Below are 72089 nucleotides of genomic sequence, written 5' to 3'. Positions count from 1 at the left end.
TATGCATAGAGGTAATGGTGGAAGGGGTAGAGTCATGCAGTTATCCAGGCTTTCTTCCTGCAGACTTATCATATGCAAAAGTTTAGGTGATTTGCATCATCTTCTGGCCCAGAGGCCTGTTAACATTTTAAGACCCTTTCTTCAGAAAACTTATTTTTCTCTAAAGGTGATTGGTCAGGAGCTACCCTCCAAAAGTATTAGATAAAGTTGCATTCCTATAGGGCAAAGGTGTGGTGGGCTGTAACAAGAAAAAGAATTAACTCAAGGGTCCCAGGTTACAAACATTAAAGCTACTACTTACACCAATTATATTAATCAATACACTGCCAGGGACCCAGCAATTAAGGGATATGGAGACTTAGCAGCAAACATTGGCCCAATAAGTGAAAAACCCTTCACCAATACAATTGCTAATCAATCTTTTAACTGCTCAAAGGAATCTGTATTTAGACAGTTTAGAACATCTCCTGCCTCTCACAGTTGGGAGGCTCTGAACAAGCACATGTGGCCGGAAAAACCTATTCAGGAAGGCTAGAGGATTTCCAAAGGAGTTTGTAGGTTGAAACACTGTCACACCCAGGAATTATTAACTGGAGCTGTAAGCTAACTCTTTTTTCAGAGAGAGGTAGTGGGGGACAGCCCCCCGTAAAGTCAGAGGTGTAGGTGAGAGCACAAAGCAGAAGGTAGGCAGACTCTGGTTTGGGGGGTAGATGCTCGAGAATTTCCAGGGGAACTCCTGAGGCTGGATCCTGCCTTTGCGTATGCCGAGCCTCCTTCCTCATGACCTTTGCCATGGGCAGAGTTCCTCATGCTGGCTCCCAGCAGTGATAGAATTCCAGTTGAGCTATTCCAGATCCTGAAAGATGATGCTGTGGAAAGTGCTGCACTCAATATGCAATATGCACTCGATATGCAATATGCCGGCTCCCGGCAGACTTTGTTAAAATTAACAATGCTATCATATTGATAAATTCAATGGCCAATATCCACTCTTTATCTCACTTAAGTTATCAGTAACATTTAACATACATGAACTTACTCACCTTCTTGAAACAATTTCTTTATTTTGCTTTCAGACAACATATCCTCCTGGCTGTCCTGATGCACAATTTTATATTGACTTCCAATATACTTTCCTAATTCTTAGTTTTGTTAAATTGTTAATGATGGAAACTAAAGAGTTAAATTCATAAACTTAAAAGTTTTTTTTTTTCATTTTCTATAATGGTTCAGTTCAGTTCAGTTCAGTCGCTCAGTCGTGTCCGACTCTTTGCGACCCCATGAATCGCAGCACGCCAGGCCTCCCTGTCCATCACCAACTCCCGGAGTTCACTCAGACTCACGACCATCAAGTCAGTGATGCCATCCAGCAATCTCATCCTCTGTCATCCCCTTCTCCTCCTGTCCCCAATCCCTCCCAGCATCAGAGTCTTTTCTAATGAGTCAACTCTTCGCATGAGGTGGCCAAAGTACTGGAGTTTCAGCTTTGGCATCATTCCTTCCAAAGAACACCCAGGACTGATCTCCTTTAGGATGGACTGGTTGGATCTCCTTGCAGTCCAAGCGACTCTCAAGAGTCTTCTCCAACACCACAGTTCAAAAACATCAATTCTTTGGTGCTCAGCTTTCTTCACAGTAGATTATGCCAAATTGATTGTGGCAGGAGGTACAAAAATATTTTACTAAATATTATCCTGAGTGTGTCTGTGAGAATATATCTGGATGAAATTAACCTATGAATCAGCAGACTAGGTAAAGCCAATTGTCTTTCTCAGTTAAGTGGACTCCATCCAACCTGTTGAAAGTTTAAATGAAACAAAAAGGCTACGGGAAAATTTACTCTCTGACTGTCTTATAGCTGGAAACTTATCTTGTCCTGTCATTTGACTCTGATTTGGCTTAAACGTATCATAGGCTCTTCTATACTAGTATCTCTTGAAATATTTTTTAAAGTATTTTTTAAAAATCAAGCAGTAAATCAAGACATATTTTAACTTGGTTTCCTTTAGAAAAGAGTATTCTTAGACACATAGCCATATGTAATAAATTAGGGAAGATATGTTAGAGAATTGAGATAGAAGTATGGGTTTACTTAAGCAGAAAGGAAAACTCAGTCCAAGATAGATCATTTGAGATAGTTACCATTGTGAATATCTGATGATCATTTCTGCTGGGGACCACACTACAGTGCATTTTTTTTTTTTTTTTCTTTCTGTTGGGTTTTAAGATTTCTTTGTATTGGTTCAGTTCAGTTCAGTTCAGTCACTCAGTCATGACTGACTCTTTGTTACCCCATGAACTGCAGCACACCAGGCCTCCCTGTCCATCACCAACTCCCAGAGTCCACCCAAACCCATGTCCACTGAGTAAGTGATGCCATCCAATCATCTCATCCTCTGCCGTCCCCTTCTCCTCCTGCCCTCAATCTTTCCCAGCATCAGGGTCTTTTCAAATGAGTCAGCTCTTCCCATCAGGTGGCCAAAGTACTGGAGTTTCAGCTTCAACATCAGTCCTTCCAATGAACACTCAGGACTGATCTCCTTCAGAATGGACTGGTTGGATCTCCTTGCAGTCCAAGGGGCTCTCAAGAGTCTTCTCCAACACCACAGTTCAAAAGCATCAAGTCTTTGGTGCTCAGCTTTCCTTATAGTCCAACTCTCACATCCATACATGACCACTGGAAAAACCATAGCTCTGACTAGATGGACCTTTGTTGACAAAGTAATGTCTCTGCTTTTTAATATGCTATCTAGTTTGGTCATAACTTTCCTTCCAAGGAGTAAGTGTCTTTTAATTTCATGGCTGCAATCACCATCTGCAGTGATTCTGGAGCCCAGAAAAATAAAGTCAGCCACTGTTTCCCTATCTATTTGCCCTGAAGTGATGGGACAAGATGCCATGATCTTAGTTTTCTGAATGTTGAGCTTTTTTTTTTTTTTTTTTTAGAATTTCAATTTTAATAATTCTATGTTTTATCCATAAACTAGTTCAAGTAGAATATATAAGAGGTTTTAGCTTCTAAAAATGAATGTTGAGCTTTAAGCCAACGTTTTCACTCTCCTCTTTCACTTTCCCCAAGAGGCTCTTTAGTTCCTCTTCACTTTCTGCCATAAGGGTTGTGTCATCTGCATATCTGAGATTATTGATATTTCTCCCGGCAATCTTGATTCCAGCTTGTGCTTCCTCCAGCCCAGTGTTTCTCATGATGTACTCTGCATATAAGTTAAATAAGCAGGGTGACAATGTACAGTCTCATCGTACTCCTTTTCCTATTTGGAACCAGTGTGTTGTTCCATGTCCAGTTCTGTTATACTTTGTATACTTTGAATAAAAGTTCTCTCTAGTTATTTCTTTTACAAATATTTTCTCCCAGTCTGCGGTTTATCTTCTAACTATATAGATATTGTGTTTTACAGATCAGAACATTTAATTTGAATAAAGTCCAGGTTTGTGGCTGTGTCATTGGTGTTGCACCTAAAAGGCATCACTGTACCCAATCTCATCTAGGTTTTCTTCCAAATTATCTTCTAGGAGTTATATAGATTTGCATTTTACATTTAAGTCTATGATCTATTTTGAGTTAATTTCTGTATTCAAAATATATACGTGGATTCATTCAAAACCTATACCTGGATTCATTTAAAAAAATTTTTTTTGCAAGCGAATTTCCAGTTATTCCAGCACCACTTGTTGAAGAAAATATCTTTGCTCCATAGTACTGCCTTGGCTCCTTTGTCAAAGGTAAGTTGACTCTGTGAGATTCTATTTCAAGGATCTGTACTGTGTTCAATTGACTTTACTTTTGCCAGTACTAACACTGTCTTGATTACTGTAGCATCATAGTAATTCTTGGCATCGAATATCATCAGTCCCTCCAACTTTTCCTTCTTCAATACTATATGGTATTCTGTGTCTTTTGCCTCTCTGTATAAACTTTACAGTTTGCCTAGATCCATAAAACACTTGGTTGGAATTTCATTGAAATTACTTTGAGTCTACAGGTCAAGTTGGGAAGAATTGACATTTTGACATCCTTGAATCTTTCTCTGCATGAACACAGAAAATCTCTCCACTTATTTAGCGTTTCCTTGATTTTGTTAACCAGAGTAAACGATGCCCTTTTTTTTGTTTGTTTGTTTGTTTGAGACAGCAATACAAAGGTAGCTGAATAGGTTTCTGGTGATTAAAATGCATGTTTCTACGTTTCTTTGAAGCACTAATGAAAGGATGGGCTTTTTTTTTTTTTTTAATGTCAGATGAATGGCCTTACCAAATTCTGATAGTAAACAGTAGTGAGCCACAAAATACATGCTTCAGGTCAATTCAGTTGTCTTTGACCTTTGTTGATGGTACTCTTAGGTCTGACAATTTACTTACTGTCTACTGCTTATTTCAGTACTAGTTGTCATTTTCATCACTTTTTTAAATGAATCTTCATCATATATAGTGATATATATGGATTTATTTCAAGGACATTATGTGAGAAAGTTAACATTGTATACTAAATAAATAATTTTCTTATGTTTATGGTATTGAAAGATGGCATTTTCTGTAGGTTGAAAACCATGCATTTAATTTACTAGAAAAAAAAATTGCCCTTTAAAATGTTATATAAACATAATGTACTTCTTAAACATAGATTAAAGGAAAATCTGAAATAAATGTATTGTTTTTATTTTTTTTTTGAAACTTTAGGATGCACACTGTTACTGCATGTAGCAATAGAATGACATTTTTATTTTTTGTATTTACCTTATAATAGTGCCTATCTTATGCCACAACTAAGCACTGAAATTTAGACAAAAGAACGCTCGAGGCATTATAGTATATGGCTAGGAAGGGCAATATGTAAAGATAATTTACCCAGTAGGCAGAGAATTATTAAAAGAATAGCTGCTTATTACCCCTTTCTTTAAAAAACAAAACAAACAAACAAACAAAAAAACACAAATCATCAACGAAGTGTTTTAAATCAGTTAGAAAGGTAAGACAGGGAGATGAAGACCAAAAAAGCTGTGATGTCCTAAGCCCAGGTAAAATAATACAAAGCAAAGAAAATTGTTGTTTGTTGAAATACAAGTACACTTTGCAGATATCAGATACAGTTCCAGACCTCCACAATAAAGTGAGTCACACTTTTTTTGTTTGTTTCCCATTGAATATAAATGTTATGATGACACTATACTATATAGTCTATTACCACTAGCACCACCTGGGAAGCTCAAAATGCAATGCACATACCTTAAATTAGAAATGCCTTATTGCTAAAATATGCTGTCATCTGTGGCTTCAGCTCAATTTTTGCAGTGGAGGGTCTTGCCTTGATATTCATGCTGCTGATTCATTAAGGTGGTGAATTAAGACAACAAATTTTGCCACTTAGATTGACTCTTCCTTTCACAAGCGATTTCTCTATAGCAAGCAACACTGTTTGATACTATTTTACCCACAGTAAAACTTCCTTCAAATTGGAGTCAGTCTTCTAGAACCCAGCTGATGCTTTGTCAAAGAAGTTTGTATAATATTCTAAATGTTTTGCTGTCATCTCAACAATCTTGACAGCATTTTCATCAGGGGTAGATGCCATCTCAAGAAACCAATTTATTTGCTCACCACAAGAAGCAATGCCTTATCCTTGAAAGTTTTATCATCCATGAAAACTTTACCATGATATTCAGTCACATCTTCAGACATCACTTCTAATTTTAGTTCTCTTTGTATTTTCACCATATCTATAGTCACTGTCTCCACTGACATCTTGAACCACTCAAAATCATTCATGAAGGCTGGAAAGAGCTTCTTCCAAATTCCTGTTAAGATTTTGACCTCTTCTCAGGAATCATGAATATTCTAAGTGGCATCTACAATGTCAAATCCTTCCCAGAAGATTTTCAGTTTACTTTGCCTAGATCCATTAGAGGAAACATATCTATGGCAGCTATAGCCTTAAAATGTATTTCTTAAATAATATGACTTGAAAGTTGAAATTACTGCTTGATCATGGTCCACAAAGTGAATCTGTGTTAACAGACAAATGAGATTCTTGAAAACATCATGATTCTCATTGTTCATCTCCATCAGAGCTCTTGGGTGAGAGCAATGAGCAATATTATTTTGAAAGGAATTTTTCCTGAGTGATGGACTCCAACAGTTTGACTTCAAATATTCATTAAATTATATTGTAAAGAGATGTGCTCTCATTCAGGTTTTGCTGCTCCATTTATAAAACATAGGCAGAGTAAATTTAGCATAATTCTTAAGGTCCCTGGAGTTTTTAAAATGGTAAATGAGCATTGGCTTCAACTTCAAGCCACCAGTTGCATTTGCCCCTAACAGGAGTATTAGCCACTCAGTCATGTCCAACTTTTTGCGATCCCATGGACTTTAGCCCACCAGGCTCCTCTGTCCATGCAATTTTCTTGGCAAAAACACTGGAGTGGACAGCCAATCCCTTCTCCAGGGGATCTTCCTGGCCCAGGGATTGAACCTAAGTCTCCTACATTGCAGGTGGGTTCTTTACCATCTGAGTCATCCGGAAACCCCCAGCAGAGACTCAGCTTGTATTTTTAAGCCAGGCATTGCTTTCTCCTCTCTAATTATGACATTTCTCAATGACATCTTCCAATAGAAAGCTATTTGATCTATACTGAAACTCTCTTGTTTGGTATATCCACCCACCTGTATTCATTATCTTAGCTAGATCTTCTGGATACCTTGCTGCAGCTTCTACATTAGCACTTGCTGCTTCAACATGTACTTTTTTGTTATGGAGACTGCTTCTTTGCTTCAGCCTAATGAACCAACCTCTGTTAGCTTCAAAGTTTTCTTCTGTAGACTCCTCAGCTCTCTTAGCATTCATAAAATTGAATACAGGGCCTTGCTATGGTTTAGGATTGACTGAGGTTAATATTGTGACAGGTTTGATGTTCTATCCAAACCACTATAACTTTCTACTTATCAGTAATGAAAAATGTTTACTTTTTTTTTTATCATTTGTGTGTTCACTGGAGTAGCAATTTTAATTTCCCTCAAGCATTTTTTTGACTTACATTCATCAGTGAAATGATTATCAGAGTAAGTTTAAGAAACATCATGTCATATAGAAACAGTATTAAATAAATAGAAAAACATTTTATTGTGATGAGAACTCTTAGGATTAACTCGCTTATCAACGTCCATATATAACAGAGCAATGGAATTATGTTTTTATATGTCTTATATGTTAATTATATCAATCATTTTGTACATTATGTTCCTATATTTAAAATATAACTTGGAGTCTGTACCTTTTGACTGCCTTCATCCAACTCCTCATCCCCACATCCTCTGCCTCCAGTAACCAGATATTTGATCCAATGTCTGTCCTTTTTGTTTGCTTTTTAAGTATTATTCCCCTAGAATAATGCTAATTCCTATTACACAACATTGTGATTCACTACTTCTATACATTTCTATTTTATTTTAAAAATTCAATAGTTTAGAAATCAGAAGTCTTTCTTTTGTCTTCTGGTAGATGATATAATAGCTCAAGTTCGGGTTTCCCTTTCTTGGGCTCCCTCTGGTTATATTTCAGAGTTGTCACTTTCCACCCTCCCCCTTTTTGTCAGAGCTTCACCCTACCACTCATTATCACTTCTTTTGCCTCCAGGGTCATTGGCAACAAACTCTGTGGCACCAGGATGATGTGCTCTTCCACTACATCTGGGAAAATTGTAATTACAAGTTCTGCCTCTGAAAGGTGATGGGAAGTTGAGGGTATTGAGAGTTTCATGGGCACCTTTGCTATATTTGTTGTGGGTGGTGAATTACACATTCAGAGTCATGTGTCTTTTTGTGGCTAGAGGGATGAAGTCTCAGGCACCATTGCTTCCCTGTTACCAATGGTCACAAGTGCCACAGCTGTCAGGAGTTCAGAGTCATGTATACACCCTCCACTGATGCTATCAGGTTCTCTGGGGTTGCAGATTCAGCTGTCATGGCCTGAGGATCAGGATTTCAGGCAACACCTTTACTCTTTCCCTGTTTTATACTTCCTCTATTTGTTCCAGGTGACCCACTGTTATGCATACAGATATGTGAAATTATCTGGTATCTTAGTGTGCTGGGCAGAGGTATCCTTGTAAAGTTGTGGTTGTTTTACATGTTATAGATTAAATGGGAGAAACAAATGAAATGTATCTCTACCATGATCCAGAGGTCACTTTGCATTCGTAGCTTAGCTAACTAGTGCAAGAGGCCTAATTTTGGGCCATCTTAGCTTTTGACATGCCTTCTTCACTAAACTTAATCATTTCTAGGTTTTGACTTAAAACTGAGAGATGTGAAACTCTTCCTTTCACTCAAACAGTTAGATGCCATTGTAGGGTTATTACCTGGCTTCATTTCACTGTTGTTTCTGGGAGTAGGAAGGTTTGGAGAGAGAGGATTGCCAGTCAGTGGACCAGTCAGAATATACATACTATTTTTTAATTAAGTTTGCCATCTTATATGGGCACAGTTTGTGATGCCCCAAAACAAATAATAACATCAAAGATCACTGATTACAGATCATCATAAAAATATAATGATGAAAAAGTCTTAAGTGTTATGAGAATTATAAAAATATTAAAGACACAAAGTGAGAAAATGCTATTAAAAAAATGGTTTTAAATGATGGCTTGATGCAGGATTGCCAAAACCTTCAATTTGAAAAAAAAAAAGAACGTGCAATTTTGTAAAGCACAAAAAGTAAAGCACAATAAAATAAGGGTGGCCTTTAGATTGGGCTTCCCTGATGGCTCAGTAGTAAAGAATCTGCCTGCAATACACAAGATGGGGGTTTTGTCCCTGAGTCATGAAGATCCCCTGGAGGAGAGCATGGTAACTGGAGTTACCACTCTAGTAACTCCAGTATCCTTGCCTGAAGAATCCCATGGACAGAGGAGCCTCGCAGGCTACAGTTCATAGGTTCACAAAGAGTTAGACATGACTGAAACGACTTAGCAGGCTGTCCTTTAGGTTAATTATAAATCTTTCAAGACTCAGAGATGTTGATGTCCAAAAGAAGATGATGGTTCAAATAAGGATGCTTGTTAATACAGAGTGATTTTGTCATAAATGTGTGTCACATAAATAAGCAAATAAATCCATCATGGAATTATTTTTGGGAGATGCTGTTAACCCTGTATGTGAGACAGAGAAAGAGACACAGATGTATAGAACAGTCTTTTGGACTCTGTGGGAGAGGGCAAGGGTGGGATAATTTGGGAGAATGGCATTGAAACATGTATATTATCATATGTGAAACAAATCACCAGTCCAGGGTCAATGTATGATACAGGATGCTTGAGGCTGGTGTACTGGGATGACCCAGAGGGATGGTATGAGGAGGGAGGTGGAAGGGGGGTTCAGGATGGGGAACACATGTACATCCGTGGCAGATTTATGTCAATGTATGGCAAAACCAATACAATATTGTAAAGTAATTAGCCTCGAATTAAAATCAATAAATTCATATTTAAAAAAATAAAATAAAAAAGATCTGAAGAAGAAAATAAATAAATAAAATAATACAGAAAATGTAATCAACTTAAGGAAAACAAGTGAACAAATAAGTAAAACTATATAAAATAGATTTCTTCTTTTAATTTTATTTGTTTTTCTCACAATTTCATCTGTAAAATTCTAAATTCTCACTTTATGATGAAGCAATTCATATCTCTATGTGTAAAGCCAAGGTCTAATTCTGTTGATAAAGGAGAGGGACACTCATTATTAATTTTCATAACTTATTCAAGATTACACTTTGTATTTAGTTGCAGTGAGCTTCAGCAAAATGCAACAAATTCTGATAAATTTACGTCCCTGGATATGTTTCAGTGTCTACTGGTGTATAGTCCATGGGAACTTAAATAAAATTTGTATCATAGTGTTGTGTGAAAATTGTATAAATCTTATTTATGTTGAATTGGTTATAGTGATTTTCAGGTCTACTATATCTTTCTAGTTTTCTGTCTATTCATCATTATATTAATTTTTTGAGAATTTTATATTTAAACTCCAACTAAAATCTTAATGTATCTATATTGAAAAACTATTATAATATTTAGTGGAACTATATGTAACTTTGTTCTGTATTTCCCACATCTTCTGTAAATGTGTTGTCATACATAATTTTAAAAAGAAAAAAGAAAATAAAAGGAAAGGGGCACTCTAATTTTTACAAACAAGTTTGAGAACCAAACCATGTTTCTATAAAGTAAACCAATTATCTGCTGCTGCTAAGTCGCTTCAGTCGTGTCCAACTCTGTGCGAACCCATGGACGGCAGCCCACCAGACTCCCCCATCCCTGGGATTCTCCAGGCAAGAACACTGGAGTGGGTTGCCAGTTCTTCTCCAATGCATGAAAATGAAAAGTGAAAGTGAAGTCGCTTAGATGTGTCTGACTCTTTGCGACCCCATGGAGCGCAGCCTACCAGGCTCCTCCATCCATGGGATTTTCCAGGCAAGAGTACTGGAGTGGGGTGCCATTGCCTTCTCTGAACCAATTATCTAGGGAAGAATTAATCCAAATCCTCTAAATCATAGAAGAAGCAGTCAGTATTGATTTTAAAATATGCATGTTTAATTTTTTTTCTGCATCCCTGATTGTTTATAACCTAGGGATAACAGTAGTGTAACTTTCTATACTAATATATTAAACAGATACTACTACAGTATAGTGGAGAAGGCAATGGCACCCCACTCCAGTACTCTAGCCTGGAAAATCCCATGGACGGAGGAGCCTGGTAGGCTGCAGTCCATGAGGTTGCTAAGAGTCGGACACGACTGAGCGACTTCATTTTCACTTTTCACTTTCATGCATTGGAGAAGGAAATGGCAATCCACTCCAGTATTCTTGCTTAGAGAATCCCAGGACAGTGGAGGCTGTTGGGCTGCCGTCTATGGGGTCGCACAGAGTCGGACACGACTAAAGGGACTTAGCAGAAGCAGCAGCAGCAGCACAATATAGGGCTGAATCACAATCGTATTGAACTATTTTGTTGTTAGTATGCCAGACACACACATACACACAAGCGAGCGCACGCACACACACACACACACACACACACACACACACACACACATACACAGATGTAAGTTCTTAGTGAATAAGACAAACGTTTTCTACCCAATCTATCAAGAGCAACTTACATTCAGAGTAAGTGAATTTGGGATATTCTGAATTTCAGCTCTCATCTTACTGTCCATTAAGTTCATAATTTTCCAAAAAGAAAAACTGTCAGCTGCTGCTACTGCTGCTAAGTCACTTCAGTCGGGTCCGACTCTGCGACCCCATAGACGGCAGCCCACCAGACTTCCCCGTCCCTGGGATTCTCCAGGCAAGAACACTGGAGTGGATAAAATTGTCAGCATATTATTTTAAATATTCCTACTCTTTGTTTCTAAAGACAACAGTGACAGAGATTGAATCATTATATATCCAGATAAAAGCTCATGCTTATAATAAAGATATTTTTATCTCCTTTAAAAATAATAAGTATTTTATTGGACTGGGCCACATAAACCATATGACAAAGGGAAGGGAAAGTATCACAACAATATGCATTATGTGGTGCCACTGTGATTTGACCATCTTAAGAAGTGGACTGTGGTAAATGTATCTAAAAATCTAAGTACGAGAGAAAGTATAACTCCAGTATCAGGACTGAATTACAGAATGCCATTGGTACAGTAAACCACAGAATCAGGCACGCGGTCCCTGAAAGAACCACACACTAAACTGAGAGGCCAGCCATTGCAGCGAGTGGGGTAATCAACAAGATGGTATCAGTCAGTTTCTCTCGCCCCACACTCTCACTGTCACGCCCCACCCCTTAGGGCCCATCCCGTGTTCTGTAAACAATGACTTCGCCTGGTTATGTAACAACTGAGATCACTTATAGCACTGTGCATGCACATTACGAGGTACTCACTCGGTCACAGGCTACTTTTGTTCTGTAAGTATATATATAAGCTTCACCTGGAAAAGCCCTGAGGGGTTGTGTGCGTTTATGTTGTGTTACGTTATGTCTGGCGCTAGAGCTGCTGCACCAGTCAGGAGAGAATAAAATGGTCTACAGTTCCTATGGCTCCTAGCATTTTCTTTCAGCCTCTTGCCTCACGCCTTGCTTATCATGTGTTCAGCGAACAGTGAGCACAGTGAGATACATCAGGACAATTGGCGTCACAAACAGGATCAGCAATACACAGCATTAAATGAAAAGGAATGGCATAATTATTTTAAAAATGTCTGGTTAAAAAAATTAATGTGCACATCTAAGTATGTGTACTTGTTTTCAGAATATTTTGAAGTGCCTTCTACCATATATTTCTATTATATATTTAAAATTAGACACTAATAATCATATTGAGATAAATTTACTGATATTTCCCTAAAATTTCTACTATTCTTATTTAAATTTAAAGACCTAGGTGGTTGTAAATGATAATAATTTAGCATATTTCATATTCACCATCACTATTATAGTATAGTATACATTTATTCTGAGGTGGAAGTTGTAGCTTTAAAACTATCTTTAGAAAATTATAAATATTATGTTCTTTTTCTTAACTTATTCTAACATATCTAGGGTACTGTCAGTCTATATATTTAGAGGACATAATTTAATTTTGATATTTGTTTAAGATGGTTAAGTACAAAAATCTGAACAAATATCAATTAATGTATTCCAACCACAAATTGGTGACTTTGGAAATGATCATGCTACAATAGGTATGTTAAGTTTATTTGTTTTGCTTGTTTTTTATGTTTATTAAAACATACTTAACTGTTAAATTACAGTATAATTGACTATGTAGCACCCTATGGAGCTTTATATTCTTCTTTTGGAAAGATATATATAGAAAGAGTGAGTTGGGACAGCTAGTATTACATAGGGCTTGGAACAAGTAACCAGTAAACTGAGTAACATTTACTGTCCATTTTCCAAAATTCCTCCTTCGGATCATAGTGTCAAATTTAAATTATTTTTCACTTTCATTTATTGGGCTTCTGTAGAATATGATAAAAGAAGATGCTTATGCAAAATATATTAGGTCTAAAAACAACAAGAAAAGTAAACTAATCTACTAAGTTTGCTAATGACTCCTTGGACACTAAAGAAATATTTTTCCTTATCATTTTGTTTCATATCTAAATCTACAAAGCATTTAACATAAGTAATACATATTAATATGTCAATATACTGTCTGTGGTATTTGAGATCTAGTTAGCATTTTTATTGGACTCCTGTGTTAACATTTTCAGAAATGGACTCATTAATTACCAATTTAAATCCATACTTTGATACCATGGGTCACTATTAAATGGGTCATTTCAGCAGTAATAGCTCTTACTAAGAGCAATACTTCAATTTCAGCAGATTTCAGTGTTAATAATTAAAGTGTGCATGTACCACAACCTATTTTTCATGGTAACTAGACAGCATAAGACATTAACATGATTCTGTTCTTGATGAAAGATACCATTCCATTCCACTGCTATTTTCAAAAGCATTTCACTTCTCTTAATCTATTCTAATTAAAGGAAACTGGTTATTTACCTGTCATGTAAAAATAATAATTTCAAATCTAAACAGTAATCTGGGGAGGTATGATTGCTAAATTTGCTGGTAGAAAATATTACATATAATTTATTGTCATTTCATTAGTTTTGCAAAACCTACTACCACTAGCATCATTAAGGACTACAAGTATTCCTTTATGCATATTCATCTTCAAGAAATCTCAAATGTAAAATCTTGTGCAAATTTCTTTTTCTCCAGCTCTTATTTTCCTGCAGCCTACCTTGTATTCCAAAGAGATACCTAGTAATTTGTGCAGCAGGTTATGAGATAGCAGTTCTGAGATTATAGTTTTGTCTCAATTAGTCTAGCTGTGGGATCTAGAAAGAAATTACCTACTCTTATTGAGATGTAGTTTTCTCTTGAGTATTATTTAAACTTTTTCTCCTTCTGGTTTTGCAATTCTAAAGCATCATTTAATCTCTAATAAAAGATAGAATAAAGCTAGAATTAAAAATAATCTCAATTCTAGAAAGTGTACTTTGACTTTATATGATAAATATCATTATATATAAGTATATTAATGGAGTATGTTTTCTTAATATTATATATATTAAAGTTTAGATATATTTCTAAGCTATTTAAAAGGAAATCAGTACAGAATGTTTCAAATCACCTTTGTCTTTGTCTTGAAACAATTATTACTATATATATAATATATATATTATATAATATATATATTATAGAAAAAGCATAGAAAATCTATGAAGACTTTTAGGAGGCTTAACAATAAGGACTGTCCAACTCCTCTGGAAGTTCACCTCCCAGGCTCTTTGTAGAGAAGAATTATTTTCTTTTGCATTCATACATGCATGCCCATTAACACACAGTGTTCTATGTTAATATATCACTGTTATAAAGTCAAAAAGAAAATAAGTAATGTTATTTTCTAATCCAATTGTCAATACTTTATTAGCATTATGCAGAAAACAATGCATTTTCATTGTCTTTTAGTATTCTAGTATTCAAATATTTGAATACTATTTTTATCATCAAGGAATCAGTCAGCCATAACTGAAATATCAGGAGGTCAGCCACCATGGTATTTTTAATCAGGCAACCCTCCAGTACTCTTGCCTGGAAAATCCCATGGGTGGAGGAGCCTGGTAGGCTGCAGTCCATGGGGTCACTAAGAGTCGGACATGACTGAACGATTTCACTTTCACTTTTCACTTTCATGCATTGGAGAAGGAAATGGCAACCCACTCCAGTGTTCTTGTCTGGAGAATCCCAGGGACAGGGGAGCCTGGTAAGCTGCTATCTATGGGGTCGCACAGAGTCAGATATGACTGAAGTGACTTAGCAGCAGTAGCAGCTGAAGGTAGAAAGCCTTATCTCTACTGGAAGGTAAATATAAGGCTGTTAAATTGTACTTGTTACTAGGAGGGTGAAGTTAAGGGTGTTGCTGCATGTCTAGTTTCATTATGTGGCTTTGTCCCTTAGAGAACTGCAATTTTCTTTATCTATTGTTTCTTTCTTCACTGATCCATGTGCCTCACTAGACATTAATATCTACCCTAGCTTGAAGATGGACATGATTACTCTAAGACAGGGTTTCTCAGATTCAGCACAATTTATATTTTGGGCTAGATAATTCTCTGCTATGGAAGTGTGCCCTGCATGTAGTAGGTTGTTTATCACTCTTCCTGACCTCTACCCACTAAATATCAGTAGCCCTGCTCTAATTATTCCAACCAAAAACTGTCTCAGATATTGTCAAGTATCTCCTCAAGGGCAAAAATCACCACCACCACGACCCTCAAATCACACCACTGGCACTGGTCTGAGAACATTCTAAATAATCTTGCCCATTAATTGCTCAGGAATATGATATCAGATATAAGAGGACTTCTGGAAAGATTTTGGGGAAAGTTTCAGCATTTCTAAAAGTGAACATTCTAAGACAGAGGCCGTTTCACTTCCTCCTCTAAGTATTGTAATGTCTGGCGATGGTGCCTGCAACTGCTACAGTCTGCTTCTGTAAATCTGAAGATGGGGTCAGGGTTAAGGATGATGAGTGGATAGATGGGAAGATCCTCATAGATACTAAAGCCATCAGCTGTTATTTAAGCCTACATTTGGACTCTTACTAATGCAATGAAAGCTATTTCTTTAGTCTATAAGCCAATATAAAGGTTTGTTTTGTTATTTAGAGAAAGATCACTTTATATGCTAACAGAAGGAAATATTATAAGATTTATATTGGATTTGACTTCCCCCTTCTAACTCACCATTCCACCATACTCCTGATGGTTTAGAAGTTATACAAACAAAAAATATCTCTTTGGGTTTTTCAGATTTAGCAAAATGAAAAAAAGTACTCTTTCGTTAACAAAAATTAAGCTGATTAATATTACCTTGAAAATTCATAATTCAGAGACAAAATTAATTTAAAAACATGTCTTCTGTACGACTCTTGAGAATCTTTTGGACTGCAAGGAGATGAAACCAATCAATCCTGAAGGAAATCAACCCTGAATATTAATTGGAAGGACTGATGTTGAAGCTGAAAGCCTGATACTTTGGCTGCCTGATGCGAAGAGCTGACTGGTTGTAAAAGACCCTGATGCTGGAATAGATTGAAGTTAAAAGGAGAAGGGGGCATCAGAGGATAAAATGGTTAGATAGCATCACCTCCAACTCAATGGACATGAATCTGAACAAACTCTGGATGATAGTAAAGGACAGGGAAGTTTGATGTGCTGCAGTCTATGGGGTCACAAAGAGTGGAACATAACTTAGCAACTGAACAACAACAACTTTCCTATCATGTCTGAGGAGCAGTATATTAGATTCAGTGAAGGATAATTAGACTGTAATATAGTATTTACTCAAGATATAGAGGTGACTTTTTCCCCCTTGGCTTTAATTTCTTTTTTCCCAATAACAACTTATTTCAATCTAACTTCAAAATTTGTAACTTACTTTTCTGGATTAGTTCTAAAACATATTGTTGAAATTCAGATATATCACAAACCATTGTACTGCAACAACATGAATTATAGTTCTTCATGGTCTCTAAGCTCAAAAAATGAATTTTGAGGAAGAAGAAATTTCCTTGTCTATTTAGTAAATTGTGACCCTTAACTTAAAAGAAGTGCTGCCCTCCATATGATAGTATATTCTTTATTACACATTAATAAAGATTAGGAAAATTTGCTTTTCTGTTTTAGGCCTATACATGATTAAATTTTAACTTTTAAATAAGATGATTTTATTTTGTTGCCTCAACAAATCTTACCTTTTTAGATAGCTGATTCATTGCCTTAATGTTGTAGAAATCTGACATGAAATCTCACGAATGGGGATCAACATGCACAATCCTTTTTAATTTGTGACTGGCCTTCATCAAATACATGTGCAAACCCAGATGTAGCTACAAAAACGGTCACAAAAAGAGACCAAACAAAAAATCTAGTATTAATTCCATTATTAACATTTTGCTGAAAAGCCCTTGTAAAGGATAATCATTTTCAGGAATCAGCATAGATCCACAGACTGAAATTGCTGCATATTAAATTGTTCATCTTCTTTGATCCCGCCTCTCATCCTTCCATATTATAAACTTTAGTGTCTCTAAACCAACAACATTTTTTTGTTGTTGATACTTATTTATTGATTGGTTATTACATTTTCACTCTCTCTCTCCTCTTTGAAAACCTCTTGTCTTTCCTATGCAGTATATATTCTGCTCGTTGATTATAATACTTTCCTTTTAAATACCATTACATCCCTTGCCCCTTCTCACTTTGTAAGAATTGCTTGGCAAAGTCGCAATTTTAATTGCATCTACACTTAGGCTACTCTTATTTGCACTAAAGCTGTCAAATGTGAATACAAAGAAACAAAAAACACTTTACTACTCTATCTGTTCTCTAATTGTATAATTATGAACCTCAATTGAACACCGAGTGCTGCCCAGTCACCATAATATAGTTCTTTATTCTCTTCTCTCATCTACTTGAAAACAATTTCACACTCTCCTAGGTCTCCAAAACTCTACCATTTCCTTCTCTATCCTATTCTCAGGCCATATCTTTGTTTCCTACCTCAAGAAACATAAGTAAGAGATTCCAAGTGAAGCCTACTATTATTTACTCCCATCATGTAACACCAGCAGCCTTCTACCTCCTTCAAAATGGTTCATTTAATATTCTTGCACATCTGATTTCATGGAAAATCCATTTTGACAGATTACAGTTGATCTGCCAAAAACTCTGAAGTCATGAATGTCCTTTTCTCTCTCAGAAAGTCTCTCTCTCTCCACTGCATTTTTGAGATATCCTGTAGGCTATACTTTCAAAACTCATAATGAATCTGATCCTGAATTATTATCCTTACTTCCAGTAATTCATTCTAACACTATATTATTTAAATAACCTCTAGTATGTCTTTGCTTCTATTCTTTATTCAGGAATTGTATTCCCAACATAGTTGCTATAGATGTTCTTATATAAACCTTCCTTGGACTCAGTGAGTTAGCCCAATTTCTTTCTAATAAATTATTCTTGTATCTTTTATTTTTTCTTTTGATGATTTGAAATGTTTATTTTTACTTTCAAACAACTGCTCTACCCAGGTTTTTAAGTGTTTTGTTGTGTTATTTTTCTATGTTCATTTCTATAGTTCTCATTGTACTGTACACATTTCTAGGCAGAAGTATTTTGTTATATATTCAGATCATTGCAGACTTCAACTATTTTTGCTAATAAAAAGTTTATTTTTTAACTTTTATCCATTATTAGAAAGTATTTGTACCTAAATCAGGATTTCATCTGAGCATCAAATGCCATAAAATATGGCAAATATTTTTTAATTGTTATATCTTTGCTGAATAGCTAATGTGTGTGAGTATTTTACTTAATTCTGGGGATATACTGGCTTATAATACAATATTTCTAATCTCAGGAAAAGTTTTATGAAAAATAGTTGCAGTAGAGTATATAAGAAGCATTAAAATGCATGTATTTCAGTGGAGGTAATCAATTAAGAGTGTTGCAAAAGCTTATGAAAATGTCCTTTTGAATTCTGCACTAAAGAATTAATAGACCTTCTTCAGGCAGATAGGAGAAGAAGAGGAAGAAAGGCATCATGAGCAGGCAGAAAACAAATGACTCTGTATTGGGAGATGGCACCGTTTGTAGGGGAGAGTTAGGAGCTGAGATGTGAGAGGCAGGCTTCTTCAGTTCATATCTGTTCTCTACCAGCTATTCAAGATTAAACAGGAGAGTGAAAACTCTTCTTTCAGTGTTTCATATCTCATTTCTTTATTGTTCTCAGAGATAATAGCCTACATTTCTTCTCTGTGAATATTTTTGGTTATCTATTACATGTTATATTCATTTGTTTCAGATTACAGCTTTAACATAGTGGTTTTCTGTATTCACAATTAAACACATTGTTCTTCCCATAATCTTTACTGTTAATGCTCATAATTAGTCACTTTCTTCTTAATGGATTCACTGAAAACTAGCACTTTAATCACTGCAAAAGAAGTGCCTACAAATAGCCCAAAGCAAAGGGAAAAGTTGTAAGATACAACCATTTTAACTGATGAAGGGGCCACAAGGGAAATACAATCCTTACAAGTTATGAATAGCTTATAATTCTCATATCTCCTTGTTTTTATTATTATTCAATAAACATTAATGACTAAACCATAATTATATGGTATGTTATTATGTCATGTCATACTAAATTACAAATAAAATCCATATTTAGCATCTGAGACACGACTGAAGCGACTTAGCAGCAGCAGCAGCTGCAGCATCTGAGAACATGAAATTGCCTTCCCCCATGAGATAAATCCTTGTAAAGAAAGTTGTATCACATAATTTGTTGTTTCTGTTCTGCATGTTCTGAAATGTGAGGTTCAGATAAATGTGAGGTTTAGTGCTTTATAAAATGTGCACTAAGAAAATTAAAAAGAGGTAGGAACAGACACTGTTCATTGGAAAATGACCAAAAATCTTGGGTTCAGTTTCTGGCTCCCTTTCTTATTATACACATTGTCTTTAAGAATCCCCTTGCATTTATGCAAGTTTCAAATATGTAATAATAATAATAATAATAATATATTTAGCATAGTGTTTTATACCATCTATTTTCACTTTGTGGAACACATTATTTTTCTTCTCTAGTCATCTGTCCCCTTTGCATTTACTTTTACTTCTTCCTCTGTTCACCAAATACATATATATATTTCTTTTTTCCTTACAAAAATACTAAAATACTTGAATATTTTTCTTTAAGATGCATATTGAAATATTTTAATGTATCTTTTGTTTGTCAGCATCTCTATTATTTATGGAACAAATCTTATTGTAATAATCTCTAGATTCTGATTAAGAAAAATATATCTTGGATTTCTAATGAAGGGCTTTAATTATGCTAACCAAGTAGCATTTATTCTTGGCATATTATGTAAGGAACATTTTTGTTCATCATGTTGTGTTTTCTCACAATTTTTTTTTTTTTTTGCCAATTTGAATACCAAAAATTATTAAGATTTTCTTGGTATGATTTTTAATTTTGTTACCATTTCCAGACTAATGTTGCTTCTTCTTTCTCAGTTGTATTTATTGAATGTATTCTGATTATGAAGTATGTAAAAAATGTGGTGCACCACTTGAGTGTTGAAAAATGGCACTGATAAATGATATACATTTTAACATGGATGCTCTTAAGCATTATTTTTAAAATAGCTCTTTCACTAGCAGCCTTAGTTGAGTAACGTATTGTCAAAGAAATACAGAGGAAAATGAATCAGAAAAGTGTTTAAAATATATCTTGTTAACATAAGTTTTGGAGTAATACAGAATCTAATTTTAAGACTTATAAACAAGACAATATTTTATTAAGATGTGATGTCTAAGGATTGCACATACCGATGTGTGACTCTTTTTGCTTTTAATTCTCAGTTTATTGAACTAGAATATGTCTGCTAATGTTCAAAGATTTGCTTGTTTAAAGGTCTGTTTTCATGTGAAGTGGTCTAAAGGAAAACAAACAAACAAACAAAAATCATGACTGTTTCTCAATATATTACTCTTTTCTAACCAAAATATTTTATAAAAGATTTAGTGAAATGGTATTTCTGTATTTTCCTTTTTATTTTTTCCTATGATTGTTCTTCCACTTTTATCCTTTTAGGAGTCTTGCATGAAACAAACAGAGATCAAGCTAGAAATCCAATTTGAATGATAGGCACCATTATAATTTCAAAAGTGCTTTTCTATTTATATGACACTAAGTGCTCCCTGATTGGGTCAAGATGATCACATCTGACTCCAGAATATTCACAAGACACATCTCAGCACTCATACACTGAAAACTGAGTGTGTCTCATATTTTTTTTTTCTTTAGACAGACATAGAAACATCAGGCTCTAAATTAATTCCTAGATAAGACTACTAAAATAATCAGATTAATAGCATAAGAATATTATGCACAAATATATATTTTTAAAAATGTTTCTTATAGAGTTTTAATAAATCAGTTATTCTATTAAAAATAAAATATCACTTAAAAACAACATAATCACACAGAAAAGGTAAACAAATAAAAACTAAATTGTAGTAGACAGGACAAGTAGTTATTACCAACCCACAAGTAAACACCTGCTACTAAGTTCAAGCTACTACTGGTCACCCATAAGAGAAGTCAATAAACGAAGAGATGAGGTGTTGTGACAAGAAATAGCAACCTTATTCAAAAAGAAATAAAAACTTTATTTCAAAAGACTGAGAAAATTGCAGACTAGTGTCCCATGAGAAGTGAAGTTGCTCAGTAGTGTCTGACTCTTTGCAACCCCATGGACTGTAGCCCACCAGGCTCCTCCGTTCATGGGATTTTCCAGGCAAGAACACTGGAGTGGGTTGCCATTTCCTTCTCCAGGAGATCTTCCCGACCCAGGGATTGAACCCAGTTAGTGTCCCAAAGCACCATTTTATTTGAGATTAGAATTCTGGCTTCTTTTACATGAAAAGGGGAGGGGCTGTGGCTGGCTGTTGCAGACTTCTTGGTATTAGTCAGACCCCAGAAGTGATGTGATAATCCTTTGTTTTGCAGTTGCCCGTGTAGGTCTGGTCAAGACATTCCTGCAAACCTTTCAACAAGACAAACATTATTTTCCATTCTACAACTTTTTATCTCTATATGAATGAAAACTGTTTTACGTGTAAAGGTCAAGTAGGAGAGGCTGAGCCTTGAGAAGTGGCTATTATGCACATTTCAGGCTACAGGCAATGTTCCATTACAAAGGTGCAAAGTTAGCATGACTAAGCATGGGTCAGATCAGATCAGATCAGTCGCTCAGTCGTGTCCGACTCTTTGTGACCCCATGAATCGCAGCACGCCAGGCCTCCCTGTCCATCACCAACTCCCAGAGTTCACTCAGACTCACGTCCATCGAGTCAGTGATGCCATCCAGCCATCTCATCCTCTGTCCTCCCCTTCTCCTTCTGCCCCCAATCCCTCCCAGCATCACAGTCTTTTCCAATGAGTCAAATCTTTGCATGAGGTGGCCAAAGTACTGGAGTTTCAGCTTTAGCATCATTTCTTCCAAAGAAATCCCAGGGCTGATCTCCTTCAGAATGGACTGGTTGGATCTCCTTGCAGACCAAGGGACTCTCAAGAGTCTTCTCCAACACCACAGTTCAAAAGCATCAATTCTATGGCGCTCAGCCTTCTTCACAGTCCAACTCTCACATCCATACATGACCACTGGAAAAACCATAGCCTTGACTAGATGGACATTTGTTGGCAAAGTAATGTCTCTGCTTTTGAATATGCTATCTAGGTTGGTCATAACTTTCCTTCCAAGGAGTAAGCATCTTTTAATTTCATGGCTACACTCACCATCTGTAGTGATTTTGGAGCCCAGAAAAATAAAGTCTGACACTGTTTCCACTGTTTCCCCATCTATTTCCCATGAAGTGGTGGGACCGGATGCCATGATCTTGTTTTCTGAATGTCGAGCTTTAAGCCAACTTTTTCACTCTCCACTTTCACTTTCATCAAGAGGCTTTTGAGTTCCTCTTCACTTTCTGCCATAAGGATGGTGTCATCTGCATATCTGAGGTTATTGATATTTCTCCCGGCAATCTTGATTCCAGCTTGTGTTTCTTCCAGTCCAGCGTTTCTCATGATGTACTCTGCATATAAGTTAAATAAACAGGGTGACAATATACAGCCTTGACAAACTCCTTTTCCTATTTGGAACCAGTAAGGAAAACAAAGTTTAGAGCTAAAATAATAGATCCAACATGGAGTCAGGTTTGTTCTCCTTTGTTACACACCTATTCCAAAAAGTGAGCTATTATTTTAATTTTTCAAATTCCTTCACAGCTAAAATTTGGAGGTACTAAATATGCCATAAATTTCAGGAAAATTAGAAGAAGACAATGTAAATAGAAATCACTGATGAGATCCCCTTACACTGATGCTAATGCAAGAATATCAGAGTAGTTTTAAATTACCATTTCAAACTTTACTATGAATATGGGTTGTATTGAGCAAAATATTTTTAAACAAGACTCTCAACCTCAACATAACTAATATTTTTTAATGTCATAGAAACACACATTAGACCTATCTTCAATATATTCCTAAATGTACAAGTACAGTATAATATTGTAGACTACAAGTACAATATTGTACAGTAGACTTCTAGAGCTTTTCACTTCACAGAACTGAAATTTTATACCCATTGAACATCTCTCCATTCTATGGAAAACACCATTCTACACCCTGTTTCTACAATTTTAACTATTTTAGATACCTTATATAAGTGGGGTTATGCAGTGCTTATCCTTTTGTAACTGGATTTTTTTCACTCAGCAGAATGCCATTCAATTATATTCATGTTGTTGTGTTATGACAGGATTTCTTATTTTTTAATGCTGAATAATATTTCATTAAATGTATATACCCGATTTTCTTTATGCATTCATCTGCTGATAAATGTTAGTTGTTTCCGTATCTTTGTTTTTGTTTAGTCATTAAAATATATCTGACTCTTTTACTATCCCATGGTCTGTAGTGCACCAGTCTCCTCTGTCCATGGGATTTTCCAGTCAAGAATACTTGCGTGCATTGCTGTTTCCTTCTCCAAGGGATTTTCCTGATCTAGGGATGGAACTGTGTCTCTTGCATTGGCAGGCAGTTTCTTTACCACTGAGCCACCAGGGAAGCCCTTCCATTTCTTGGCTATTGTATATAAAGCTGTTCTGAACATTGATGTTCCAATATGTCTTTGAGATTCTGATTTCAATTTTTTAGATATATGCCCCAAAACAGCATTACTGGATCATATGATAATTCTATTTTTTTAAGTTTTTTGATGAAACTTTATACTGTTTTCCCTAATGGCTGCACCATTTTACATTTCCACCAATAGTATACACACATTCCAATTTCTCTGCATCCTCACCAATGCTTTTTAATCTTTGCTTATTTTTATAACATCCATTCTAAGAGCTGTGAAATATTATCTCATGGTTTTGATTTTCATTTCCCTGATGATTAGTGATATTTAGCATCTTCTCATATAGCTGTCAGTCATTTGCATACATTGTTTGGAGAAATTTCTATTCATGTCTTTTGCCCATTTTTATATTCATGTCTTTTGCCCATTTTTAATGAGGTTGGTTTTTGCTATTGAGTTGCTAGCTCCTTATGTATTTTGGATACTAACCCCTTATCGAAGATATGGTTTGTAAATTTTTTCTCACATTCCATTGATTGCCTTTTCACTTTGTTGATTGTTTCCCTTGTTGTGCAGAAGCTTTTTAGTTTGATGTAGTTCCATCTGTTTGGTTTTGCTTTTGTAGCCTAAATCTTTTGCTTTAGTTCTTAGGTGTCCTAGACATGCCATGTCCTTCAGCACTCCATGAGGGAAGACAGAAACCATTCCCTTGAGTAACTCACTAGAAGGATGTTGGATGAATGCTCCCCTCTCTCTTTTCCCAAGTGAATTTGTGGGCCAAATTTTCATGTGAATTTCTCTCGACACTCAGCTATTCCAGCTTAGTGTGAAAGCTGACATGGTAAAGTGAAATCACTCTCCTTACTCATTTTCATGCAGTTATTTTTGGATTTGTGCTTGTCTGAGGACTTCAACTACTTGACTAAATCCTGACATCTCAGCAAGTAATGGTCCACACGTTGCTGTTAAATCAATATTGCTGCAAGAAACTATGGCTGGGATTCCTCCTCTGCCATTTTACTGACATAACTTCTTATATATCTCTGTTTTTTTCCTTGTTATGCATATTCATTCATGTGAATTTTTATATACTCAGATATATGATGTACTGTTAAAAGATAAACTTAACCATATTAAATATTTTGAGTTTATTTGAACATTCATCTATTTGAATGGAGCAGCACTCAAATCAGAAATGGTTCAGAGGGTTCCATCCATGGGAGATAAGGGAAAGACACCTGAGAATTCCCTGGCAGCCTAGTATTAGACAGTGCCTCACTTCCAGGTCCAGGTTCAATCCCTGGTTAGGGAAGTAAGAGGGGAACTAATATCCCACAAACAACACAGTACATCTAAAAAAAGAAAACAGTGCCAAAGCATAAAAAAGAAAGTATTTGATTAGTTATAGCTTAAAGCCCAATTGGCTGTTACAATTGGTTGCCCTTTTGATTTCTTTTTCACATAAAGGATGATTTATTATTAAAATTTATCACTGGCTAGGGAGCAAACAGACAGAATAAAAAGGTCAGTTAAAAAGTGAGTGTGGAGAGGTGTGTGCTGCAGCTTGAGCTTTAGAGGTGGGAGGGAAAGAATAGTACCAGGGGAATGTCACTTGGCTTGAGCTGTAGAGGTGAAAGGGGAAGGGTAGCATCAGGGGATGCCACTTCTTGGCCAAGCCCTGCCTCTTGGGTCAGGCTCCTCTCCACTCCAGCTCACCTAGTGGGGATGGCATCCCTGTCACTGGCCTGCCATAGACCTTATGCCTTTCTCTGTTGGCTGCTTTTGGCAACTAAAAGGCAAATGTTCTTTTGCCAAGGACGTGCCCCAGGGCTTCCTCAGGCATTTATAGGATTAGATTCTTGGTTTGAATATGTAAGCTACCACAGCCTTAGAGCCACTTCAGTCTAAAGTTCTCCTTGTTTATTTAATTTAGCAATAGGAATATATGTAAACTGCATGCTGTTTAGAATTAAATGTATCCAGAAGAAAAGATTATGTTTGAAATGATGCATATATTTTCTAACTAACTAACTCAAGGATTAGTTAGATCTTCATCTGAATGAAACCAATGTGAATTACCAAATGTCATAGTCATTTGAATATTCTTATATGTTATCAGAATTTTATAATAATAATAACTTTTCACGTGACTAAGAATAGTAAGAAAAAGTTCATTCCCTCTTTAAATAAAACATACTGTCTATGTCTAAAAGAGAACCTAAGCATCTTATGTTGATTTCTGTACTATAGCTTAATTATATTGTGTTTTAAACATCTATAAAATTGTAATTTAAGCATGAGTTATTATATCATAAAATGATTTCTACTGATTAAAATGAAGGTTTTTACTATATGCATAACTAATCTTTAATTTTAACATGAACTTATAATCTGAAATGGAAAACAATTAAGAGCTAATACATTCTGGAACCTTTATCTTTCATGTGGACTTACAAAATGTATTGACTTTTCTCCAGGGCTGATTAGAAATAATTTTAAATTAAATTGCTTTGCACAAATTAACTGAAAATAAAATTTTTCTTACAGAAATTATTTGCTTCATAGTTGTCTAACTTTAAAGGACTCATTTCTCTTTATATTTACTTGCTGTTGTTGTTTAGTCACTAAGTTATGTCAGACTGTTTTGCTACACCATGGTCTATAGCCCCCCAGGCTCCTCTGTCAAAGGGATTTTAAGGCAAGAATACTGGAGTGAGTTGCCATGTCCTTCTCCAAGGGATCTTCCCAATCCAGGGATGGAACTTGCCTCCCCTGCATTGGCAGGTAGATTATTTACCATTGAGCCACCTGGAAATTCCTTATATTTACATGAAAATATTTTTATTTCTCATCAGATACTGAGTAGTTTGAAGATATCTAAATGATAAAAAAGGCACAGAGTATAAATATGGTATCTGCATTTTTGGTTGGATATTTTAAAAAATACAAATTTCTTTAAGTGTAGGTAAATGTGTCAACTTAGAATTTATGTTTTCTTACAAGTTCACAGATAACTTGAAATATACAGTATGGATATTTAGTTTAATTTTATTTGTTACAAACTTATAAAGTATTGTTAATGCAATAGCATAAACTGATCTATCTATCTTAATTTGAAATATAAAGCATCATATAGTGAATAAAAATGAGAATAAGGAAATAATTTCTCAAAAATTGTTAAATGTTATAAATTTGAACATATGTTATTTTCTGGTTTCTTAAAACTTTATTTTACATTCTTTTTCCTAGTCAGAATCTCACCCTAGAAATCATAATCCTCTGCCTTTTCTCTCCAAATACTGGAGATCTAGACAGTCTTCAAAGAAGAAAGGAAAGAATACCAAGACATTATACAGTTCATTGGACAAGTAATTGCTGTGTCTTCTCTCAGCGTCATGCCTGTCTTAAAATAATCGAATTTAGACAACTCTATCAACTGTATTTATTTTTAAGACTGATGACTTATTTTAAACACATTAAGAATAGTTAATGAGGCTTCTTTCTGGAGAATAAACCATTATGTTGAGATGACAAAATACAGTCACAAGGTTCTACATTTGCTGACCACTGGTGAATTTTAGTAACTGCATTACTCACCTCATTTCATTCCAGGCTCATTAAACTCAGCATGCTTTATCTAATACATCACTTGCATTAGAATTTAGCAATTCTTATGTTTGATAAGGATGTGAGTGCCTACTCCAAGCTCTAGTTGAATGACTAACTGACTGACCAGCATAGGCTAATTATTTCCTTTAGCTGAGAATTACAGTGCATACTGATTAATACCATGCATTAACATTGTACAAGAATAGCAGAAAATGAAAGCAAAAAAATCATGTTTAAAAAATAATTAAAAATGCTTGGCAGTGTGCTTAAAACATTTGAATAAATTATACTTCATATAACACTTTTATATGTACTTTTTTATACTGCATCTAATTTAAGACATATAAACAATTATTTCAATTAAATACACCGAAGAATTGATGCTTTTGAACTGTGGTGTTGGAGAAGACTCTTGAGAGTCCCTTGGACTGCAAGAAGATCCAACCAGTCCATCCTAAAGGAGATCAGTTCTGGATGTTCTTTGGAAGGAATGATGCTAAAGCTGAAACTCCAATACTTTGGTCACCTGATGCGAAGAGTTGACTCATTGGAAAAGACTCTGATGCTGGGAGGGATGGGGGCAGGAGAAGAAGGGGACAACAAAGGATGAGATGCCTGGATGGCATCATCGACTCAGTGGACATGAGTTTGGGTGACCTCCGGGAGTTGGTGATGGACAGGGAGGTCTGGCGTGCTGCAATTCATGGGGTTGCAAAGAGCCAGACATGACTGAGGGACTGAACTGAACTGAAACACTTTTTTAAAACAATTTGGAGGATCATTAACATATATATTTAATGAGAATGTTTTCTATGTGCCAGGCACCTTTCTCAGAAATTCAGATATATTAGTGAACAAAAGACCAAAACTCTTACTGCTTGGAGCTTATATTTTAGCTATAGTGGATAGACATTATATAAACCATGTAATAATTGTTATATCTTATATAAAAAGTTAATGGATATTGTGGGAAAAGTAAGGAAATTAATTATACAAAGAGTTATGAGACTTTGGAAAGATTTCAATATGGTGAAATGAATAAATTTTATTAACATAAATATATTTATGAACCCCCTGAACATAAATATAAAGTGTCTTGTTTTTCCTTAAAAAACAATTGGCTTTCCCCACATTCTGTATTGGTATCTTCAGAAACTGATTTCCCTTTATTTGGGCCTACTTACCCCAGAAGTACAAGGTATTGGCTTTCCACCCTATAATCATCCCCAATTTAGCTCAGTCTATCTAATTTTTTGCTTCACTTGTGTCTGACTCTTTGCTACCCCATGGACTCTAGCCCATAAGGCTCCTCTGTCCATGGGATTCTCCAGGCAAGATTACTGGAGTGGATTGCCATTCCCTCCTCCAGGGGATCTTCCCAACCCAAGGACTGAAACCATGTCTCTTACGTCTCCTGCATTGGCAGGCAGATTCTTCACCTGGGAAGCCCCACTAAAATGAAAGGATCATAAAAAATAATTTATATCTTGACTCTAAGCATATGCCTCTTATGTGCCACCTTTTTTCTTTTCTTTTCCTAATATATTCTTTCCTCATATATTTACACTGTGTGTGTGTGTTCACTCAGTTGTATCTGACTCTTTGCAACCCTAGGCACTGTAGCCCAGCAGGATCCTCTGTCCATGGCATTTTCCCAGCAAGAATGCTAGAGTGGGTTGCCATTTCCTCCTCCAGAGGATCTTCCTGCAATGGCAAGTGGATTACCACCTGGGAAGCCCAACCCTGATGTGTGTGTAATGTGAGTTAATATGCCACAGCCACACTGCCATCTGCTGGAGAAGGGTGGAATAAAAATCAGATATTAGCTTCCATTGAGGGGTTTTTGTGCGTATGTGCGTGTGTGTGTGGCTGTGGTAGTGGTTGGTGGAATGAGAGCGGTGTTAATAAAACACAATGTACTATTTTTTATGAGCCTTAAGTTAAAAAATAGCTTTTATTTAAAAGATGATTCACCAAAGAATGAAAGTTTGAAGTCTCAAATTGCATCCTTAGATTTCTAAGTTATAATGAAAAATATTCCAGCAAAGTCTCTTAAAAATACTCAGTGCTTACCTATCCTAACTTGTGATTCAGTTGCAGTGGTGTGTAGTTGCGACCATTTCAGCAGAATTTTCCTGTTAACATGAGAATTTTATTGAGAAAAATTAAGTTAACTGGATCATGCTAAACCAGAATTTTATTATATTTCTGTGAACATTCTATATAAGTTCTACCAGAATGCATAAAATAACCCAGAAATCATATGATAGACATTTATGCTCACATTTTTGCTACTAAAAGCTAGTATATTTGACATATATATCATGTTAGAAAAATACAATCATATAAGTATTAAAATAATTATTCACTATGCATATAGGTTATATTTTATTCTTAAAACCATATATATAATTTGCTAACATGAACAACCTCAGATATGCAGATGATACTACTCTAATGGCAGAAAGTGAAGAGGAACTAAAGAGCCTCTTGATTAGGGTGAAAGAGGAGAGTGAAAAAGTCAACTTAAAACTCAATGTTAAAAAAAAAAAAAACACTAAGATCATGGCATCCAGCACCATTATTTCCTGGCAAATAGAAGGAGAAAATTTAGAAGCAGTGACTGATATCCTCTTCTTGGGCTCTAAAATCGCTGTGAATGGTGGCTATAGCCATGAAATCAGAAGACAATTGCTTCTTGGCAGGAAAGCTATGACAAACCTAGACAGTGTGTTGAAAAGATGAGACATCACTCCACCAACAAAGGTTCATATAGTCAAGCCTATGGTCTTCCCAGTGGTCATGTACTGTTGTGAGATCTGGATCGTAAAGAAGGCAAAGTGCCAAAGAATTGATGCCTTTGAACTGTGGTGCTGCAGAAGACTTCTGAGAGTCCTTTTGACACTGAGAAAATCAAACCAGTCAATCTTAAAGGAAATTAACCGGGAATACTCGTTGGAAGGACTGATGCTGAAACTGAAGCTCCAGTGTTTTGGTGAGCTGATGTGAACAGGTGATTCATTGGGAAAGTCCCTAATGCTGGGAAAGATTGAGGGTATAGGGAAAAGAGGGCATCAGAGGATGAGATGGCTGGATGGCATCACTGATGCAATGAACATGAACTTGGGCAAACTCTGGAAAATGGTGAGGGATAGGGAGGCCTGGCATGGTGCAGTCTGTGGCATTGCAAAGAGTCAGACATGACTGGGAGACTGAAAAAGAGCAGCAATGCTTTACTATCTATCATCATATTTAAGATCAGAAGGACATATGTACAATTGGGCTAGAAACATATCATATATAATATTTTAATATGTAATATTATCCATTAAAGTACCCAGAACAAAATTTGGGACTGCCCTACGTACTCCTGTGAAACTCCAAAATTGCAACTAGTTGCTGATGCAATTTTGAACAGAAGAAAGTTGGATCCCACCAAAAAAAGATACCCACATCCAAGGGCAAAGGAGAAGCCCCAACAAGGTGGTAGGGCAGGCAAAATTGTGTTTAGAGTCAAAGCCCATACCCACCAGAGATGCTCAGAGGACTCAAACAAAACCTTGTGTGCTCCAGGACCCAGGGACACTACAAGAGATGGAACCACACCTGCCTTTGAGTGAGTGTTTCCTGCAAAGTCACAGACCAGTAGGGGCTGCCATGGGGATGAGGGCTCTGGCTGCAACAGACCTGGGAGGCACTGCATGTGGCATAAATCCTCTTGGAGGATTTATTAGCCGCACCATAGATTCACCAAGCAGAAGACCCTCAAACTGGAGAACAATTATATCAAAGAAGTTTTCACATTGTTGCAAATGTTCTAGAGCCCACAAGACATTCCCCAACCTGGGGATCCAGCAAAGAGACTGAGAACCTTCAGGAAATTTGACTTTGAAGACCAGTGGAATTTGATGCAGGATTTCCAGAGGACTGGGGAAACACTCTTGGAAGGGACAAGAAAAACTTTGTGCACACCAGAACCTAAGAGAAAGGAGTAGTGATCCCACAAGAGACTGAGCCATACTTGGCTGTTAGTGTTCAGGAATCTCCCATGGAGGCATGGGGTGACAGTGGCCTGCTGTGGGGTCAGGGGCACTGAATACAACAGACCTGGGAGCCACAAGACATGTTGGCATGAGTCCTCTTGAAGGAGATCATTGTTACTGCCACTGCCCCTACCATAATTAAGCTTCAGATTGAACTACAGGGAAGGAACACAGACCCACCCATCAATAGAAAATTGATTTAAAGCATCATTGAGGATGACTCTGCCCATTAGATCAAGAACCAGATTCTCCCAGAGCCAGTCCCTCCCATTCAGAAGCTTCCAAAAGTCTCTTATCCTTATCAGTCAGAGGGCAGACAGAATGAAAGCTACAATTACAGAAAATTAACCAAACTGATCACATGGATCAAAGTCTACTCTAACTCAATGAAACTTTGAGCAATGCTGTGTCAAGCCATCCAGGATGGATAGTTCATGGTGAAGAGTTCTGACAAAATATTATCTATCGGCAATGGGAATGGCAAACCACTTCAGTATACTTGGCTTGGGAACACCTGAACAGTATGAAAAGGCAAAAAGATATGAAACTGAAAGATGAACACCCAGGTTGGTAGGTGCCCAAGGCTGAGCCAAAGCAAGAACAACAACCATTGTGGATGGGACTGGTGATGGAAGTAAAATCTGATGCTATGAAGAGCAATATTGCATAGGAACCTGGAATGTAAGGTCCATGAATTGAGGTAAATTGCAACTGGTCAAACAGGAGATGGCAAGAGTGAACATTGACACTTTAGGAATCAGTGAGCTAAAATGGACCAGAAAGGGTGAATTTAATTCTGATGACCATTGCATCTACTACTCTGGACAAGAATTCCTTAGAAGAAATGGAGTAGCCCACATAGTCAACAAAACAGTTTGAAATGCAGTACTTGGGTGCAATCTCAAAAACGACAGAATGATCTCTGTTCATTTCCAAGGCAACCATCCAATATTACAGTAATCCAAGTCTATGCCCCAACCACTAATGCTGAAGAAGCTGAAACTGATTCTATAAAGATCTGCAAGATCTTCTAGAACTAACACCAAAAATAGATGTCCTTTCCATTATAGGGGGCTGGAAAGGAAAAGTAGGAAGCCAAGATATACCTGGAGTAACAGGCAATTTTGACCTTGGAGTGCAAAATGAAGCAAGGCAAAGGCTAACAGAGTTTTGCCAAGAGAACACACAGGTCACAGCAAACGCCCTCTTCTGAAAACACAAGACAGAAATGACTCTGCACATGGACTTCACGAATAGTAACAATTGAAATCAAATTGATTATATTCCTTGCAGTCGAATATGGAGAAGCTCTATATAGTCAGCAAAAACAAAACTGGGAGCTGACTGTGGCTCATATCATGAACTCATTATTTACCAAATTCAGATTTAAATTGAATAAAGTAGAGAAAGCCACTAGACCATTCTAATATGACCTAAATCAAATCCCTTATGATTACAAAGTGAAAGTGACAAATATTCAAGGGAATAGATCTCATAGACAGAGTGCCTGAAGAACTATGGATAGAGGTTCATGACATTGTATGTGGTGCAGTGATCAAAACCATTGCCCCAAAAAAGAAATGTGAAGGGGCAATATGGTTGTCTGATGAGGCATTAAAAATAGCTGAGAAAAGAAGAGAAGCAAAAGGCAAAGTAGAAAAGCAAAGATATATCCATCTGAATGCAGAGCTTCAAAGAATAAAAAGAAGACATAAGAAGAGCTTCCTAAATGATCATGCAAAGAACTCGAGGAAATAAATAGAATGGGAAAAACTAGAGATCTCTTCAAGAAAATTAGAAATAACAAGGGAAAATTTCATACAAAGAAGGGCACAATAAAAGACAGAAGCCGTGTGGATCTACAGAAGCAGAAGTTATTAAAAAGAGCAAAGAATATACAGAACTATACAAAGTGATCTTAATGACCCAGATAACTACGATGGTGTGATCACTCACCTAGAAATAGATATCTGGAGTGCAAAGTCAAGTGGGCATTAGGAAGCATCACTACAAACAAAGCTGGTGGAGGTGATGGAATTCCAGTTAAGTTATTTCAAATCTTAAAAGATGATGCTGTGAAAGTGCTGCACTCAATATGCCAGCAAAATTGGAAAACTCAACAGTGGCCACAGGACTGGAAAATGCCAGTTTTAATGCCAAAGATTGTCCAGACTAATACACAATTGCACTCATCTCACATGCTAGCAGAGTAATGCTCAAAGTTCTCCAAGTTAGGCTTCAGCAGCATGTGAACCCAGAAGTTCCAGATGTTAAAGTGGGAATTAGAAAAGGCAGAGGAACCAGAGACCAAATTGCCAGCATCTGCTGGATCATAAAATAAGCAAGAAAATTCAATCAAAACAACTATTTCTGCTTCATTGACCATGCTAAAGCCTTTGACTGTATGGATCACAACAAAATGTGGAAAAGTTTTCAAGCGATGGGAATACCAGACCACCTTACCTGCCTCCTGAGAAATCTGTACGCAGGTCAAGAAACAACAGTTCGAACTGGACATGGAACAACAGACTGGTTCTAAACTGGGAAAGGAATATGTCAAGGCTTATATGCTTACCAGGGTCCAGCCCCAGTTGGATCCAGGGATTCCCTCAGGAGGAAGGTGTTGGCGATTAGAATAGCAATAGCTTAATTAAATATTAATTAGAGATATAAAGAGTGGTTAAATAGGGATAGCTCAGTGAGAAAATTCAGTGGAGAAAACAGGATGAATAACTTGGTTTACGTGAAAAACCAATAAAACTCCAAGACAAGGAGTTTGCGTCACCTACATAGGCCGCAGGCGTCCTCCAAAGGAAACACTAAGGCCTCCCAGGTCAGCTCTTAGAAGCCCAGGCAAAATTATTAGGCTTGACGAGCCTCCATGCTCCATATGGGAATTCAGCCAGAAGGTGAGAGAAAGAACGACATGGGGAGACTAAGCTTCGGTTAGCAAGGCCCATAGCTCTATTTTCTTTTTTTTTTTTTTTTCCTCTAATTTTATTTTATTTTTAAACTTTACATAATTGTATTAGTTTTGCCAAATATCAAAATGAATCCGCCACAGGTACACATGTGTTCCCCATCCCGAACCCTCCTCCCTCCTCCCTCCCCATACCATCCCTCTGGGCCGTCCCAGTGCACCAGCCCCAAGCATCCAGCATCATGCATTGAACCTGGACTGGCAACTCGTTTCCTACATGATATTTTACATGTTTCATTGCCATTCTCCCAAATCTTCCCACCCTCTCCCTCTCCCACAGAGTCCATAAGACTGTTCTATATATCAGTGTCTCTTTTGCTGTCTCGTACACCGGGTTATTGTTACCATCTTTCTAAATTCCATATATATGCGTTAGTATACTGTATTTATGTTTTTCCTTCTGGCTTACTTCACTCTGTATAATAGGCTCCAGTTTCATCCACCTCATTAGAACTGATTCAAATGTATTCTTTTTAATGGCTGAGTAATACTCCATTGTGTATATGTACCACTGCTTTCTTATCCATTCATCTGCTGATGGACATCTAGGTTGCTTCCATGTCTTGGCTATTATAAACAGTGCTGCGATGAACATTGGGGTACACGTGTCTCTTTCCCTTCTGGTTTCCTCAGTGTGTATGCCCAGCAGTGGGGTTGCTGGATCATAAGGCAGTTCTATTTCCAGTTTTTTAAGGAATCTCCACACTGTTCTCCATAGTGGCTGTACTAGTTTGCATTCCCACCAACAGTGTAAGAGGGTTCCCTTTTCTCCACACCCTCTCCAGCATTTATTATTTGTAGACTTTTGGATCACAGCCATTCTGACTGGTGTGAAATGGTACCTCATAGTGGTTTTGATTTGCATTTCTCTGATAATGAATGATGTTGAGCATCTTTTCATGTGTTTGTTAGCCATCTGTATGTCTTTTTTGGAGAAATGTCTATTTAGTTCTTTGGCCCATTTTTTGATTGGGTCGTTTATTTTTCTGGAGTTGAGCTGTAGGAGTTGCTTGTATATTTTTGAGATTAGTTGTTTGTTGGTTGCTTCATTTGCTATTATTTTCTCCCATTCTGAAGGCTGTCTTTTCACCTTGCTAATAGTTTCCTTTGATGTGCAGAAGCTTTTAAGGTTAATTAGGTCCCATTTGTTTATTTTTGCTTTTATTTCCAATATTCTGGGAGGTGGGTCATAGAGGATCCTGCTGTGATGTATGTCGGAGAGTGTTTTGCCTATGTTCACCTCTAGGAGTTTTATAGTTTCTGGTCTTACGTTTAGATCTTTAATCCATTTTGAGTTTATTTTTGTGTATGGTGTTAGAAAGTGGTCCAGTTCCATTCTTTTACAAGTGGTTGACCAGATTTCCCAGCACCACTTGTTAAAGAGATTGTCTTTAATCCATTGTATATTCTTGCCTCCTTTGTCGAAGATAAGGTGTCCATATGTGCGTGGATTTATCTCTGGGCTTTCTATTTTATTCCATTGATCAATATTTCTGTCTTTGTGCCAGTACCATACTGTCTTGATAACTGTGGCTTTGTAGTAGAGCCTGAAGTCAGGTAGGTTGATTCCTCCAGTTCCATTCTTCTTTCTCAAGATCGCTTTGGCTATTCGAGGTTTTTTGTATTTCCATACAAATTGTGAAATTATTTGTTCTAGCTCTGTGAAGAATACTGTTGGTAGCTTGATAGGGATTGCGTTGAATCTATAAATTGCTTTGGGTAGTATACTCATTTTCACTATATTGATTCTTCCAATCCATGAACATGGTATATTTCTCCATCTATTCCTGTCCTCTTGGATTTCTTTCACCAGTGTTTTATAGTTTTCTATATATAGGTCTTTAGTTTCTTTAGGTAGATATATTCCTAAGTATTTTATTCTTTCCGTTGCAATGGTGAATGGAATTGTTTCCTTAATTTCTCTTTCTGTTTTCTCATTATTAGTGTATAGGAATGCAAGGGATTTCTGTGTGTTGATTTTATATCCTGCAACTGTACTGTAGTCATTGATTATTTCTAGTAATTTTCTGGTGGAGTCTTTAGGGTTTTCTATGTAGAGGATCATGTCATCTGCAAATAGTGAGAGTTTTACTTCTTCTTTTCCAGTTTGGATTCCTTTTATTTCTTTTTCTGCTCTGATTGCTGTGGCCAAAACTTCCAAAACTATGTTGAATAGTAATGGTGAAAGTGGGCACCCTTGTCTTGTTCCTGACTTTAGAGGAAATGCTTTCAATTTTTCACCATTGAGGATAATGTTTGTTGTGGGTTTGTCATATATAGCTTTTATTATGTTGAGGTATGTTCCTTCTATTCCTGCTTTCTGGAGAGTTTTTATCATAAATGGATGTTGAATTTTGTCAAAGGCTTTCTCTGTATCTATTGAGATAATCATATGGTTTTTATTTTTCAATTTGTTAATGTGGTGTATTACATTTATTGATTTGCGGATATTGAAGAATCCTTGCATCCCTGGGATAAAGCCCACTTGATCATGGTGTATGATCTTTTTAATGTGTTGTTGGATTCTGATTGCTAGGATTTTGTTAAGGATTTTTGCATCTATGTTCATCAGTGATATTGGCCTGTAGTTTTCTTTTTTTGTGGGATCTTTGTCAGGTTTTGGTATTAGGGTGATGGTGGCCTCATAGAATGAGTTTGGAAGTTTACCTTCCTCTGCAATTTTCTGGAAGAGTTTGAGCAGGATAGGTGTTAGCTCTTCTCTAAATTTTTGGTAGAATTCAGCTGTGAATCCGTCTGGACCGGGGCTTTTGTTTGCTGGAAGATTTTTGATTACAGTTTCAATTTCCATGCTTGTGATGGGTCTGTTAAGATTTTCTATTTCTTCCTGGTCCAGTTTTGGAAAGTTGTACTTTTCTAAGAATTTGTCCATTTCTTCCACGTTGTCCATTTTATTGGCATATAATTGTTGATAGTAGTCTCTTATGATCCTTTGTATTTCTGTGTTGTCTGTTGTGATCTCTCCATTTTCTTTTCTAATTTTGTTGATTTGATTTTTCTCCCTTTGTTTCTTGATGAGTCTGGCTAATGGTTTGTCCATTTTATTTATCCTTTCAAAGAACCAGCTTTTGGTTTTGTTGATTTTTGCTATGGTCTCTTTTGTTTCTTTTGCATTTATTTCTGCTCTAATTTTTAAGATTTCTTTCCTTCTACTAACCCTGGGGTTCTTCATTTCTTCCTTTTCTAGTTGCTTTAGGTGTAGAGTTAGGTTATTTATTTGACTTTTTTCTTGTTTCTTGAGGTGTGCCTGTATTGCTATGAACTTTCCCCTTAGGACTGCTTTTACCGTGTCCCACAGGTTTTGGGTTGTTGTGTTTTCATTTTCATTCGTTTCTATGCAAATTTTGATTTCTTTTTTGATTTCTTCTGTGATTTTTTGGTTATTCAGCAGCGCATTGTTCAGCCTCCATATGTTGGAGTTTTTAATAGTTTTTCTCCTGTAATTGAGATCTAATCTTACTGCATTGTGGTCAGAAAAAATGCTTGGAATGATTTCTATTTTTTTGAATTTACCAAGGCTAGCTTTATGGCCCAGGATGTGATCTATCCTGGAGAAGGTTCCATGTGCGCTTGAGAAAAAGGTGAAATTCATTGTTTTGGGATGAAATGACCTATAGATATCAATTAGGTCTAACTGGTCTATTGTATCGTTTAAAGTTTGTGTTTCCTTGTTAATTTTCTGTTTAGTTGATCTATCCATAGGTGTAAGTGGGGTATTAAAGTCTCCCACTATTATTGTGTTATTGTTAATTTCTCCTTTCATACTTGTTAGCATTTGTCTTACGTACTGTGGTGCTCCCGTGTTGGGTGCATATATATTTATAATTGTTATATCTTCTTCTTGGATTGATCCTTTGATCATTATGTAGTGACCTGCTTTGTCTCTTTTCACAGCCTTTGTTTTAAAGTCTATTTTATCTGATATGAGTATTGCTATTCCTGCTTTCTTTTGGTCCCTATTTGCATGGAAAATCTTTTTCCAGCCCTTCACTTTCAGTCTGTATGTGTCCCCTGTTTTGAGGTGGGTCTCTTGTAGACAACATATGTAGGGGTCTTGTTTTTGTATCCATTCAGCCAGTCTTTGTCTTTTGGTTGGGGCATTCAACCCATTTACATTTAAGGTAATTACTGATAAGTATGTTCCCGTTGCCATTTACTTTATTGTTTTGGGTTCGAGTTTATATACCGTTTTTGTGTTTCCTGTCTAGAGAATATCCTTTAGTATTTGTTGGAGAGCTGGTTTGGTGGTGCAGAATTCTCTCAGCTTTTGCTTGTCTGAAAAGCTTTTGATTTCTCCTTCATACTTGAATGAGATCCTTGCTGGGTACAATAATCTGGGCTGTAGGTTATTTTCTTTCATCATTTTAAGTATGTCTTGCCATTCCCTCCTGGCTTGAAGAGTTTCTATTGAAAGATCAGCTGTTATCCTTATGGGAATTCCCTTGTGTGTTATTTGTTGTTTTTCCCTTGCTGCTTTTAATATTTGTTCTTTGTGTTTGATCTTTGTTAATTTGATTAATATGTGTCTTGGGGTGTTTCTCCTTGGGTTTATCCTGTTTGGTACTCTCTGGGTTTCTTGGACTTGGGTGATTATTTCCTTCCCCATTTTAGGGAAGTTTTCCACTATTATCTCCTCAAGTATTTTCTCATGGTCTTTCTTTTTGTCTTCTTCTTCTGGAACCCCTATGATTCGAATGTTGTAGTGTTTAATATTGTCCTGGAGGTCTCTGAGATTGTCCTCATTTCTTTTAATTCGTTTTTCTTTTATCCTCTCTGATTCATTTATTTCTACCATTCTATCTTCTAATTCACTAATCCTGTCTTCTGCCTCTGTTATTCTACTATTTGTTGCCTCCAGAGTGTTTTTAATTGCACTTATTGCATTATTCATTATATATTGACTCTTTTTTATTTCTTCTAGGTCCTTGTTAAACCTTTCTTGCATCTTCTCAATCCTTGTCTCCAGGCTATTTATCTGTGATTCCATTTTAGTTTCAAGATTTTGGATCAATTTCACTATCATTATTCGGAATTCTTTATCAGGTAGATTCCCTATCTCTTCTTCTTTTGTTTGGTTTGGTGGGCATTTATCCTGTTCCTTTATCTGCTGAGTATTCCTCTGTCTCTTCATCTTGTTTAAATTGCTGAGTTTTGGGTGTCCTTTCTGTATTCTGGCAGTTTGTGGAGTTCTCTTTATTGTGGCTTTTTCTCACTGTGTGTGGGTTTGTACAGGTGGCTTGTCAAGGTTTCCTGGTTAGGGAAGCTTGTGTCGGTGTTCTGGTGGGTGGAGCTGTATTTCTTCTCTCTGGAGTGCAATGAAATGTCCAGTAATGAGTTATGAGATGTCTATAGTTTTGGGGTGACTTTGGGCAGCCTGTATCTTGAAGCTCAGGGCTGTGTTCCTTTGTTGCTGGAGAATTTGCTTGGTATGTCTTGCCCTGGAACTTATTGGCCCTTGTGTGGTACTTGGTTTCAGTGTCGGTATGGAGGCATTTGATGAGCTCCTGTCAATGAATGTTCCTTGGAGTCAGGAGTTCCCTGGAGTCAGGGTTTGGACTTAAGTCTCCTGCTTCCAATTATCAGTCTTATTTTTACAGTAGTTTCAAAACTTCTCCTTCTATACAGCACCATTTATAAAACATCTACATTAAAGATGATAAGTTTCTCTACAGTGAGGGTCACTCAGAGAGGTTCACAGGGTTACATGGAGAAGAGAAGAGGGAGGAGGGAGTTAGAGGTGACCCAAATGAGATGAGGTGAATCAAAAGAGGAGAGAGAGGGCTAGCCAGTAGTCACTTCCTTATGTGCACTCCACAACTGGACCACTCAGAGATGTTCACGGGGTTATACAGAGAAGAGAAGGAGGAGGAAGGTAACAGAGGTGGCCAGAAGGATAAAAGGGGGGAATGAAAAGGAGGGAGACAGATCCAGCCAGTAATCAGTTCCCTAAGTGTTCTCCACTGTCTGGAACACACAGAAATTCACAGAGTTGGGTAGAGTAGAGAGGGGTTAGGGAGGAGACACAGGCGACCTGGTGGAGAAAAAGGAGGGTCCAAAGGGAGAGAGAGCAGTCAAGCCAGTAATCTCACTCCCTAGTGAAAAATGGGTCCTGAAGATTGGGTCCTTAAAGGTACAAAATTGGTAACAAATACATAAAAGCAAAAATTAAAAATCTAGAGTAGAGTTTGGAATTTCAAAAATACGATGTTAAAGAAAAGTAGAAGGAAAAGAAAGAGAGAAAAAACGAACAAACAAAAACAAACAAGGTCGCGAAAATTATAAAGAAAGTACAGGTACAAAATTGATAACTAATACCAGAAAGCAAAAATTAAAAATCCAGAGTAGAGTTTGGAATTTCAAAAATACAATGTTAAAAAAAAAAAAAGAAGAAGAAGAAAAATAAAGAGAGAAAACAAACAAACAAATACGAACAATGTCACAAAAATTATAAAGAAAATACAGGTACAAAATTGATATCAAATACCAAAAAGCATAAATTAAAAATCTAGAGTAAAGTTTGGAATTTCAGATATACAATGTTATATAAAAGAAGAAGAGAAAGAAACAGAGAAGAAGAAAAAAAAAAAAAAAAGTCACAGAAATTATATAAAAAAAACTATAGGTACAAAATTGATAACATATACCAAAAAGCGAAAATTAAAAATCTAGAGTAGAGTTTGGAATTTCAAAAATACAATGTTAAAGAAAAGAAGAAAAAAACAACAACAAAAAAAACAAGGTCAAAAAATTATAATATATATATATATGAAGTTTGCTGAAGAAGAAAAAAATAGGGTCTTTTTTTTTTTTTTTTTTTTTTTTTGCAAAGTAATAGGTTATAAAAGTGAAAATTAAAGGAACAATAGAGGACTTAAAAAAATTTTTTTTAATTAAAAAAAAAAAAGAAAGAATGATCGTAAAAATAATAAAAATATATCTAGGACTTTTTTGTTTTTTTTTTTGTGGGTGTTGTGGGTTCAGTTCATTTTTGGCTAGTTCCTTGGTCAGATTTATATTTCTCAAGATCTATAGGCCCCTTCCTATGTAGTCCGTAGTAACCACAGGGTTTTGATCTATTGCCTGTAGCTTCCAAGGCGTTTCCCTCTGTTATATCTTCTTCTGTTTGCTAGTCTCTTCAGTATCTGGTATCCGCCCTGACTCAAAGGGCACGGTGGAGGACACTTTTTTTTTTTTTTTAGGCTTACTTGTTCAGTGGCGCTGTGGGGAGGGAGGGAGGGCTGCTGCAAACAAATAACACTGGCGTGGGCTTGCAGTGCCTCAGCCACCCTGGGTCTGCCCCCGCTCACGGTGCGTGTAGCCTCCCTGTCCACACTGCTCGGACTCTAGGTTGTTCTGCCGGGAACAATCCGAGGCTGGCCCTGGGCTGCATGCACCTCCCAGGTCCAAGCCGCTCAGGTTCAGGCACTCGGGTAGTCCTCAGAGGCGCAGACTCAGTTGGGCCTGCGTTTTGTACTCTTCCCAGGACCAAGCCCCAATTTGCTCTTCCCAGGCGAGCGCCAATGCTGCGACTTATCGCCTCCCCGCCACTCGGTTATCTGGATGTAAAACCGGCGCACGTTCTCAGGCAGATGTTGACCGTCCAGACCCCCAAGAAGTTTTAGTTAGCAAAGAAGCCTGCTTACAATTTTATAGATAATGTCTCTCTGGGGCTGAGATTGCCCCCTTCCGGCTCTGGCTGCCTGTCACCGGAGGGGGAAGGTCTGCAGCCGGCTATCTCTGTTCAGTCCTTTGTTTCGTGCGCGGGCCTGGCGGTCTTAGGTTAGGGCTGGCTTTTCGCGTGGTAGGTATCCCACAGTCTGGTTTGCTAGCCCAAATTATTTCGCTCAGATAGCGCTCAGGGTATTCAGGCCAGATTCTTACTCTCAGCGATGCAGCCCACGCCGCGCCTCCCTGCCCAGCCCCGGTTTGCTAATGGTGGATGCAGGCGTCTGCGCTGCTTCTCTGCTGGGGGAGTTACCGTAGGGCTCGCAATCTGCGAGTTTTAAATTGTTTATTTATTTTTTCTCCCTGTTATGTTGCCCTCTGTGCTTCCAAAGCTCGGCACAGATTCGGCAGTGAGAAGGTTTCCTGATGTTTGGAAACTTCTCTCTTTTTAAGATTCCCTTCCCGGGACGGAACTCCGTCCCTCCCTCTTTTGTCTCTTTTTTTTTGTTTTTAATATTTTTTCCTACCTCCTTTCGAAGAGTTGGGTTGCTTTTCTGGGTGCCTGATGTCCTCTGCCAGCATTCAGAAGTTGTTTTGTGGAATTTACTCGACGTTTAAATGCTCTTTTGATGAATTTGTGGGGGAGAAAGTGTTCTCCCCGTCCTACTCCTCCGCGGTCTTGGCTCCTCCCTCCCATAGCTCTATTTTCAACAGGGGCTTTTATACCCTAAGTTGCACATAGAGGCTAATAGGAGGTTGAAATCATGCAAAGTCAGCAGTCTTTGATCCTTATAGAAACCAGGGTTTCTTTTCTGCAAACTTATCATATACAAATGGTTTAGGTGATTTACATCATCTTCTGGCCAGAAGGCCTGTTAACATTTTATGACTCTGACAAAGGTTTGTCAACCATAAGACTTATTTTCTCTAAGAGTAATTATTTTAAAGTTTGGCACCATCCTCCACAGGTGTTAGATAAAGTTGCATTCCTATAGGGCAGAGGTGCAGTGGGTTTACAACAAAGGAAAGAATTTATTACCTTAAGGGTCTAAAGTTGTTAACACCAAGGCCACTACTTATTTTTTCTACATACCAACTATATTAATTAATACACTTCCAAGGAAACAATACAGGGGATGTGGAAATTTTGCAGCAAGCATTGGCTCAACAATGAAATCTTCTACTATTTCTATTCTGACAATTTCTAACTCTCCAAGAGGCTCTATACTATTTGAATATCTTAAGCTCCCCATGCCTCTCTTGCCTGGGAGACTGTAAACAATCATATGCATAGCTGTAGGAGTCCGAGTAAACCTGTCAGGCAAGTTAGAGAGCCATCTGAAGGGTTTATGAACTAAAACACTCTTGTCATGCCCAGGAACTTTATTAACTGGAGCTGTAAGTTGACTCTTTTTCAGAGAGAGAGATGGTAGTGGGGGACAGCCCCCCATAAAGTCAGAGGTGTAGGTGAGAGCACAAAGCAGTAAAGTAGGCAGATTCTGGTTTTGGGAGTAGATGCTCGAGAATTTCCAGGGGGACTCCTGAGGCTCAATCCCGCCTTTGTGTATGTCGAGCCCCCTTCCTCATGACCTTTGCCATGGGCGGAGTTCCTCACGCTGGCTCCCGGCATAGGCTGACTCTGCTTATTTAACACATATGCAGAGTGCATCATATGAAATGCCAGGCTGGATGAAGCACGAGCTGGAATCAAGATTGCCAGGAGAATTATCAATAACTGCAGATATGCAGATGACACCACCCTTATGAAAGTGAAAAAGAACTAAAGAGCCTCTTGATGAAAGTGAAAGAGGAGAATGAAAAAGCTGGCTTAAAACTCAACATTCCACAAACTAAGATCATGACATCCAGTCCCATCACTTCAAGGCAAATAGATGGGGAAACAGTGGAAATGGTGACAGACTTTATTTTCATGGGTTCCAGAATCACTGCAGATGATGAATGCAGGCATGCAATTAAAAGACACTTGTTCCTTGGAAGAAAAACTATGACCAAGCTAGGCAGCGTAGTATAAAGCAGAGACATTACCTTGCCAATAAAAGTCTGTTTAGTCAAAGCTATGGTTTTTCCAGTAGTCATGTATGGATGTGAGAGTTGGAGATTAAGAAAGCTGAGCACTGAAGAATTGATGCTTTTGAATTGTGGTGTTGCAGGAGACTCTTATGAGTCCCTTGGAATGCAAAGAGATCAAACCAGTCAATCCTAAAGGAAATCAGTCCTGAATATTCATTGGAAGGCCTGATGCTGAAGCTGAAGCTCCACTTTGGCCCCCTGATGTGAAGAACTGACTCATTTGAAAACACCCTGATCCTGGAAAAGACTGAATGCAGGAGGAGAAGGGGACTACAGAGGATGAGATGGTTGGATGGTATCACCAACTGATGGACATGAGTTTGAGGTAGCTCCAGGAGTTGATGGTCGGGGAGGCCTTAGGTGCTGCAGTCCATGGAGTTGAAAAGATTCAGACATGACTGAGACTGAACTGAACTGAATTGAAAGTAACCAGGGGATTTTAGTTAGATATAACAAGTTTCCAGGATTCACAGCTGTCAGTATAAACGTGTTATTAGAAAGTATGGAAAAAGCCAAAGAAGCAACATATATATAAATATGCAAAAATCATTATGGCAACAATTTTGAAATTCTTTTACTTTCAGTGGCTGAACTGAACTGAACTGAGTCCCGGCCACATGGCTAAAAGTCACAATCTAAGGTAAATGGTTTCAGTAAAGGTTATAAAGCAATGCAAATATATTTAATGCCATTGTATTGAATAGCAGTTAAAAATAGTTAAAATGGTAAGTTTGACTTTATATATATTTCTCATGATAAAATTTTTAAGCCCCTTTGGTGAAAAACATTACAAAGATTATTTTATAAACACTACACCAGTTTGCATTGTGGAGGTTCACAGATGAGCTCTTCTGGATAGGATGTTTTTGTATTATCTTAAATTAACTGTGGCCAGGGGCTTCTGTGTGCATTCACAGCACTCTATTCTAGAAAACTAACATATCTGTAGCTTCTAAAGCATATATTTATTTATTATTTGACAGCTTGAAAATATCCCAGGAAGCAATCCAGGTTTTATTATATTCTTTCCTAGCACCACATTTGCTCTTTAAAAAAATAATAATAAATATATTTTATTTATTTATTTATTTATGGTTAACGTGTGATGAAATAAAGGCCCAAGAATTTAAGTCAATGTCAAGAAAATTAAATTTCTTTATCTGTCAAACGTCAACTCTTCTCTTATCTTTTATAGATAATATCCAAATTTTGGTAAACAATCTTTAGGTGATACACAAAGGTAGTAATAATAGTTCAAGAAATTACATAAAAATGGAGGTTATTTTTAGCTTTCCTAAGGAGATTGGTTTTATAAACTGCTAATGCTATCCTTTCTGAATTGCCCATTAATAGTATCTGAAGTATTAGTGTTATATGTGAATATCTATACATTAAATATTTGTTATTGAAATTTTCTACAGATCACTGTTTGGCAATATTACAAAGTTGAACATGTCCATATAGAACATATGCATGATTATAGTAGTAGTGTTAGTCCCTCAGTCATGTCTAATTCTTCCTGACCCTATGGACTATAGCTTGCCAAGTTCCTCTGCCCATGGAATTCTCTAGACAAGAATATTGGAGTGGGTAGCCATTTCCTTTTCCAGGGGACCTTCCCAAAGCAGGGATCAAACCCAAGTCCCCTGCATTGCAGGTAAATTCTTTACTGTCTCAGCCACCAGGTAAGCCCCGTCATAGTAGTTCTTCAAACTAGAGAGAGATCCCTAAAATGTCTTGAGTTAATCATAATTTATCATCCTCTTTTAAGTAGAAAATAAATTTATAAGCAAGATATTGACCAACTCATAATGTTACCAAGTCCAAGCTCGCTCTGTTCATCACATGATTGGCCAGTGAATCTGAGAGATTAGGTGTTGAGTCAAAGAAGAGATTTTAATCGAGGAGCTTGTAGACTGAGAAGATTGCAGGCTAGCACCTCAAAATAACCATCTTATTGGGGTTTGGATGCCAGGTTCTTTTATAGATTAGAGATGAGGGGAGGTGAGGAAACTAAGTAAAAAGGTCATTAAACTTACAAACATCTCCTAGAATGGCAAGCTTCAGGCAGGGTATGTGTTAATTTTTTCCTTTTTGCCATCCACAGGTGGACAGCTTTATGAACAAAGGCACTTTAGTTTAACATTCAGGCAGAGGGTCAGGTTCCCTGAGGCAAACCATTCTATATGTTTATAATAACAAAAGCAACAAAAAACCAGTCAAAGAAACAGTTCCAACATGGAGTCAGAATTGGCTTCCTCCCTGCAACAATAGATTCAGCAGGCAGCGTGAAAAACCAGCTTTAGAAAAGGCTGAAACCAAGAAATCTCTGGTAAAGGTAGTAGGAAATATATGACATTTCAAGAGAAGTGTTGCTACTGAAAGGATAATTTCCAATCAGTGTTGTGTTTTATTTTGTAGTAGTGTAGGCTGCTAATTTCATATCCAATAGCTTTGCTCTCATTCTTAGCTAAGGACGCTACTTTTTTTTTTTTTTTTAATACTAACTAAAAATCTTTATAAATGGGATAAATATAACATTTTCCAGCCTCTGTCACATTCATTATAATCATGAAACTATGTTTTTAGCTAGTTAGATATTGTCGACTGAAAAAAAAATATATATATATATATATATATACACACACACATATATATATACAGCCTAAAAGTTGAGACTAGTGTTTTATTCAATGGATTTTCTGAGGACTCAAGCCCGGGAGGCGTCCTCTCAAATGGCTCCTGGGTACAGTTCTTAAAAGATAAGAGAGGGGTCAGAATGTATAAGAGTTTTTTGCAACCAAAATACAGGTCATTGAAACATCAACAGATTACCATTATTTAAAGAAAATTAGACATCTCAAATATTTTTGATATATCTCAAGAATTTTGTGCTTTTTCATATACGGGAAGAGGAAAGGGTCTGATTTCACTAAAATTGCTTCTTTGATATGCAGCTTAACCATCTAGGACAAGTATCCTGATTTTCTTCACCCTTGTTGGGGGAGTGTGTAATCTCCTCGGTTCTGTCTCACCACAGCAAAATTTAAAGCAATGGACAGACCAGTGTTACAGCTTAGTTTTATTTGGCAAGCAAAAGAAAATACATCCTCAAGCCAACTCAAAAGAAGGTAAGAAAAGAGAAGCACCTGGCTCGCTCGCGCTCGTGCTCTCTCTCTCTCTCTCTCTCTCTCTCTCTATATATATATATATATATATATATATATATTTATATTTATATTTATGTTTTTATATGGCTCTTCTTTTTATATGTTTTTTTCCCCTCCCTCTGAGCCTGCCCATTGTAAATTGGGCTAGCCAGGAGAGTTAATTGCTTCACCTGAGGTTCTCACTCTGGTCCTTGGACGTTCCTTTGTTCTATTTTTGCAGGCTTTCCCTTTCTTTGTCTTTTAGCCACCACCATCCTGGACTACTTTTTTCCTATTTTAACAACTTCACATTCCCCTCCTCAAAAGATGGGAGGCCAATTCTTTGGAAATAGGGGTGTAGAGATCTCTCTGGCTACTTCCTGCTGAATTAGGAAGGTGAGGGGCTTTGGGCCTCCTCCTTTTGCTAGTCTCAAGGCTCAGAGTCCTTATAGTACTGCCCATCTAAGGGTGAGGGACATTTTCCATGGTTGGCTGTAGTTTTATATATCCTTATTGAACTGCCACTGCATGTTGTAGCATGTTGACCTGGGCAGAGACAAAATGGGTTAGACAATCAATAATACATGGAGCAATCATAAGCAGTGTCAATATAGTGATAACAGGTATTAGTAGGGGCATTAACCAACACTGGAATGCAAAAGTAGGAAGTCAAGAAACACCTGGGGTAACAAGCAAATTTGGCCTTGGAATACAGATGAAGCAGGGAAAAGCATAATAGAGTTCTGCCAAGAGAAGACACTGGTCATAGCAAACAACCTCTTCCAACAACACAAGAGAAGACTCTACACATGGGCATCACCAGATGGTCAACACCAAAACCAGACTGATTATATTCTTTGTGGCCAAAGATGGAGAAGCTCTATACAGTCAGCAAAAATGAGACCAGGAGCTGACTGTGGCTTAGATCATGAACTCCTTATTTCCAAATTCAGAGTTAAATTGAAGAAAGTAGGGAAAACCACTAGACCATTCAGGTATGACCTAAATCAAATTCCTTATGATTATACAGTGGAAGTGAGAAATAGATTTAAGGGACTAGATCTGATAGAGTGCCTGATGAACTGTGGATGGAAGTAGGTGATACTGTACAGGAAACAGGGATCAAGACCATCCCCATGGAAAAGAAATGCAAAAAAGCAAAATGACTGTTTGAGGAGGCCTTACAATTAGCTGTGAAAAGAAGAGAAGAAAAAGCAAAGATATAAGCATCTGAATGCAGAGTTCCAAAGAATAGCAAGGGGAGATAAGAAAGCCTTCCTCAGTGGTCAATGCAAAGAAATAGAGGAAAACAACAGAATGGGAAAGACTAGAGATCTCTTCAAGAAAATTAGAGATACCAAGGGAACATTTTTTGCAAAGATGGGCTCGATAAAGGGCAGAAAAGGTATGGACCTAACAGAAGCAGAAGATATTAAGAAGAGATGGCAAGAATACACAGAAGAACTGTACAAAAAAGATCTTCATAACCCAGATAATCATGATGGTGTGATCACTGACCTAGAGCCAGACATCCTGGAATGTGAAGTCAAGTGGTCCTTAGAAAGCATCACTATGAACAAAGCTAGTGGAGGTGATAGAATTCCAGTTGAGCTCTTTCAAATCCTGAAAGATGATGCTGTGAAAGTGCTGCACTCAATCTGCCAGCAAATTTGGAAAACTCAGCAGTGGCCACAGGACTGGAAAAGGTCAACTTTCATTCCAATCCCAAAGAAAGGCAATTCCAAAGAATGCTCAAACTACTGCACAATTGCACTCATCTCACACACTAGTAAAGTAATGCTCAAAGTTCTCCAAGCCAGGCTTCAGCAATATGTGAACCATGAACTTCCAGATGTTAAAGCTGGTTTTAGAAATGGCAGAGGAACCAGAGATCAAATTGCCAACATCTGCTGGATCATCGAAAAAGGAAGAGAGTTCCAGGAAAACAAAACAAAACAAAAATATCTATTTCTGCTTTATTGACTATGCCAAAGCCTTTGACTTTGTGGGTCACAATAAACTGGAAATTCTGAAAGAGATGGGAATACCAGACCACCTGACCTGCCTCTTGAGAAACCTATATGCATGTCAGGAAGCGACAACTAGAAGTGGACATGGAATAGCAGATTGGTTTCAAATAGGAAAAGGAGTACGTTAAGGCTGTATATTGTCACCCTGCTTATTTAACTTATATTCAAAGTACATCATGAGAAATGCTGGGCTGGAAGAAGCACAAGCTGGAATCAAGATTACTATGAGAAATATCAATAATCTCAGATATGCAAATGATACCACCCCTATGGCAGAAAGTGAAGAGAAATTAAAAAGCCTCTTGATGAAAGTGAAAGTGGAGAGTGAAAAAGTTGGCTTAAAGCTCAACATTCAGAAAACGAAGATCACGGCATCCGGTCCTATCACTTCATGGGAAATAGATAGGGAAACAGTGGAAACAGTGTCAGACTTTATTTTTCTGGGCTCCAAGATCAGTGCATATGGTGACTGCAGCCATGAAATTAAAAGATGCTTACTCCTTGGAAGGAAAGTTATGACCAACTTTATAGCATATTCAAAGGAGAGATATTACTTTGCCAACAAAGGTACATCTAGTCAAGGCTATGGTTTTTCCAGTAGTCACATATGGATGTAAAAGTTGGACTGTGAAGAAGGCTGAATGCTGAAGAATTGATGCTTTTGAACTATGGTGTTGGAGAAGACTCTTCAGAGTTCCTTGGACTGCAAGGAGATCCAACCAGTCCATTCTAAAGGAGATCAGTCCCGAGTGTTCTTTGGAACGTATGATGCTAAAGCTGAAACTCCAATACTTTGGCCACCTCATGCAAAGTGTTGACTCATTGGAAAAGACTCTGATGCTGGGAGGGATTGGGGGCAGGAGGAGAAGGGGACGACAGAGGATGAGATTGTTGGATGGCATCACCAACTAGATGGACCTGAGCTTGGGTGAACTCTGGGCATTGGTGACGTACAGGGAGGTCTGGAGTGCTGCAATGCATGTGGTCGCAAAGAGTTGGACACGACTGAGAGACTGAACTGAACTGAACTAACAAGCTCCAGATTCTCCCTCACCAGGAGAAGGATCCCTCAGAGAGATTGTAGCCACCTCGAGAACTCTCCAGCTCATTCTTTGAGATCCTGTAGGATCTGAATCGTTTTCTTGAGGACTGAGAGACTTTCTTTAACTTAGTTGAAGCCATTTACCCAGAAACAACATGTCTCATTTTATATGGCTCAAATCACTCCTTGTTCAGGGATCAGGAGGTCTATCTCTTGTCTATTTTACAGGACAACCCCTGCCCAGCTGTGTTGGGTCTTTAGAGCTATCCTGAGAAATGTTATCCCCAGAAACTTAATTTTGGGGGTGTTAGTTAGAATGGCACTAATCTGTAGCCCTCAATACACCTGTGAGCCCCTGAGAATTCCCAGGGGCTCACAGGTGTATTGAGTGTCCTCTTCTGTTTTCTTCCATGGCTTGACTCATGAGTAGTGAATCCAGGAGTCATGTCCTGGTACCTTGACTGCTATAGGGGTAGAAAGTATTACAGAGTAGGGACCCTTCGATGTGGGCTGGAGTTGAGCCTTTGGGGACCCATCTTTCCAGACTTTAATTAAGACTTGCGTCCCTGGAGCATATAGTGGTGGCTTTTTAGAATCTTTTGGATCCTGGTTGACACCCACATGCGTATAGGCTGTTGGAATTGCCCAATGGCCATTGTATAAGACCAGAGTGTCTGAACCTCTGGATCTAGCAAGAGGTCATTGACATAAACAAAAGGTCTCCCATATAGCATCTCATAAGGACTAAAACCAAGATGTTCCTTAGGGGAAATATGGGTTTGGAGGAGAGCTATTGGTAAAGCCTCCTTCCATCCCAGAAATTTCTCCTGGGTTATCTTTATTTCTGAATTTAAGAATTGGTTGACTCTTTCTACTTTTCCTGAAGACTGAGACCTCCAAGCACAATGGAGATAATAGGTAATGCCCAATGATTTAGAGACCCCTTGGGTGACTTTAGAAGTAAGTGATGTCCCATTTCCACTTTGTAATGACCTGGGCAGACCAAATCCCATGATGATTTCATGGAGGAGTTTTTGTTTTTTTGTTTTTTTTTTTTTTTACCACCTCCTCAGCCTTCTTAGTCTGGGTGGGAAAGCCTTCAATCCATCTTGTGAATGTATTTATCATGACTAATATGCCCGTCAGAATTACTAAAATGCCCTTCAGGAACTGGCATCTGGGTGAAGTCCCAGATCTACCAGTTCTCTCCTGGGTAGGTCCCACTTCATTAAATGGTCTGGGCCAGCTGTGGTCTTTGAACTCCTTAGAGGTTGTTTAATTGACAAGCAGGACAAGAGAAGACCACTTGTCTTATAGTCATTTGGAGGCCTGTCCCTTTGAAGGACTTTTTAAATAATCTTTGGAGGGCCTTCTCCCCAAAATGAGTGGTAGCATGTAAGGAGCTAACCAACTTCCACTGGAGGTTCCCAGGCAGAAAAAGGATTCCCTCCTTTTGGAACCACCCCATATGATTTTCTTGAAGACCCTTCTTTTAGCTTTAAGAGTCTCACCTCAATATATGAAGGAGTTTCTGGCAAATTAGTCTGGGAAACTAAGGTGGCAACCCCTATTAGGTCATTGTTTTGTAATGCTGCTCTCTTAGCTGCCTGACCGGCTGCTTGGTTCCCTCATGCCTCTTCTGTGCTACTTTTTTGGTGTCCTTTACAGTAGGTGACTGAAACCTCAGTGGACAGATGAACTGTGAACTGCCTCCAAGAGCCTAAGAATTTGATCAGCATGTTTGATTGGGGACCCTCAGGTGGTCAAGTAGCCTCTTTCTTTCCAAATAGCAGCATGTTCATGTAGCACAAGAAAGGGATGCTTGGAGTCCGTGCAAATGGCTACTCTTTTTTCCTTTTCCCAGCTCTAAGTCTCCAGTCAGGGCTATGAGCTCAGGTAACTGGGCTGAAGTAACTGGTGGCAAAGGTTTAGCTTCTATGGTCTCAAAATTGGAGACTACTGAATATCCAGCTCTCTCTCTCTTTTTTTTTTTTTTCCTTCCTAAACAAAGCTGTTTCCATCAGTGTGCAAGATTTCCACAGGATTGGTTAGAGGATCTTCTGACAGTCCCTCTTGGGGTTTTGTCCAGTGGTCCAAAGTTTCTAGGCAAAAGTTAAAGTGGAGAGAGCCTTTGGGGGTTACGCAGAAGGGTAGCTGGTTAAGAACCTCACAAGGGGATATGGTTAGGCCTGGATTTTCCATCAGCACTACTTGATATCTAAGGATCCTTTGATCAGACATCAATAAATGGCCTCTCCCACTCAAGAGTTGTTTCACTTGGTGGCTGGTAAAAATAGTTTGCCCCCAAGACAGAGTTTTAAAGCATCTTCTATTAGGACTGCAATAGCTGCAAGGTTTTGAAGGCAGGGAAGGATCTCTCCACAGTAAGCGAATAGGACACTCAGGGGCCACCAAAAACTGTTGGGAAAATATTTGTCCATCCCAGCAACAAAGAAGTGTTCATGTGAATCTTTTTTAATTGCTTTTCCTGTAACACCCAAAATGGTAGTTTTGGAAGGAGAAGGCTCTAGAGGTCAGGACAGAGAGATTAGCCGATGTGTCAACCAAGAAATTGTTGGACCTACCTGCCACATCCAGTTGTGCCCTTGGCTCCAGCCCCATGATGGTTATCCGTGATAGGCAGGCTGGCTGGAGCATGCCACTTCAGTCCTGTTGAACCATAGTGAGAGAAGGCTTGGCACTTGACCTTGAGGCTGTTATGTCCCAAGGGCAGGCTGCTACCCAATGTCCCAATTGATGGCATTTGTAGCAAGCCATTTTAGGAGACTTGCCATGGTTTGGATACTCTTTGGCCCAATGTCCTGCCTTGTCTACAGATTAGGCATTTGTCTCGTACCTGTCCTTCAAGGATTCACCATAGGGCTTCCCTGAAGGGCGGCCAGCATCTGGGCATGCCTTGTCTCTTTCCTTTTCTCCTTTTCCTGGGCCTTGGCTTCCCTCTCCTGTTCTCTGTTACAAAAAGTATTGGTGGCTGTCTGAACCGTCTCATCTAAAGAGGCAGCAGGGTCCTGCTGCTGCAGCTGTTGTAACTTTATCCTGATGTCTGGTGCAACTGGGGCAGGAATTTGTCCTTTAAAATCACCTGTCCCTCGTCAGAGTCTAAGTCCAGATTGGCAAACTTTTGGAGGCCCTCATTTAGCCTTTCAAGAAAGGCAATGGGGTTTTCATTGGGCTCCTGAATTATTGCTGAGACCCAGGCATAGCTGATTACTTTTTGCTTCACTGCTTTTAGTCCTGCCTTTAGAGAGATCAGAAAAAGATCCCTTTCCCAGATGTACTCAGGTTTATTATAATTTCAGTTAAGATATGAGGAGGGGGGCTGCAGTTTCCAATACTGGATATTTATTGCTTGATATTCGAAGCCCTGTAGCATACCTTTGGGCTTCCTTTAAGACCCTAGCATACTCAGGGTCAGATAAAGTTTGACTAAATATAGCCATGATGTCCTTCCATGTCAAGTCAAAGATCAAGGTAATGTGTTGGACTGTATCTATCTATTTGCCTGGATCATCTGTATAACTTGCCAGGTCTTGTTTGATCTTAGTTCTAAGAGGGAGAAGGGCCTATGGACCCGGGTTGGTCTAAATTCTCCTCCAGTTTCAACTAAGGGACATACTTCAGTTGGCTTTGGTGGAGGGGGTGCTTCTGAATATTGGAGCATGTTTGGATACAAGGAGGAAGTACCAGGCAACTTGGGAGCCATGGGAGGTGAATCTTCATGGAGGGCGTCCTTCTCTTGGTTGTCTGTGCCTAACACCATTTGCCTAATAAATGGTGGCAAATTTAGGTGGCAACCTAAATCTGGGTTGGCAAATTTAAGGCTTTTAGGGCATACAGCAATCCCATATTTAAGACAGTTCCTTCATATCTCTTAGTGGGAAGAAAATTTGGACATAGAGGATCTCTGTTCATTTCCCTTGTCTTTTGCAGAATAAGTCTAGCTGCAGGATGGTATTGTAATTTAAACTCCCATCCTCAGGCCAGTGTTCCTTGTCACCCAGAGGACCTCATGGCCACACTGTAACACAGAAGGATTTTAAGTGACTTCTCCTTAGAATTAGAGGACTGAACAGCTTCCAGTTATCAAGGATGCATCTCAAGGGCATCTGTTGGGAAGTAGGTTGATTATTTCCTATCTGAAAGACGGTGATGACAGGGAGGAAAAGAAAAAAAAGAAGAAAAACTTAATAGGATTCCTATTTTATGGGTAGACTTCCTTAGGGGTGAGTCTTTTTGAAGCTTGTCCTACTCAGTACTGTTGCGATGGTCACCAGGAGAGCCAGGCATCTCCTGGTCAGGGTGCAGATCCCCAGGCAGGCTGAGGTGTGACAGCCTCCTAGAAACTGAATCCCCGGGCAGGTCAGCCTTCCGAGAATTGGGTCCCTGGGCAGGTCAAGGCATGTCGACCTCCTGGGACTCCTGAACTGGTAGATCCCCAAGCAGATTGAGGTATGACAAACTTCTTAGGAACAGATCCCTAAGCAGGTCAACCTCCTGGGACCTCCAGACTAGAATTGGGTGTCTCCAAGGTCTCCAGCCTGACCAGTGCTGGGTAGGATTAAGGGGTTGTAATGGAGAAGGCAATGGCATCCCACTCCAGTACTCTTGCCTGGAAAATCCCACGGATGGAGGAGCCTGATAGGCTGCAGTCCATGGGGTCACTAAGAGTTGGACACGACTGAGCGACTTCACTTTCACTTTTCACTTTCATGCATTGGAGAAGGAAATGGCAACCCGCTCCAGTGTTCTTGCCTGGAGAATCCCAGGGACGGGGGAGCCTGGTGGGCTGCCGTATATGGGGTCACATAGAGTCGAACACGACTGAAGCGACTTAGCAGCAGCAGCAGCAGCAGCAGCAATCTTAACTCATTGCTGGTTTGTGCACTGTAGATGGGAGTAGATACCATGATGTAAAGCAACCTAAGCCTGTGCCCTAAGACTGGGAACCTGGTGATAAAGCCAAAGCTTTATCCTCTTATTTCTCTGAGGGAATGTAAGTCACTGATTTCCTCCCTCCATAAGAGGAATTTAGGGTGTTTCCAATGGTAAACATTTCATTGTCATTGACCCACTTCAGGTAATAACAGAAGTAATGACAAAGTGGTGAGTTATCTGGTCCTGTTAGGGGTATTAGGAGTATTTTAATAAGTGAGGTGGATAAATGTTGGCTACAAGGGGCAGGGTCCTGGTTGTAGGAGTTAGTAAGTGGCTTAAGAACAAATTGATAAGTGGCAATAGACCAGATGTTCCATAAAAGTAGAGAGGAGATTTGATTCGGGGATATGTTTGTAACTTTAGGAGAAAGGTGGCAAGGGTTTGGCCCTGCAGAGCTAACTCTCAAAGTGGGAGACATTATTCCTGGAAGCCCAATTTCCCTTGAAGAGATGTCATCAACAGATGGACTCCTAGCAGGCATTGTGTGCCTGTCACCCACCCTAGTGGATGCACTGAAAGATTCTATTGTTTCACATGTTGTAGGAAACATGGAAGATGAAGGCCTGAATATCTAGAGGGATTGGATACTATACAGTATTTCCTTCCCCAGGGCCAGCTATTTTCTGGTTATCCCTGCAGAAGATTGTAGAGGCAACAATGTGGGCCCAGGCAGGGCTCAGGGAAAGAGAATGAAACAGGAGGGAAGGGGGGCAGGACACAACATTTGAAAGAATGGCACAGCCCAAGGGCATAACATAAACTGATTAAAATCAAATGGGTCCAAGATGACAAGTCAAAGCCAACAAAACCTTGATCCTCAATCTGCAAGCTAAATGACACACTCAGATGCACCTTGTTAGTTCCAAGGCACTACCAAAAGACCAAGGAGTGGATGGTTCCCCAATTGTTGGAATAATCCTTCCACTCATTAGCATATGAAATCACCCAGCCAGTGAAAACTAATCACAACTCATTCCATGGCACTTGCCCTGTGATTGTCTACACCCTGTGGAGTGTGCTTCTCTCTGCTGCTGCTGCTGTTGCTAAGTCGCTTCAGTCGTGTCCAACTCTGTGTGACCTCATAGATGGCAGCCCACCAGGCTACCCCGTCCCTGCGATTTTCCAGGCAAGAACACTGGAGTGTGTTGCCATTTCCTTCTCCAATGCAAGAAAGTGAAAAGTGAAAGTGAAGTCACTCAGTCCTGCCCGACTCTTTGCAACCCTATGGACTGCAGCCTACCTGGCTCCTCTGCCCATGGGATTTTCCAGGCAAGAGTACTGGAGTGAGTTGCCATTGCTAGCTGTGTCTATCACTGAATTTTTTGCAATGAGACATAAAGAGCCTGACCTTAATTAGGTCCCCAAGCCAGGCACCATGGGCTTTGGCCAGGGCTCAAGTCCCAGTTGGATATGAGTGAATAAGCATAGCACAGAGTCCTTGCCACATGAGTTTGAGTCCTGATGTTAGGTAAACTGTTTCAAACACAACTTTCAGAAACGGAAATGTTAGGTAAGTAGAATAGGGAAAAGGAGTCCAAAATGGTGGTGGCTAAAAGACATGGAAGGGAAAAGCCCAAGAAAATAGAACAAAAGAAGGTCTGAGGACTGGAGTGAGGATCTCAGGTAAAACAAACACTCCTGGCTGGCCCAATTTACATAGGACAGGCCCAGGGAGAGATAAACATATAAAAAGAGGACCCAAAGCTCGCTCTCTCTGTCTCTGTCTCTGTCTCTCTCCCCCGCACACTGGAGCGCTCTTCTCCTCATGTCTTTGGATCAACGTGCCCTCATGCTTCGAAGATGGATTTTCCTGCTATCTTCTAAATAAAAGAGCTGTAACACTGAGCTGTAACACTGATTTGTCTAAGAGCTATAACATGGTCAATTCGAGACCTGAGAGCTATAACACAGTCTATCCAAGACCTGAGAGCTGTGACATGCTGAAAGTGAAGTCGCTCAGTCGTGTCCGACTCTTAGCGACCCCATGGACTACAGCCCACTAGGCCCTCCGTCCATGGGATTTTCCAGGAAAGAGTACTGGAGTGGGGTGCCAGTGACATGCTGAGGGGGCTTTAATGTCTGTCACTCCAAATCTTTGTTGTGATGAGACAAAGAACCAAGGAACATACACTCGCATGACAGAAAGATGATGACCTGCTCAATACTTCATAAGTAGTGGCATAGCTGAAGAGAGGAGCTGAAGAAAGGGAGGGAAAAGCAGTGGGAAAAGCATGCCGAGGAATTCCTTTCATAACCTGCCAGAAAATCTGCTAAATATCTGACCTGTGCTCACAGTTTTCATTGGCCTGATCCTTGGCACAAAGGAGATTAAGGACAGAAGAACCCTCACCCTCTTGGGCAACAGCTACTAGAGCACAGAGGATAGTCTAGCCTTTGGGACACACTGGGGGGGTAGCCTCTCCAGAGTCTCTCAATTCAATCTACTGCCATTTGCGTGTTCATAGGGGGTTAAAGGAAATAAGAAATGAGAAGTTGTAAGGGAATTAAGATTTTGTTAGCCATATGTCCTTCCAGCCATACGAGCGAGGATTTCCTACTCCAACAAGAGGTTTTTTGGAATCTGAGATTGAGCCACATGAGCTTTCAGCTGAGTTTGTTTTTGTTGTCCCAGTTTCCAGCTCGCTGGGCTTATCACTTCCAGTGCACTGGGTTTTCTTCGTGTTCAGCTTCCACTACAGGAGGTTTTGCTGAGTTGGGCTTCTGCTGTGTTTGGTCTCTGCCTCACAGTGACTGAGCTGAGGTTGTTTCAACCAGGTTAAATCCTAGAAAAGGCACCAGAGATGTCAGGACAGTGTGTAATTTCCTCAGTTCTGTCTCACCACAGCAAATATTTGAAGTGACAGACAGATCAGTGTTACAGCTTAATTTTATTTGTCAAGCAAAGGAAAATACATCCTCGAGGAATGAAGGCGGGAAGACCCAAAGAGGTGAAGAGAATAGAAGCCTGGCTTAATTTTGGCTCCTGTTTTTATATGCTTTTTTCTCCTCCCTCTGAGCCTGCCCTATGTAAATTGGGCTAGCAAGGAAGGCTATTTGCTTCACCTGAGGTTCTCACTCTGGTCCTTAGATCTTCCTTTGTTCTGTTCTTCTAGGCTTTTTCCTTCTTTGTCTTTTAGCCACTATGATTCTGGACTCCTTTTTTCTATTCTGACTACCTAACACCCAGAATCCCCTCAGAGTTAACACTCAGGGGCAGCTGCAGTGGCTAATGTCTCGAGGACTGCAACATCGTTTGCTTACTGATATGGCAGGTGACCTTCTTCAGCCACAATGACAGTGGAAGTAGTACAATGGAAATTTTGGAAAACTCCTTAAAAGATTCTGTCTTAGGTAACTAGTATACACTTTCACAATAAACTATGGAAAATTCTGAAAGAGATGGGAATACCAGACCACCTGACCTGTCTCTTGAGAAATCTGTATACAGGTCAGGAAGCAACAGTTAGAACTGGACATGGAACAACAGACTTGTTCCAATTAGGAAAAGGAGTACGTCAAGGCTGTACATTGTCACCCTGCTTATTTAACTTATATGCAGAGTACATCATGAGAAACACTGGACTGGAAGAAGCACAAGCTGGAATCAAGATTGCTGGGAGAAATATCAATAACCTCAGATATGCAGATGACACCACCTTTATGGCAGAAAGTGAAGAGGAACTAAAAAGCCTCTTGATGAAAGTGAAAGTGGAGAGTGAAAAAGTTGGCTTAAAGCTCAACGAAGATCATGGCATCTGGTCCCATCACTTCATGGGAAATAGATGGGTAAACAGTGGAAACAGTGTCAGACTTTATTTTTTTTAGGCTCCAAAATCACTGTAGATGGTGACTGCAACCATGAAATTAAAAGACACTTACTCCTTGGAAGGAAAGTTGTGACCAACCTATATAGCATATTCAAAAGCAGAGACATTACTTTGCCAACAAAGGTCCGTCTAGTCAAGGCTATGTTTTTTCCTGTGGTCATGTATGGATGTGAGAGTTGGACTGTGAAGAAGGCTGAGCACAGAAGAATTGATGCTTTTGAACTGTGGTGTTGGAGAAGACTCTTGAGAGTCCCTTGGACTGCAAGGAGATCCAACCAGTCCATTCTGAAGGAGATCAGCCCTGGGATTTCTTTGGAAGGAATTATGCTAAAGCTGAAACTTCAGTACTTTGGCCACCTCATGCGTTGACTCGTTGGAAAAGACTCTGATGCTGGGAGGGATTGGGGGCAGGAGGAGAAGGGGACGACAGAGGACGAGATGGCTGGATGGCATCATGCACTCGATGGGCGTGAGTCTGAGTGAACTCGGAGTTGGTGATGGACAGGGAGGCCTGGCGTGCTGCAATTCATGGGGTCTCAAAGAGTCGGACACGACTGAGTGAGTGAACTGAACTGAAGTGAACTGATACACTTTTTGTCCTTCTAATCTTTTTCATTGACACTACATGAGATGCACATCGATGCCTGGAGCAGTATCTGTACACCATGTTGAATCAACCTTGAGAATGAAAGACCTTTGGTGAGAAGGACAGAAAAAAAGAGAAGGAATCTGGTTCCTGGGATGTATGGAACCTCCATATCAGGCTGTTTTCTATCTCCAGACTTCTTTCATTTCATAAAGACAAATTTTTATATATTTTAGCCTTACCTTATTTTAAATTCTCTGATACAAATTCCAACCTACACCCTACTCAAAATTCAAAATTCCACAAGAGAATGTCCAGCCCTTATAGCTTTTGTGTCCACCCTTCATTTTGAATATAATATGGTTGCTTCATTTGTAGTTCCATTTGAAACGAACATCAGCAAGGGGAGATAATGTCCCCCAAATTAGGATGCTTTTAACATAAGATGGGAATAGATATTTCATGGGCCAATTAACAATCAATATCCACCATAGGTAGATAGGTAAATAGATAATCTTCCTCAAAAGTCCTTATAAAAAGAATAATGTTTAAGTTATACATGTGATTTGCAAAAACATTCCTGAATTTAAATTAATTTACATTGATAAAACTTCTTCTTAAATTAACTCTCATTGAAGGCAAATATCATTACCACAAAGTATCTTCAGTAAAGCAGTAGCACAATATTGCTCAAATAGGTAGATCTGGGAAATTCCTTTAACTCAGTGAAGACTTTAGAGAATCCACAGTCTTTAGGAAATATATAAAAATGCATTTATCTAAACTGAGAGTCCTGATCTACTTTCATTGCCCAGCATCAGGAATGGAATCACTCTACACTGGTATAAAATCTTTAAAGACAACCACATAGAAATCCATTTCACATTATTTGGTGAAGTTATCTTTTAATGCTGAGTGACATATTAGGCTTTTAACTTGTGATCTTACAAATACTTTGATATTAGTCCCAGTTTAGGCAACTTATATACACTTTAAGTTAAGGAAACAGATCAAAATGGGTTAGAAACAGGTTTCCAAACCAAAATAATTTCCATAAATCATAGAGTTGCAAAGTGGAAGAATTAAAATTTAAACTTGAATCAATCTGATTACAAAAATCTAACTCTATTTATTAAAATGCCTCCCTAAGTCTTTCATGAGGCAATGAGAGAAAATATTTGAAAATATATAGACTACAGTATTTCTCAGGAATTGATGTTTGTGAATGTAACTGAAATAATAAATGTATGTAAAACAAGTCAGATATCTTTCCTTCAGTGATCATATATCCAGGAGAACAGACTTTCTCACCATGGACAGTCAACCATGATGTGTTTATGGTGTATATGCAATAGTTGGAGCCCAGTACCCTCTCCCCATTTGTCAAACTTGACTGCACATAGCTCATTTTATGTAGGTCATGTCATGAAAACATTTGGGAGACACTGTCTTCTCTAACAGGAATACAACTTAGGTGTTCTTATCAGGGTTGCCAGATTTTTTAAATGTAAATATAAGATTTGATTTTGGTGTTGACCATCTGGTCATGTCCATGTATAGAGTCTTCTCTTGTGTTGTTGGAAGAAGGTGTTTGTTACGGCCAGTGCATTTTTTTGGCAAAACTCTATTAGTCTTTGCCCTGCTTCATTCCCTTTTCCAAGGCCAAATTTTCCTGTTACTCCAAGTGTTTCTTGACTTCCTACTTTTGCATTCCAGTCCCCTATAATGAAAAGGGCATCTTTTTGGGGGTGTTAGTTCTAAAAGGTCTTGTAGGTCTTCATAGAACCATTCAACTTCAGCTTCTTCAGTGTTACTGGTTGGGGCATAGACTTGGATTACTGTGATATTGAATGGTTTGCCTTGGAAATGAACAGAGATCATTCTGTCGTTTTTGAGATTGCATCCAAGTACTGCATTTCGGACTCTTTTGTTGACCATGATGGGTTCTCCATTTCTTCTGAGGGATTCCTGCCCGCAGTAGTAGATATAATAGTCATCTGAGTTTAATTCACCCATTCCAGTCCATTTTAGTTCTCTGATTCCTAGAATGTCGACATTCACTCTTGCCATCTCTTGTTTGATGACTTCCAGTTTGCCTTGATTCATGGACCTGACATTCCATGTTTCTATGCAATATTGCTCTTTACAGCATCGGACCTTGCTTCTATCACCAGTCACATCCACAGCTGGGTATTCTTTTTGCTTTGGCTCCAACCATCCCTTCATTCTTTCTGGAGTTATTCCTCCACTGATATCCAGAAGCATATTGGGCACCTACTGACCTGGGGAGTTTCTCTTTCAGTATCCTATCATTTTGCCTTTTCATACTGTTCATGGGGTTCTCAAGGCAAGAATACTGAAGTGGTTTGCCATTCCCTTCTCTAGCGGACCACATTCTGTCAGATCTCTCCACCATGACCTGCCCATCTTGGGTTGCCCCACGGGCATTGCTTAGTTTCATTGAGTTAGACAAGGCTGTGGTCCTAGTGTGGTTAAATTGGCTAGTTTTCTGTGAGTACAGTTTCAGTGTGTTTGCCCACTGATGCCCTCTTGCAACACCTACCATCTTACTTGGGTTTCTTTTACCTTGGGCGTGGGGTATATCTTCATGGCTGCTCTAGCAAAGCACAGCCATTGCTCCTTACCTTGGATGAGGGGTATCTCCTGACCACCGCTCTTCCTGAACACAAGAGAAGACTTTACAAATGGACATCACCAGATGGTCAACACCGAAATCAGATTGATTATATTCTTTGCAGCCAAAGATGGAGAACCTCTATACAGTCAGCAAAAACAAGACCAGGAGCTGACTGTGGCTCAGACCATGAACTCCTTATTGCCAAATTCAGACTGAAATTGAAGAAAGTAGGGAAAACCACTAGACCATTCAGGTATGACCTAAATCAAATACCTTATGATTATACAGTGGAAGTGAGAAATAGATTTTAAGGCCTAGATCTGATAGATAGAGTGCGTGATGAACTATGGAATGAGGTTCATGACATTGTACAGGAGACAGGGATTAAGACCATCCCCATGGAAAAGAAATGCAAGAAAGCAAAATGGCTGTCTGGGGAGGCCTTACAAATAGCTGTGAAAAGAAGAGAAGCAAAAAGCAAAGGAGAAAAGGAAAGATATAAGCATCTGAATGCAGAGTTCCAAAGAATAGCAAGAAGAAATAATAAAGCCTTCTTCAGCGATCAATGCAAAGAAATAGAGGAAAACAACAGAATGGGAAAGACTAGAGATCTCTTCAAGAAAATTAGAGATACCAAAGGAACATTTGATGAGCTCGATAAAGGACAGAAATGATATGGACCTAACAGAAGCAGAAGATATTAAGAAGAGATGGCAAGAATACACAGAAGAACTATACAAAAAAGATCTTCACAACCAAGATAATCACGATGGTGTGATCACTGACCTAGAGCCAGACATCCTGGAATGTGAAGTCAAGTGGGCCTTCGAAAGCATCACTACGAACAAAGCTAGTGGAGGTGATAGAATCCCAGTTGAGCTATTCCAAATCCTGAAAGATAATGCTGTGAAAGTGCTGCACTCAATATGCCAGCAAATTTGGAAAACTCAGCAGTAGCCATAGGACTGGAAAAGGTCAGTTTCCATTCCAATCCCAAAGAAAGGCAATGCCAAAGAATGCTCAAACTACTGCACAATTGCACTCATCTCATACACTAGTAAAGTAATGCTCAAAATTCTCCAAGCCAGGCTTCAGCAATATGTGAACCGTGAACTTCCTGATGTTCAAGCTGGTTTTAGAAAAGGCAGAGGAACCAGAGATCAAATTTCCAACATCTGCTGGATCATGGAAAAAGCAAGAGAGTTCCAGGAAAACATCTATTTCTGCTTTATTGACTATGGCAAAGCCTTTGACTGTGTGGGTCACAATAAACTGTGGAAAAATCTGAAAGAGATGGGAATACCAGACCACCTGATCTGCCTCTTGAGAAATTTGTATGCAGGTCAGTAAGCAACACTTAGAACTGGACATGGAACAACAGACTGGTTCCAAATAGGAAAAGGTGTACATCAAGGCTGTACATTGTCGCCCTGTTCATTTAACTTATATGCAGATAACATCATGAGAAACGCTGGATAGGAAGAAACACAAGCTGGAATCAAGATTGCTGGGAGAAATATCAATAACCTTAGATATGCAGATGACACCACCCTTATGGCAGAAAGTGACAAGGAACTCAAAAGCCTCTTGATGAAGGTGAAAGTGGAGAGTGAAAAAGTTGGCTTAAAGTTCAACATTCAGAAAATGAAGATCATGGCACCCGGTCCCATCACTTCCTGGGAAATAGATGGGTAAATAGTGGAAACAGTGTCAGACTTTATTTTTCTGGGCTCCAAAATCACTGCAGATGGTGACTGCAGCCATGAAATTAAAAGACACTTACTCCTTGGAAGGAAAGTTGTGACCAACCTAGATAGCATATTCAAAAGCAGAGACATTACTTTGCCAACAAAGGTTCGTCTAGTCAAGGCTATGGTTTTTCCTGTGGTCATGTATGGATGTGAGAGTTGGACTGTGAAGAAGGCTGAGTGCCGAAGAACTGATGCTTTTGAACTGTGGTGTTGGAGAAGACTCTTGAGAGTTCCTTGGACTGCAAGGAGATCCAACCAGTCCATTCAGAAGGAGATCAGCCCTGGGATTTCTTTGGAAGGAATGATGCTAAAGCTGAAACTCCAGTACTTTGCCACCTCATGTGAAGAGTTGACTCATTGCAAAAGACTCTGATGCTTGGAGGGATTGAGGGCAAGAGGAGAAGGGGATGACAGAGGATGAAATGGCTGGATGACATCACTGATTCGATGGATGTGAATCTAAGTGAACTCTGGGATTTGGTGATGGACAGGGAGGCCTGGCGTGCTCTGATTCATGGGGTCACAAATTGTCGGACACGACTGAACGACTGATCTGATCTGAAATATAAGATACCCAATTAAATTTTAGTTTCAGATAAATCCCATGTAATTTTTTTTAAATATATAAAGTGTCATATATCCCATGCCATGTTATGGAGGGCATATTAACACCAATTTTTTTTTTTTTTTTCTTACTGAACGTCCTGTATTTTACCTGGCAATTCTGATTTGTATAGGCTTTTATCTATACCTCTATGATACTCACATAGCTGTTTCTATTTTAGTCAGTATAGTGACCTCAATTTATAAATCATTTCTGGAACACAAATGAAAAAAACAGGATTAGACTCTGTAATGAAAAGGGATATTTCTTGGATGAAGCATTTCATTAATGCCAAGATGAAACATATTTGTGAATGTCTTGGTCATTAGCCTTACAAGTCCACTAAGGTCTTATTGCAGTATGGCTTTCAATTTCTAAAGTCTCAGGGATACATCATTTAATTACTGGAAAGTTATTACTCTGAATACATTTCTAAAATGTTTAAGAAAATGACCATGTATTCTATGTTTTCTCACAGCAGTAAATGAAGTCCTCATGCTTTCTGATTCTCCTCCCCGAAACTGGCTTCTGCCTGTGCTATTGCTCACCCTCCTGAGCTACATGAGGTCGTTCTTTGCTGGAGTGCGTACAACTCTGACTTTTTGGGAGATGAAAATATCTTCCATTTTCTATCCTACACCCAGCATGAGATCTTTCCCTCATTCCTGGAGAGTGTGGTTTTTCTTTTACCCCCTTCAAATGACAAAAACATCATAAAGCACTTTCAGTGCTTGCCAAGGTCTGAATTATTTTATTTGAAATAGCACCCCGTGTGGGGCATGTAAATCATGTCTCCTTTCAGCTGCATCCAGTGCATTTTAGTTCATTTTCCTTCTTTTCAGTAAAACGTGAAAGAAAGATAGAGTTTTCAGATTTTACTCCAATCATCAGGAGTCTATACTTTCAGTTTTCAAAAATCTGAACTATGGAAATATATATATATATATATATATATATATATATATATACACACATATATACACACACACACATATATACATATAAGCACATTATTGTTTTAATTTCTATTTTAAAATAAATACTTTGCAAAAAATTGTTGAAATGAAACTATTCATGTAACTATTACAATCTTTTATAGTTTATGAAGAAAATAACTTCTTTAAGTGAATTTTTCATTAACAATGATTTTTTTTAGTTTCCTTTTTATATTAATAAATGGCATCCTGTTATTCTTTCCCAGAATAAAGATAAAGGTAGCCTCAAAGGTAAATTGTGTTCCAACTTTTAGGAAATTAAATGTACAAATTATACATCATACTTTTTTCCAGTTTCTTCTGTCATACTCTGAGAAACATGTGAAGTTTCATTTTCACCCTAGGCATTAATTATGCCTATAATGTAGTTATATCATGTATGCACGATATCTTTTTTCTAAACTGTTTATTTTAGTTTCCATTTTTAAAAATCTATATTGAATAATTTTCATGAAGTACTATGCCATTTAATAATCCTTTAGTTAGAAGTTTTCTAAGCTATACAAACAGTTCTATGTTAATATGCACTGTTGTACAAAGAAATAAACCATCTGCAAGAACTTGATTCATTAATATTTATTTTATTTTCTACTGGCTTTCAAAAACTGGTAAATATATCTTAAGTGTAGGAAAAGTCATTTTCCTATGAAGATGTCTCCAGATTCTAAGCCTCCCTTTACCAAAAGAATGGTTCAGTGGTTCTTATAAAATTCCAAAGCAAGGGACTAGGAAGAAATCTTGCCAGAACAGTTTAGATTTCTAAAAACTGATATATAAATATCAGTTCAGTTCAGTCACTCAGTCGTGTCTGAATCTCTGCGACCCAATGAATCGCAGCATGCCAGGCCCGCCTGTCCATCACCAACTCCCAGAGGTCACCCAAACTCATGTCCATCCAGTTGGTGGTGTCATCCAGCTATCTCATCCTCTGTCATCTCCTTTTCCTCCTGCTCCCAATCCCTCCAAGCATCAGAGTCTTTTCTAATGAGCCAACTCTTCGCATGAGGTAAGTATTGGAGTTTCAGCTTCAGCATCAGTCCTTCCAAAGAACACCCAGGACTGATCTCCTTTAGAATGGACTGGTTGGATCTCCTTGTATTCCAAGGGACTCTCAAGAGTCTTATCCAACACCACAGTTCAAAAGCATCAGTTCTTCAGCACTCAGCTTTCTTCACAGTCCAACTCTCACATCCATACATGACTACTGGAAAAACCATAGCTTTGACTAGATGGACCTTTGTTGGCAAAGTAATGTTTCTGCTTTTTAATATGTTATCTAGTTGGTCATAACTTTCCTTCCAAGGAGTAAGCGTCTTTTAATTCCATGGCTGCAATCACCATTTACAGTGATTTTGGAGCCCCCAAAAAAATAAAGTCTGACGCTGCTTCTACTGTTTCCCCACCTATGTCCCATGAAGTGATGGGACCAGATGCCATGATCTTAGTTTTCTGAATGTTAAGCTTTAAGCCAACTTTTTCACTCTCTTCTTTAACTTTCATCAAGAGGCTTTTTAGTTCCTCTTCACTTTCTGCCATAAGGGTGGTGTCATCTGCATATCTGAGGTTATTGATATTTCTCCCGGCAATCTTAATTTCAGCTTGTGCTTCTTCCAGCCTAGCGTTTCTCATGATGTACTCTGCATATAAATTAAATAAACATGGTGACAATATACAGCCTTGACATACTCCTTTCCTATTTGGAACCAGTCTGTTGTTCCATGTCCCGTTCTGTTGCTTCCTGGCTTGCATATAGGTTTCTCAAGAGGCAGGTCAGGTGGTCTGGTATTCCCATCTCTTTCAGAATTTTCCACAGTTGATTGTGATCAATATAGTTATATACAAAAATATGTAGCTAAATATCATTTTACATAGCATATACAAATATATTCATAATTTTATACTATTGAAAATATTAATATTGTAAACTGCAAAGTATTATGACTTTCCTTCATACATTCCATAAAAACATTTCCCTGTAACTTATCACTTATCACTAAATTTTTAGTACAAATTAGCACATGTAAGAAGCACAATGTTCAGTGAGCATAGTGTCTTGAGGAGAAGCTAAAGTTAAATAAAGAGTTCTAGGTGTTTTGGCAGAATAAAACAGGCTTTGAAGAACCTCGGAAATGAGGGCAATTTCAACCAAGGGAAACTAGATCTCACTAAAAAATACACATTAGTGGTGAGATAATTTAGACCAGGCAGGAAAATCATGTTTCAAGAAAATGGATAAAAATATTTTCTTGCAAATGTTCTGATAGTAGAAATTAATTCAATAGATCATTGTTAGGCTAGGCATTAACAACTGATTCCAGTATTAGTTACTATTGTACCTTGGCCAGGATATTGTCAATCTTATTATGATTCAGTCTAAATGTGAACATATGAGAATTTTTGTGCTTGTATATTTCTATTGATGCACTCCAACCTGATCTAAGTTACTATACAATCTTGTTAGTGAAGAATTTATGTTTCATGAATGTGCCTGCACTATTCTCAGTTGAACTATTTCCTTAGTAGAATACATTTTGAGTAATCTCTAAAGTGTTTTTCTCAGTGTATCTTATTTTAGTTATTTTGCATAGATGATTTCTGTGATTTTCTTTGTGTCAACAATAAAAGAAGAATCAGCTGATATTTTGGTTTCAAAAGTTGTTTAAACATAAAAGGATACTTCTGTCAACATATTTGTAAAATAATATTCTGAAAGACATGAATTTTGATGGCTTGCTTTGCTAAAATATTAAATAAGCTTAAACATAATCACCTCCTCTGGGACTAGAACATGACACTGCTTGCCATTGGTGAAATTAATCTATTTTTCTTTCAATGTGAACCACCTTGTTATAGAAGATAGTTGTGGTTTTCTCTACCATAATTGTGACTAGAATGCTTGTTCTTTTTGTTAGTTTGTAAGATTTCTTCATGAACATTTTGATATTATTTTGAACTTGAGAAAGATGCTTCCCTTGTGCACCCAGTTTAATAAATATTCTAGCTACAGTCTCTGTCCTGGCTTTCAAGGTCCTACCCTCATCAAAATAAGCATTGAAGTCTTCATTGTAATCCTGACATTGCTCATGGGAAATGATAGTGATATATTCCATCAGTACTCCGGAAGCTCAATTTTGGATGAAGATCCCAGAAACTCTCTTTAATTCCTTCTTTGAAATTCAGATCCTAGTCACTTAGCTTGATAACCCCCTCCTTTTTTTTTTTTTTAATGTCGTCCTCTTTTCTTCAATAGTTTAAAAATCATGTTATTTTAGTTGGTCCTTTTTCTTATTTTTAGATTTAATTTTAGAATTTATGTGAGATATTGAATGATTTTTTTATAAAGACATTGGACAACTTTATTAGAACATAACCCAGAGTTACATTTTCCAGAGAAGTCCTACAAGCATACCTCGCTGGTTCTCATAGATGACACCATTTTGACTAAAACAAGTAGGTTTTGTGTCTCCTGGCAATCTGAAGAGCTGGGGGAATTGGAGTAAGAATTTATGAATGGAGGAAGATGTGTAATGGGTGGGGTTGGTGGAGGGTAAAGGTGGAGGGGTGTGGATGGCACCAGCTGTAGACACAGTGAGAGACCTACAGTAGATTTTTTACTGGTGAGAGTCAAATGACTATTTAATGTGAGCCGTACTATATTTGTCAAGATAACTATTCAAACCTGTCATTTATTCCAATATCAATTAAATCTAAATCCAAAGACAGTTTCTGAGAACAAGAAGATACAACATCTCTACTAGAACATACTTGAGCTTTGAATGACTGTTGCTTGCATTAGTCTAGGATGGATTTCATTTTCTAGAAGGCAGGAACTTCTATGACTGTCTGCTTTATTCAATCAAATTTAGCCCAGTCTCTCTGAATCTCTTTAAAGTATATGCAACTAATGTCTTTAGGATTCCAATTGGCTGCTTGTTAGCTGGATTGTTCTGAGAGAGTTCTGTGTCTTTTGGAATGATACCATCTATCTGCAATGGAGCAAGTAGCACAGGCATCTTGTAGACCTTCAGTACTGGAAAGTCATCATGACTTCTGAGAAACATTGCTGTCCATGTGTGCATTTTTAGTTGTATGTGCAGGGTTCATGGGTAATACTCATTTCTTCTCAGTCACTTCATCTTTGAATTGGCATTCTGCTATGGTCTGAATGTTTGTGTTTCCCCCAAATTCATAAGTTGAAATTATGATATCCTATGTGATGGTATTGGGGGGGGGGGGTGCTGTAGAGTAGTGATTAGCTCTTAAAGTGGAGCCCTTATGAGCCCCTTATGGGGTTAGTGCTTTAATATAAGAGACTCTGTGGGTTTCCCAGGTGGTGCATTAGTAAAAAATCTGCTTGCCACTACAAGAGAAATCAAAGTTGTGGGTTCAATCCCTGGGTTGGGAGGATCCCCTGGAGAAGGAAATGACACCCACTCCAGCATTCTTGCCTGGAAAATTCCATGAACAAAGGACCTGATGGTCTATAGTCCATGGGGCTGCAAAGAGTTGGATGTGACTGAGCTCACACAGCACATATAAGAGATTCCACAAGGACTCCTTGCCTTTAGCCAGGTGAGGACACAGCGAGAAGTCTGTGATCTAAAAGGAGATTCTCTCTTGACCACACAGCTACCCTGATTTCAGACTTCCAGCCTCTAAAACTGGGAGAAACAATTTTCTGTTGTTTAAAAGCCCCCTGACTCATTCTGCGGTAATTTGTGAAGCTAACTGAAACATGTTATTTTCCTACTTTCCACCTTAGAACTGAATCAAAGATCAGTTCCCTTGAATTATGATCTTCTTCCTTTGAATTAAATTCTGTGAGTCTGGTCAGTTTCCAGCAGTGACACACTCATCTGAATGAGCTTCACCAGCAGGATGAATATCTTTCATGGCTCCATCATCCATAGTTCTGCTCTTCCATAGACATACTCCTCACTCTCATGCTGTCTAAATCTCCCATCCCACTCGCTCTAGCTTCCAGTGTAGGCTATGAAGCCACTATCACAGTGGCTGCTACACTACTACAACCAGTGTACTGCTGCTCTGATATTTTGAGAAATAAATAAACCTAAAATTCTTCAAGATAATTTCCATCTGAAGAAAACAGGCATTGAAAGAGGCATAAACCTTTAAGAGATCACAATTGCTTTGACAAACAATTGTTTCTAGAAAGAATTTAATTTTTTTCCCCTGAAATCAATGGTGTTAGCATTTATGATTCAATTAACAGTATATTGACTTCACAGAAATAGTTGTAACTGGATTGGAATTGTAGAATTCAGCATCCAATAAGACTTTTAAATCACCTAAGTCACATAATAGAAACTATAATTTTGTATATAATAAAACTATTAGTGAGAGATAGCCTTTCTGTCTTACAACCCACCTAAACCACAAGCAGAAATTCACTGAAATCCTACTCTATAGTAAGCTCCATTTCTGGAAATAGTTTATAGTATTCCTCTTTAAATATAAGAGCAGCGTATTTCAAGGAACTCTAATACACTGTTTACCAATGCACTTTTTTTGCTACTATTGTCTTTAATTTTTCTGCTTTGAACTAATTTCGATACTAGACAATTACATTCTAGTATTACAATGTAATACTAGATATTACATTCTTGGAGTATTTCAAAGCTTGGATTCAAAAGATTTTCACTTTATTTTAATTGGGCAAACAAATAAAGAAAATTTTCTCACAGTGCTAGTATCCAGCATTAAAACACTTTTAAATAATGTCATTTTCTGGCATTTATTGACGTTTAACAATCAGTAGTTTTCATGACATCCAGTCTTCCAAGTGGACCTTAGGAAGCATCACTATGAACAAAGCTAGTGCAGGTGATGGAATTCCAGCTAAGCTAGTTCAAAGCTTAAAAAGATGATGTTGTTAAAGTGCCACACACATTATGCCAGCAAATTTGGAAACCTCAGCAGTAGCCACAAGACTGGAAAAAGTCAGTTTTCATTCCAATTCCAAAGAACGGTAATGTTGAAGAATGTTTAAATTACTGCACAGTTGCACTCATCTCACATGCTATCAAGGTGATATTTAAAATCCTTCAAGCTAGGCTTCAACGAGAAGTAAAACAAGAACCCCCAGACATTCAAGCTGGATTTAGAAAAGGCAGAGGAACCACAAATCAAATTGTCAACATCTAGTGGATTTTATAAAAAGCAAGATAATTCCCGAAAAGCATCTACTTCTGCTTCATTGACTATGCTAAAAGCATTGACTGTGTGGATCATGACAAAATATGAAAAATTCTTCAAGAAATGTGAACATCAGA

Source organism: Bos indicus, chromosome 12 (genome assembly GCF_029378745.1).
Source record: "Bos indicus isolate NIAB-ARS_2022 breed Sahiwal x Tharparkar chromosome 12, NIAB-ARS_B.indTharparkar_mat_pri_1.0, whole genome shotgun sequence".
Lineage (NCBI taxonomy): Eukaryota > Metazoa > Chordata > Mammalia > Artiodactyla > Bovidae > Bos > Bos indicus.
This window is presented reverse-complemented; position numbering follows the sequence as displayed.